The 72,089-nt window shown below is 42.7% G+C and overlaps 1 protein-coding gene across 1 annotated transcript; it reads right to left on the bottom strand.

The window, feature by feature from the left end:
• Positions 1 to 21,722: 21,722 nt before the first annotated feature.
• On the bottom strand, positions 21,723 to 56,440 carry BARX2 (BARX homeobox 2; the record flags this gene model as incomplete). Its single annotated transcript, XM_084301392.1, has 4 exons — positions 21,723 to 21,974; positions 23,215 to 23,299; positions 26,297 to 26,594; positions 56,254 to 56,440. The coding sequence occupies 4 exons, from the start codon at positions 56,438 to 56,440 to the stop codon at positions 21,723 to 21,725; spliced, it is 822 nt and encodes a 273-aa protein (XP_084157518.1).
• Between the last annotated feature and the right edge of the window lie 15,649 nt (positions 56,441 to 72,089).

Below are 72,089 nucleotides of genomic sequence, written 5' to 3'. Positions count from 1 at the left end.
TAATGAGATCAGCCTTAAAGTTACGAGATTTTGAATACAATAAAGGTTGCCTCCTAAACTCTTCTCTTGAAGAAGGCCTTTTTTTCAAGCTTTTCCCAGCTACCCCAAAAGGTGGGGATGATTTAGTTCCATTTCTACCTCTCCCAGAACTGGGACGCTCAGGGGACCTCAGTTTTGGGGCAAACGCCACCTGTCCTCAACCTGCAGCACACAATCACAGGAGCTGGCAAGGCCCTCATGTTGGTGGAGCACTGCCTGAGCAAGAACCAAGAGGTCTGGTCCGTGATCAGCTCCATCTCAAGATGTTTCACTTGTTTCTGGGTCTCTTCCAGCTCAAGGCAGGGACTGGACCTGGTGGTGGAAGACGGAGAGAGCACCTAACACCTGAATATGCCTTGTGTCCTCCACAGCTCCCATTGCAGGGCAGGATCAGGCTATGAATCACGGACCTTGCTGGATTTCAGACAAGAAAATCTTTCCCAGAGGGATTCTGACTCTCAGGTTGATATTTAGGGTCTCTCACCCACTCTGTGGTGTTTTCTTTTTTTTTTTTTTTAATTACCCCTTTGGGCTCAGGGTTCCGATTACCCAGTTTCATTCCTTTTTTCTTTACTGATTCAGAAATATTTGAGTGACAGATCTTTTATTAAAATATCATTATCAGAGAGCATCCAAGAACAGGCAGGGCTAGCGCTCCACTCAGGCTTTCCATGCCTCGGGGGGAGCAAAGCTCTTCCTGGCTCTTGCCCGGCCGCTGATGAGCAGAGGCTTGGTATGCAGCCCTTGGTAAAAAACACAGAAGAGCAGGATTCTCCCAAAAGGCTGGGAGGAAAATGAATTTCCACCACACCAGACAGCTAAGCGGTGAGGCAAAGGAGACAGCCTGCTCGTCTCATTCAAGAGCTCCTTCCCATCCCACTCCTGGCAGGAACTCAGGAGCAAGAGGGACACGGCGTGGGCAGCTGCTGCCTTTACTTGTCTCATTCTTTGTCTGCTGAGAGACCATCTGCACAGCAAGGAGAGCTGGGCAGGGGCCGTGTCCTCTCCTCTTGCACCAGTGCTTCAGGCACCCAAGCTAAGTCCAGGGCGGGGGGCGGGTGATGTGTTAGAACCTTCTTTTGGAGCAGGGCTTCAGGCATTTTTCCCTGCTTCACCTTCACTGCTGCTGTGAGCTTGTGTCTGCTTTGCAAATGCAGGGCCAGAAGCCTGCAACGATCCATCACTCGTACAATAGTTAAGAGCCACAATTGCATCTTCTGACACAGGCACTGAACATAAAATTCTATGGATTGTATTCTGTGGGAGGTCAAATTATTTGGATTTGAAAGCAAATGAGGTGTTACCCATCCATTCTTTTTTTTAATTATTATTATTTTTTTTTTTATTTCCCTCACTAAGTGCATACTACTTGCATTTCGTTTTAAAGAACTCTGCAAAATGGGAGAACTGAGAGCAGAACCTGAAATATTTCTGTTTCAAATGGTCTCGCCAGGGGTTGCAATAGTGTTTCTGCACCTTCTCAAAGCCCTCCCAGCTTCCATGCCATGTTCTGACTGCAATATCCGAAGAACTGGGCAGGAAAAGTTGAGCTGCTGTCCCCAGGCCCCTTTGCCCAGGACATTTTTGGTTTGGGGACGGTGGACAGAGTGCAGACACCAGCTGCTCTGTCAGTGCACACACCCGGCATGGCATTGCTCTTCAGGCTGGTGTGTTCCTGCCCAGATAAGTCAACATCACACCCAGTGCTTATGGGGAAAAAAAAAAAGAAAAAAAAAAAAGCAAAAAAAAAAGCCCAGTTTGCTCTCTCTTGCCTATCCGTGGCACAATTCCAATTATTTAATGGACTGACTGAGCCTGAAACCACAAAAACCACTGGTGTAGCAGGGAAAGGAGTGTTTCCCAGCGGGGTGCAGTCAGTGGGTCACCCAGAGGTTCTGGCCCCACCACTCGGGCTGGAGCTGGTGTCCAGGGCTTGGCCACACCATCTGCCTGCTGCCAGGGAAGAGATCAGCAGGGATCCCTGCTTTTCTCATGGCGCTCCCCATTCTCACTAAAATTGGATGGATGTTGGGCAGGTTTGCCTGAAGCATGGGCTAAGCCCCTTTCCTCAAGGCCACCCGTCTTTTGGGAGGTGAGGTTTTGGGGAAGCCAACAGGTGTCCTCACCGATGAAAGAAATGAGCAGCAACATTGCAGCTGGCATGCAGGGACAGCCCTCGCCGGGGGCCCAGAGCTATGCACGCCCCCGTCACCGTGCCAGGGGGTGCCAAGTGTTAGCACGGATCCATCCTGCTCACACGCTGCCTGCTCTCAAATCCTTTTTCCAAAACAAAACAATTACCAGTGCTTTCGCCTCCTCTGTTTTGCTTGGCTCCACCGCCCCTGTTTGTTGTTTATTGTGGTGCTGTGCCCTTCTCCCGGGCGGCTGCAGATGGGCCACACCAGCGGGGAGCTGTGGGATGAGGAGAAGGGTCCGGGCATGCCAGCACCAGCACTGCCTGCCCACCAAACCCCATGCTTGAGGCTCCCTTGTGACCTGGGGAAAATTCAGCCAAAATTTTGTTTTGACAGAGAACTCCATTTTGACAGATTTTGACTTGGTTTCCCATGCAGTCCCAACTACTATTGCCCCTTCCACGTTATTATTTTCTACTGAAATACCCAGCAACAAACATGCTAGGATTTGGGTTTTCTCTTGCTTTGTTTTCCCAATGGGAAATGTTTGTTTATTTTGAGGGTGCAATCAGGAACTAAACAAGTAACCATGCAAAACACACCAAAAATATTCAGGGTGGGGTGAAACAAGCAGGGTGGGAAGGAGTCCCAGGAAGGGTTTGACAAGGGGCTGGCAGCAGGGTGGTGGCAAAAGTGCTCAGACTGGAGGGTCTGAACCTGAGTAAGACATTAGGGGAGAAATACAAATGTATGGGGGCAGAATATAGAAGAGTGGCTCCTTTCCTGCATGCACATAAAACTGGAGGAACAAAGCTACGTGTGCCAAGGGAAAGGGGAGAGGGAAACCAACAGCATCACCAGCTTGGGGAGATCTTCAGAAAAAAAAAATGAATTGACCTTTTGTGCTGTCTGGGGAGAGACTCTTCCATCATCTTTATGGATTTCCACCTTCGGCAATAGCTAAATAGCCTTGCGTATCTACCATCAAGGAACTAACAGCCATGCCATAAATCTTAACCTTAAACTATCATTATTCGCCAGAGAAAATGAATGGTTTGCTCTGCGAATGACAGAGAGCTCAGCTCCTGAAAGAGGAGACCCCTCTCGGGCTGGGCATCACCCCCTCTCCGGCTGTGTTTCAGGCTCGCTCCTACTTGTCATGGGCTGAGTGCTGCCTGTGGATTTGACTCTGAGAAACATCTGTGCAGATGTGCCATTTGATACCTCTTGAGACTGGTATTATCTGGGTATTATCTAGATATTATCTATTTCTTGATGGAGAGACTCAGGTTGGACAACGATGCTGCGCAGCCAGGTCACAGTCACCCACAGCAAAGCTCACTCTTCGCTCGGAATAAGGATCCTTGGAATCCCAGAAATAATAATAAATGGGGTTAAAGTTCACTGATACAGCAGAAAAAAGTGACCAGGCCTTGTGCATCCTGCTCCTCTGTCCCAGGAAGGACACACAGACCCAGCACGGGCACATGGAGCCAGCCCCTTTGCCTCGGCCCTGGGGCAGCTGCCATGTGCAGTCCTCCCCTCTCGTCAGCGCTTCCTCAGCCTGGGTGCCTGCAAGCCCTTAGGGAGAGCAGGGGAAGAGGGGAAACATTAGTTTCTTAACAAATTCTTGTGTCATCTTCTTGACAGCACCTTTAAGCACTGAGTGACACTCAGGAATGATGTGGCTTAACCTCAGAGTTCACGCGAAGGAGCATTTCCCCTGCCAAAGAGCAGCAGCAAGCGCTGCAGGAGAAATCCCTCCCAGCCCTCCCTGCCAGCAGCACCGAGCCCACGTGGCAGGGACGCAGCCGAGGCACCCCGTTCCCTCCAGGCTGTGCCATTATGCCAGCAGGAACAGCTGGCTGCTAGTGCATTTTGGAAAAGTGTTCAGATATTTGTGAATAGCTGGGGTAATATATCATGTGATATTACCACCTTTTGGCGGTGATGGCACGACTGACCTTACACGCTCATTTAATGCACTGCTGGTGGAAAGCAAGCAGGGTGGACACAAAGAATCATGGTGAGGGTGAACAGAAACATCTTGGTAGCGCCCGTGCTGCTGCTCCAGCTGGCTGGGTGAGGATGTGAAGGCGAAGGCTTTCCCGCAGCACTCCTTTCCAAACTCATTATCTGGAGACCAATAGAAAGGCACTGTTTTAAATCCTGGGGATCAAAGGTTTAACATGACCAAGAAGAAGAAGCCTGGAGAGCATTAATTAATGTTTATATGTGGTTTCTATCTCCTCTTTCCTTTTTCTTCACCCTTTGTCTGCCTCAGAGGATAATAGGTGGGAACAGATTTTTTTGTCAATGCCAGATTTCAACAGCTAAGTCTCTTCTTTCTCTTCTCCAAAATTTATGTAACAATTTAATGCATTGGCTAATGATTCATGTGACTTTGCCAGTGTTTATCTGCAATTAAGGCTCCCATTGTCTCCCAACATTGCCCTTTCGTTGCAGAGATCTTCTGCTGGGGATGGTGCCCAGGCAGAAACCTTTGCCATCCGGCCCTGGGCATCCCTCGGCATGCCAGTGCCTAAGGAAATGTGCCGTCCCCTCTGCAGACAGCAGGGCTAAATCACCTCCCACGGGCACTGCCCTGCTGCAAATTCCCACCCGCATCGACCCAGCAGTAGCACACGTGCATAACCCCAACCTTTCTTTACAACTTCTTCGGGTCAAAGCCATTCCTTCTTCGTGGGGTGAGCCTCTGGCAGGGAGGGCAGGAGAGCAAATAGCTAATCCCCTGCCAGATACTCAGAGGGTATAAATGGCTCCCTGCTGATTTATGTCAGCCGAAAATATGACTCTGCTATGTCTCTGGGTTTCTATATAGCATCATGCTATGCTGCATTTGAACCCAGTAATTTTAGCTAAGAAAAAATTTGAAGCTACTGCAACAGGTGAAAAGAATGAGGGGGTTTTCTTTTTCTGCCTCAACAGGCTACATATTGCCATCTTCTTAAAAATAAATAAATAAATAAAAGAGAAAGAAAGAGAGAAAGAGAGAGAGAAAGAGAGAGAGAGAGAGAGAGAGAGAGAAAGAAAGAAAGAAAGAAAGAAAGAAAGAAAGAAAGAAAGAAAGAAAGAAAGAAAGAAAGAAAGAAAGAAAAAGAGAGAGAGAAGGGAACCCCACCAGCTATTTATCGAAGTTCTTGAAGTTCTTTACACAGTATCACCTGTTGGCTTTCTTTTCTTTTCTTTTCTTTTCTTTTCTTTTCTTTTCTTTTCTTTTCTTTTCTTTTCTTTTCTTTTCTTTTCTTTTCTTTTCTTTTCTTTTCTTTTCTTTTTTCTCTTTTCTTTTCTTTTCTTTTCTTTTCTTTTCTTTTCTTTTCTTTTCTTTTCTTTTCTTTTCTTTTCTTTTCTTTTCTTTTCTTTTCTTTTCTTTTCTTTTCTTTTCTTTTCTTTTCTTTTCTTTTCTTTTCTTTTCTTTTCTTTTCTTTTCTTTTTCTTTTTTTCTTTTTTTCTCCCATGCTTATCCAGAAGAGAGGACACATTGCATGGACAACACTGCATGCATTGAAGGGAAGAGGCTTACACTTGGATTCAATGTTCATGTTTGTATAAATACATCACAAAAAGCCCTCAGTATTTTAGTTACAAACTCCAGGACTTTAAAGCTGGGAATGCTGAAAATGGGGTGTTGCAAGAAATTGTAAATAACCTCTGTTTTTTCAGGAACTATCAACTGCACGAGCAGGCTGGTGTGTTTTTCATGTGGCATTTGACACATTCGCTGCCAGAATAGCTGCTTGCGGACTGAAGAGTCCAGGCATCACTTGCTCAATTTGGTGCAAAGCAGGGCACAAGAGCACAGCTGTAACACCCGAAGTTCAGGATCTGCTCCATGGGTGGATTAAAGCTTCCCTAAACTTATCATCTGGAAAGCTAATCATCCTAAATTCATTTTACGATCAGTGGGAGATACTTGTGGAGAAGGTATGTTTGGCATCTCGGTGATGATTTCTTTATGGCCAAGGGGGAGCTCTATAGAAGTAGACTGGGTGAAATACAGAAAGCTTATGCACTAACAGATGTCTTCTTCTCCACATTTTCCCTCCCTCCAGCCTGTCCTGCCTACAGAAGGGAGGAAACCTGTCCCTCCCCTCTTTTCCTGCTGTCATTCTGCTGCTTCCCCAGAGCCCACCTCAAGATGTCTGCTGGCAGGGATGGGAGTGAGGAGAAATCCCAGTGCTGGGCAGGGCAGAGCAGCACCTGCAGCTCAATGTCATCCTCACCACTGCAAATTCTTGCATGATGACACCATGTAATGGGCCTTAAAAGCTCCTCTCTTTTAATTTTTGCATTCTGCTCCTCTATTTATAAAGCAGGGTACACAGGCATGCCGGGTAAAGGCAGGCACACCATGCCAAGGCAGGATTAAGCCCAACTGCATTGCAGCAATTCCAGGCGCTGCCAACCCAGCTCTTCTGCACACCGTGTGCTGGGGCTGAAAGAGCAACCCCAGCCCCATGGGGCTGCCTGTGCCCCACTCTACCACCCCACTGCCTGCAGCCCAGGGTTTGCACCAGCCACAAATCCAGCAGCAAGTGTTCAGGCCGGATTTTATTCAGCCCCTGTCCAAAAGAGTTGTGGTGATCCCAACAGCACTGGAGTCAGAGGTAATGTAACACGGTGAGGGTGGCCAACGTGATCCCCCATCTTCATTTCCCTTTTAACACAGAATTAATTTTATCTAGAGGAAGTTTCTTAAGACGAGAAATTCCGTCTGGATATCAGTATTTCCAGTAATGGAAAATCCACCGTAACCTAGGCACACTGAGCCATGGTCAATTAACTGCACTGCTAAAAGGTTGCTCCTGCCGTCTCCATCATCCATTCAGTCCATTAGGGAAAATCCAGTAGTTTTAAAAATGAGATGCATGTCATTTCAACTTCTATATATATTTTTTTTCTTTTTTTTTTTTAAATGTGTGTAAAATTATGTTAATTAAAAAAAAAAAAAAGAAAAAAAAAGAAAAAAAAAGCTCCCCCCAAAGACATTATTTTCCAGAAGCTGCAATTACGGCTCTTTTGCTTCTGACTCTGGACCAAGAGCTAATGAACTCGTTGACAATGTAACTAGAATGCAAGGAAAGGGACTTGGCACAGCAAGAAACTGTGCCCTATGAATAGAAGGTTTCGTACAGCCTCAGCCACGTTAATTCTGTCTCCATTCAAAAACACTGTGCCTGAGCACGGGGGAACATTTCCACGTTTGACAGATGGAATAATCACAGCAGCGAGATATTAATACTCCATTAAGCAACCACAGATATTTTTTTCCTCTTCCCCTAAGTTCAAAAACAAAGAACAGAAGGTAAGGTAACTATTCACAGCCTGTTTAGCAAGCTCACCTATTTTTAATGCGCTAGCTGCTATTATGCCAAAGTACCCATATCTCCTGAAAAAAGCTGGTTAAAAATAGAACTCTATTAATTAGAGTCACCAGCAATTGCAGAGGTTATGGCCTGATTTTGCTCTCACCTACAGACACCACAGGAGCCAGTGGGCTGAGGGAGGGGAGGCAGGTCCATGCACCACCGATGTCCAGGGCAGGTCCGTGCACCCATTCAGGATGGGCAAGAAGGGACTGGCATGGGAGCAAGAAGGAAGGGTGTACTTGAGAGCTTAATGAGGCTGCAAGACCCACTGCCACCCGGGGCTCCTGAAACCCAAGAGCCAAAGTGTAATTTATGTGGATAATAATACCTAGGGTCATTATAGCCAGTAGTAAGAAGCATTTGGAAGGCGTATACAATGTCATTTCAGCAGGGTGAAGCCAGCTGTTAGAGGTTAGGAAAAGGGCTGTCGTGGAAGAGAGATTGCTCTGCAACTGCCTGCTACTGTTCTTTGTATTTGAGGGAGCCATCTGGTACCAAACGCTGACATGGGCTGGACAAATTAGAGCCTCCTGTGTGGACAGCGATTTTCTAAATTTGTATTCTCCATTTCCACTCAATGCTGCAGGTAGCATTTGGCAAAGTAGAACAACGTAGCCAAACTGTAAGACATCTGCTTTGCAGAAGGTGTCAGAGACATGAAAATTAGGTTTTATCTAGAAGGTGACAATCTAGGCTAAGCAAACCAACCTAACTTCTATCTACAGTTAGAGACATCTCCAGGAGCAGGTAAGTTGGCTTTCTCTGTGCCATCCATAGGTGGCAAGGGGTCAGGCAGCTCTGACTGAATAGCAATGATGGTTGAAGTGAGGTGAGATGAATCCTACCCAAAGGGAGGACTGCTGCAAGCTGCTGCTGTGTGGTATTGCCCGATGGATTCTCAGCATGAGAATAAAAATGCCTACCCTAACCAATAATAATAACAAAGTTTCTTAACTCACCTCTTGCAGCTTAATTGTCAGTCCTGGGAGACCTCATTTTTTACATACCTTAAAAGCAACAAAAATTTGATAAAGCGATCCAACCATTAACTGAACTGGAGGATAGTGCTGGAGAAGGAGCCAGCAAAAAGTGTAAATCACAGCCCCTTCCACTGAGCAGGTATGACAGCATTTCTGTTAAATCCATCTGAAATCCACTGGTATTAGTTCATCCATCTTAAGAATATGAATGAATATAGAAATCTGGGTATGGAAATCCTCCCTTTATTAAATTTGTTGGCATTTCATTGTCAGAAGTGAAAGCACAAATAGGGATTGAGCCACCTTGCTTTCACTTCTCTTCTGTGGCATCCCAGAATGAGCCACGTAGGCTCAGACATGGCCCATGAGGCTTTAAGTCAGTGAACATGAAGGTTTCCAGTGACTCCAGTGGTCTTCAAACCACACTTTTACAAAAAGGCAAACCAGTAATGGGGTCTGAGAGATCTGAAGTGTCTTCGCTTCACCAGGAATGGGTGTGAAGACCCAATTTCAGATTTTAAGGGCTGGTGGCTTTGACCTGAATCACTTTGAAGCTGATGAACAGCCCCACAGGAGCATGTTTGTTGTTTTCGAGGCTGAGTTTCTTAACAGGCAGCTTTGGGTGACCACAAAGTCAGCCGTGACAGTGAGCTCCACCACGACTTTCATAATACAGCCCCAGACCTGAAAATTACAGCTTGCTCCCATCCCTGCCTTTCACATCCTTCTGCACCTGCTGACTTTGGCTGGAGTTGCAGGTGATAAAACACTACCAGAAAGTCTGTTGTAATATTTCCCCATGCATCAAAAGCATAGGAATTCAGGAGAATTTACGAGAAACTCTGGCAAGATTTATACCCTGGTTCACAAGCCAAAGCCTTTCAAAGGAATTAAAATACATTTCTTATGAGCAGCTGAACTCGTGTTCATGCTCTTAGTGCTATCAGACAGGATTCCTGGGTTTTGCACTCTTGCCAGCTCTTTCAGCTCTTTCTGTTATTTTGAGAAATGTGCTTCACCTCTTCGTGCCTTTAGTTTCCATATCTGTAAAATGGGCACTGCAGCTAATTTAGAATTTCTGCATCAAGTAATGTTGGAATGTTGGCAAAGCACTTAAAATTGTGGTTGTGGAGTTCTTGATTTCTTGATTTCAGCCTATGAAGAGAGTAAAATTAAAGCTGATTGCTACAGAAAAGAAGCCTTTGTGTCTCATCTTCCTCCATCAGATTATGTTTCTAAAGGTATGTTAAGAAGTGAGACCCCATAGGGGTTAGCGGTGTCCATTTAAATCTCTCAAATACCTACACACAAATATACCAAGCACATGAGGATTAACTCTAAATCTGAGTGGATTAGTCAAGAAGCTTTGCACAGCAACGTGGAATTGCTGGAGAAAAATATATAAAATTGTCATTTTTGTCAACTTTACAATACAACTTGATCCCCCGTGTATAATGAACAGTAAGCCTGGCAATATCCCAGGATCAGGTGAAGAGAAAACTTTCACTTGGGAAAAACCAGTGGAATTCACAGGGTCAGAGCATCAGGGACGGGAAACCTGAGGCCACCTAGCTCCCTCACCCCGCACCAGGCAGTCCCCACTGGCTGCCCTCCTGGAGCTTGTCCAGCCCTGCTTCGAAGATATATTCACCCATAAGGATAAAAATATATATTTACTCACTCCCTGCTGGGTAAAGACAACTATGAGAGGTTAGGATGTGAAGGACCTGGTTAAATGCACGAAATAACAAGAGCAAGCAGATGACCTCGATCAATGAAGGCTACATGTGTTACAAGTAAGAGGGAGACAGTTCTCTTTCAACAAGTGGGGAGAACATTTAAAATAAAGAAAGCATGCTTTCATACATAGATTCCCTTTTCCTATGAGATGCTTCAGCCAAAGGGGAGCAGAGAGAACTGCTTGTGATAACCTCAGTGGTCCCTGTGCTGAACTACACAAGCCCTGCCATGCTGCATGTGGATGGAGGGAGGGGAAAACAAAACATCAGCAAGTGATCACAGGGAAGTTCAGCCCTGACAGCTGACCTGAAAAGCTCTGAGACTATAGGTAGAAAGAAGGGAGCCCCACTCTACCCTGCTGCCAGCTACAGGGCAGAAATATGAAAAGATTGCAAGATTTTATTTATTATATATATATGTATATATATATAATTTCTTTTCCTGAGGAATAACTAGGATTGCATTTGATCCACAAAACTCTCCTCACTTTTTTTTTTTTTTTCTAAAAATTTCCCTGCCTGGAACTGGTTGTCAGTGGCTGCATGACTGGTCACAGATTATTCATAGCCGTAATTAGCAGGTGTGTGACTGCCTGTTTAGCCACATTTTTAGATCTCCGGGCTGGCTCTTGCAAGCTGTCAAAAAGAAAGGCATTATTTTAGGTAAAATACCACTGCAAAACAGAGTGACATTCAGTTTGACGTGTGAGGATAAATTAAGGATGAGGATACGTTAAAGAAAACTCAGAGCGCCTTCGTCACATTCCTATATTCAAGGAGAAATGCAGCTGAGTTTCAGTTGATCTTGGCTTCTTCATTGACCTGTAGCAGTAAATTTTCCCCCCTTTTAGTGTTTAAATAGTTTGTCAGTGAATGATCCCATTCATAAAGCGCTGGTGATGACAGTTCTGCAAAGTTAAATGGCACTTAACTGTGCACCTAATAAATCTGCAACAAAAATAAACAGAGAGGAAGAGGGGGAAAAAAGATTAAAAAAAAAAAAAAAAAAAAAAAAGATTAACAATGCCAAAGAGCTAAAAAGAAAAAAAAAAAAATCAACTGGCAGGTACGAAGGGATATTGTCATTAAAACTGTTTGAAATTGTATTGTGCAGGATTGCTCCCATTTCCTGCGCCTTTTTGGCTGACCTTTGAATTCTCAGAAGGAAACAGCCTGGGTTGACATTGGGGAGCTCTGTCTTCAGACGTGAATTTGCTGTGGGCAGCGCAGATCCATTGCCCCGTGTCACTCCTCAGGTACCCACTTCTTACCAGGACCTCTTCAGTTAGGGAAAGGGCATCACTACACTCACAGAAGGCAAAGTTTGCCTCTATGAAATGGAAACTTTGATTCCATGTAGCCAAGGGAAAGCAAATAGTCAAATTGCTGAAAGCAGGAATCAGGTCTGGGTGGACATTAGGGCAGAAAAGCTGGTACTAAAAGAGCCAGTAATGAACAAATCTCAGCACGCTTATGCTACAAACAAGGCGCTTATCACAGCACTACACACTCCAGGAGCAACAGCTTGAATAAATCAACCTAGGCAGAGGTGGCACTGGAGAAATGTCACACGTATTCAAGAACTGTAAAGAAAATCTGAAATGAGCAAAAACACTGAAAATTGACTTTAATAGCTTGGGGGGAAAAAAAACAACAACCCTAAAAAGTACTTAAGGCTATACAGGGAAATGGGACGGTGTGGAAAGAAGTTTGCTATGTTTAATCTCTCTCTTCAATAAGATAATGCTTTCTAAACAAAGGAAATGCAGTAGAGCAGTAATTTTTATAAGCTGCATAATTCTGGATAGGGAATTAATGACTTCGCTGACAAAAATGAGGTTTTGTATGAGAGGGCATGGAGGCAGCTAGAGGTCAAGGGAAAAATGTGTTTTCAGAGGGAAACAAGTGGGCTCAAGGAAGTTTATTAACCGAGCTGTTCAGGATTCAGACTGAGACTAATTTTATACAAGACTTTAATTAAAACCCTGGGCAGAAAAAGCAGGGCTGAGCCATCAAAGTGTGCTGATGACAAAAAGCTGAGTCAGATTGCAGTTACTGAAAAGGATTGTATAACCTGCAGGAAAAGCAGGAGGGTGAGGGCTGGAACAGGGGAACGAGACATGGGAGGAGCAAAACACCATGTGGTAATCAGGGAATGATTAACAGAGGTTTCTGGCTACTGAAGTCAGGTGGCCCGTAGGGAAAAAAAAAAAAAAAAAAAAGAAACTCCAAAATGAGCCCAATTCCTGATGGAGACAGTACAGCTTGGCTGTATCGATGTGTGCAGTTTTTATCACCTGTATTCAAGAAAGATAAAATCAGCCTGGAACAGTAGCAGCAGAAGGACAGCAGAGCGATCAGAGGAAGGAGTTTATCTCATGAGACAAGCCTGCGAGAGCCCAGGGGACGAAGGCTGCTCTGAGATATGATCCCTATCTATAAATACCCAGGGGCAGAAGCAGCAGAGAGGGAAAACGGTTTGCACCAGTGGGCAATACTAGTCAAAGTCAAAAATAAAAGACAGCTAAATGGGACATACATAAGCGTAGACAGGCAATCGAATGAAGGACTGTCACAGGAGTTTGCCTCTGATCCAGCTTTCCAGTTGAAGCAGAAATGTATGAGTCCCCTTAATTTTAACAGCAACTGAAATACTTATGAAAGGGAAGGTACAAACTAACATGTTCATTTGCAGCTTCATAGCCTGGAAGGACCCTTCAGACCTGAACTTTAATCTCCTGCCATCAGAAAGGGTCCCACGTTGACAAAGCACCCCGAGCAGTATCAGCAGAGAGTCTTGTTGCATAGGGAAAGGGGAATATTTGTATCACACTTCACCAGCATTCATTTCTCCACCTGTTGTTATTGTAACTGTGCTGAGTTTAATCAAACTGAGCTGTTAGGAAGAACAAGCAGGAAATGAAACTGATAAAAATAGGATCCTCCCCGAAGGCCCGCGCGGCCCTCAGAAGTGCTCGGGTTCCAGATTTGGCAGCACTCACTTCTTTACCTGCTCCAGATTTATTTTACAAGACTAGAGCTCAGTTTCTTTGCTGGTAGCAGATCTTGAAAAAGAATTATTAAGAAAGAGCCGAAAAGTAGAAAATTTTCCTTTGCTGAAAGAAAAAAAAAAAAAAAAAAAAAAAAGGAAATCCTGCCTTGCACTCAGTTGCTGGGCTTGCAGTAACTTCTGACTTAGGAGAGCCACCACTACAGGAGGCTGTTCATGACACCCTCAAAGGAGCTTTATCTTCAGAAGCAGGATTATCTCTTTCTTGAAAATCAAGATCTCTCTCGGGTGTCTTAAATTCAGACTTTGAAGTCTTTCTTGGCCCCTGTTTCCAGGCCCGCGTCCCATACAAACTGCACACAGTGCCGAGGGGATCCAGCCAAAACCCCGCGCTCGGCTACCTCAGGCTCTCCATGAATTCCTGCTCAAACAGATGGGCTTCATCCTGTGTCCAAAAGGTCAGCAAATCTGGCTTAATTCAGGCCAGGCTGGGAGCCAGGGAGAGGAGCATTCCTCAGGGAGGGGATAACCTGGGCTGTGCCACCAGCTGTGAAGAGCTTTTATGAAAGGAGAGCAAAATGCTGGGCTTTTGCTTGTGCCCAGGTAACCGCATGGCATGAGGGGCCAGAGCTCAGAAAGGGAAATAATGAACCTCAGAGCCTGTGTTCAGCGGGGACAATGCTTGGCTGACACTTCACAAATAATTATTCCATCTCTCCTGGCAGGAGCTGAGAGCAAACGTCAACCTGGCCTCTGCTCTTTGACATCTTCATATTACCGCTCCTGATGGGTGACTTCTCACTGCACAAATGGATCTAATTATTACCTCAGGGGTAAATATTCACTCAGGCACACAGAATAAGGCAGGTAACTCCCAGTCTGGGCTTCTAATCCCATTATCAGACACCTCCTCAGCATCATTATCCTCAATAACTCAAAATGAAGCACAGGGGAAAAAATACCATTGTATTTCCAGTAATGAGAAGCACGGACAAGAGAGGAAATAATTTCTCTGAGTCATGCTCCCCACCCAAATAATAGAAATATCTCCATGTGGAGAAGCAAATGACGTTATGGATTAGCTGTGTTTAATTTTCAGCATGAAGAGGTTCCTACGTGCAAATGCCAGCACGGAAAGCCAGCCCTCCCTCCTTGGGGGGCCGGGGCTCCTGCTCATTGCCCTGAGGTTTGCAGAGAGCTGCAAGGGATCGGTCCCTGCAGGATGGGATGCTCCACCATTCTACATCAATCCAGGGAGAGACACATCCAGAGCAATCAGTCTGCATGCAGAAAGCGGGTGTGATGGGAAGCTTGCAGTTTGGGGGCAGATTCAGGCTCTGGGCATCCTCAGGTGTGCTGTGCCCCTGCTGCCACAGCCCAAAGGAGCTCCTGCAGGAGGCTGGGGAGAGGGATAGGAACCAGGGCTAATCCGAGGTCTGGCTACATGGTGAAATCCCCTTCTCTCCTGGCAGAACCTTGGGTGCCCAGAGCACTGAGGCTTGTACGTGCACAAACACACACACGCTAGGGACAGGAATGGGTGAGGCAGGAAAAGTTAACCTGTTTTCACTGAGCTGGTGCCATAAACTCCCAGAAGAACAGCCGTGGGCAAGAAATCCCCAGTCTAGGACCTGTTTGTATATTTATACCTTTAATACACTGCTTTCATCTTGTTTATATCTCATTTAGCTACTAGATGTCCAGGAGAGTCAGTATTTCCTGAGGCACCAGGAAACCTCCACAGAGGGCAGCTGAACAACCTGGCTTCAAAATTCACCTTCCCTCTGAATGCGATCTTGCTAAACAGCACTCAAGAGCCAGAGAAATCTGCAGGGTTTGTCTGTATCCAGCAGTCTCAAGGAAGGAGCCCTGTTGCTTTCAGGACAGTTTACACCTCTCTTTTCTGACCTCCACAAAGACTACTACCACATCATCATAATTACCAGGTGGCACGGCTGGAGCAGCCACCCATGCCTCCTAGCTGTGACAGGAAAGGATGCTGCTGACAATTTATGGGCTTGCTTCTTGCATAAATACCGGGACGTGACTGACCGAACTGCATATTAAAGGAGCTCTCAGCCCTGCTTTAACTCAACTCAGTTGCTGCAATAGCCTTTCCAACACCTAGCTGGTGTGGGATTTCTCATGTGTAGTTTTACTGTAAGGAAACCCCACCAGCTTACTGCAGGCTGTAAGAATCTGCACAGCATCAGAACCGGGTACCACAGCTCTGCTACAACCAAAGATTTTGCTCTGGCTACAGTAAGAGCTGGGCTCTGACAATAGTCTAGGAGCCTGTAACATTTCCCACCTGACAAGGATGCTAGCTGCTGGTTGAGAAAGATATTAAATGGCCCTCAAAGGGAAAGTGCAAAAGGCCCGAATCATTTTCCTTTTGTTTTATCTACAAGGGTTTGGTTACTTTGGTTTTCAGCAAATACTGCAGGCATTTGCCCAAGGGGTGCTGTTGCTTCCTCTACTTTTGACAGTGCTCTGGCATGCTCAGCAGGATTCTTTCCCAGGAAATTTTGTCTTGTGAAATTTATTTTTGAAAAATGTGTTTCCCACTAATTTCTGGGGAACCAAACCTCCGAGATGCATGAAGGAAAGTAGGCGGCCCAGGACTGGGATGACTGCAGGAACCTCTCTTAGTGAGTAACTATGACTCTCAGTTGTTTGACAAAACAAGTGCTTCAGTGTTTCCAGCAGGTAAGGGATGTGTCAGAACAGCCTGGAGGGGTTAACTCTCTCCATTGGCAGCAGCCAGGCAGCACACATCTCCCTGTTGGCACCTATGGCTCCCAGCAGTGATAAGAAGTTTCCTTCCTGTTACTGCCATGCTAAGGCATAGCTATTACAGTGCGTTGGAAAAGTATGTTCAGGGAGATTAACAATATGGGAAGGGACTAGAATGGTGGGAAAGCCTAGACGTCAGAAGGTATCTGGTTATGAGAAAATAATAAAAAAAAAATAAAATAAAATCAATTTCTGCTAGGGAAGAAATGTCTTTAGATTTTCATAGGCTTCACATCCCAGCACTGAAAATCATATTCACAAACTCCAGGATTTCGAAGTCTAAAGCTAGCATCTAGCTATGGATTCCCAGAGAAGAAGAATCAACAGGTTTTGTTTGTTTGATTGTTTTTGTCATTTTAACCAAAATTGCTAAATTAAGCAATGTGAGTTGCAACTATGTTTGCAATGTAAAGCAGGAAACATTACTGTGTTCCAAAGATTTATGCCCCCCCAAACAACTATTCCTAAGTTTATGGTAAAACTTGATAAATCCCAACTTGTGGTATGACACCGTGAGAAGAAAGAACAAATTTCTTACAGGATGTTCACACCCAACACATCAGATTCCATGAGACTTCAAACCCATGCCTTTTTCAAGATGTGGACTTGCACCAACGTCTTGTGTTGTAGCCTAACTCCAGTCCAATTGTTCTTTACTCAACCATATTTTTTTCTTTACTCAGCTATGTTTTAACCATATAGCATAAGAGGAAATTGGCAAAAAAAAAAAAAAAAAATCATCATTCCTACATATATAGTTAAACCCCAGAAAAATCTGCCTTTAAAACCCCAGAGAAATCTGTCTTTTGACATAAGGCCAGAGCATTATGTCAAAATTTTTTAAAGTCCACTTTTGAACAAAATGACTTTTCCTCCAACTTTTTTTTTTCACATAGTTTGATGCAGCTTTATTTTTCAGCTTTATTTTCAGCTGTTTTCAGCTTTATTTTTCTTTCACATCCTTGTCCTCTCTTTGTTCACTCCTTCCTTTCTTACATCCCTTTTCCATTTTGCTTCTGAAGAAAGTGATGGAAAGTGGAAGCGAAAACTCACCCAAACACCAATTGCTTTGTATTGGCCTGGAGCTAAACTATTTTTTTTAAAAAACAGGACGACAGCCCATTCATCCTTGCTGGGACCTCGGGGAACTTACCATTTTTTAGGATGAGCTCAGTGCTTTGCAAAATTATCTAAACAGTGGGTACAATAAAAGGTGGGTCCCAGCCAGAACTCCGGATATGAGCACTTTCCATCCCTGTAGGGGAGTTCGTATTTCAACATCAGGGCTTGTTTCTTGCTGTTAGAACTGGAAGCCAAACACCCTTGAACATTTGCAAGGCTCAACCCCAAGGGCACACATCTCTGATCAGACTCCCCTGATAGGTGACAAGCCAGCCTAGGACAGGAGGTCTCAGTACCTGGGAGGCAAATACTGGTCTTTTAAAAGATAAAACTGTCTTCAGGACCAGTGTGAAGACACTTGGAAAGCCCTTTGATGCCACTCTATTGGTAAAGGTGAAGCCTTTTTGTGCAGACATTTAAAGGTTCCTCATCTCTAAGGTTTCTGTCTTTTTCCAGGACATAGCAGTATTTCCACGTATCGAATCTTGCACTAAAGGGACCATCTCATTGCCAAGGGGTCTGAGAACATTGCCACTCCAGGGCATGAGCTGAGCACTGCTGATAGAGACAGAAAAATTAAAAAGGCACCAGTGAATTAGCTGGAGACAAGTGTCCAACCCGCACTTCTGCTGAATGTCCGTCTCCTAGAAACTTGTTGCTAAAGCCTTCAGAGACGTGCCATGTCAGCGTTCCCAAGAACCAACACAACTGTTTCTGACAGAAAGGGGACTGGGGATGGTGGTGTTTGGGAGCAGTGGGTATTTGCAGAGATGCAGTCCTGTCTGGTCTTTGAGGAACAACATGCACTTTTAATTTTCTCAAATTGAAAAGCCCATACAGCTCTAGACCAATGAAAGGTGGTTCAGGAATAACCACTGACTGGTACAAAACTCACAAACATGCCAGGCTTTTAGCTCAGCAAAAACTTCTCAAGATCCAGGAAGAGTTCCTCTCCTTGCTAGGCATGACAGAGTACAGCACTTCCTCGTACCAACCATTGATAGAAGAAGTAGGAGAAATAAGGAGAAATAAACCCAATGGAGGAGAGTCTCAAAACAAGAGGAAAAGGATCACTTGCCTACCTACAATGACTAGGGTCAGTGTTCAACTCTACTAGAATCTGTAGATGTTTTTCTCCAGCTGCAGACGTGACACAGAACAAACAAAACCAAAAAGATTTATCCAAGAGATAAATAATTGTTTTTACCATTTATCCCCTGCTGTTTTCCTCCCATCCAGACATATACATTCAGAACGTGCTTTCCATGAACATTCAAGAGGCTACCAGGAAAGCCAGTGAAAGTAATTTAGTGTAAGTAAATATGAGACAGCATTTAAAGACAGCTAATTTTGCACTTAATCACACTGAAAAATAAGACGCTAAGATTACTACTCATCTAAATGAGGAACAGAATCATCTTCAATGTCTTATGGACTCATTAAAAACTAGCCCAGACAGCTAGAGTATTGCATTTTTACCCAGATTGACTCATAAGTGATTAGAATGGGATTAGCAAATAAAAAAAGTCACTGGAATGGTTCCCACTGTAAAGTAGGGTTGAGTCAGAAACAATTATTTTCATCTGGGAAGTGGGAAATGACATTTCCCAAAACTTATTTTACTCTTTGCTGGAAAATGACCAGCTTTGTTTGTGTTTTAGAAATTTATCTTCCTCAAAAGGTTTGAGATTTTGTATTTTCATATTTCTCCTTTTCATTGAGTAGCACAGAAACACTACAAGCCTTTTCCTGATTCAGGAGAACATTAGTTTTCTTGTTTCTGTATTTCTCCCCAACCCCAATCTAAATCTATCAAAATCTCCCAAAACAGACAAGGGCACTGGCTGTCAGTAATAATAACATAATAAAAGTCCAATATGCATTTTCTATTTTATGGAACACATTTTGGATGAAATAAAGGGTATATATAGACATTTTAAAGTTTACAAAATGCTGTGCTTACACTGAGAAGTTTTAGAAAAATGGACTGGAAGATGTCTCCACTTTGAGCCCAGAGAAATTACATTTCTTTGATGCATTCTCTAAAGGTCAGGTTGGATTTGTTTGTTTTAAATGTTTACAGAATGATCTGCACAGAAAATTTGATTTAATGACCTCTTTAAGCATCTAAATAAACCTAGTGGACTCTTGCAGGCATTATATTATTATTATTATTATTTTTTATTTTGCAAACTAATTGGTGAAACTCAATAGAAAAATTATTTCCAGTAAATTGCTCCCTTTACCCTCACTGAGTAATACCACACTTAAGACTTGTAGAAACATTTCATTTTGAGATTAGTGCTGTTGCTACTATCCAAGAACAATACATGACAATTATAGATTTCATAGACCATCTAATCTAATTCCTGTATAAACAGGCTATAGGCCTTTTTTAAATTAAATGCCATTTCAAGTCCAATAGACATGGTTGAACTAAAGCAGTTTTAGGAGAGAGAGAGGAAAAAAGACTTCCACAGATAAGGAATCTGCAACAACATACTGTATCCTAATTCCAGCTAACCGGACAAGTGCCAAAATCTGTCCTGCCACCTCTCCCTGTGCCTCTCATGAGTATGTTATGGCACTGTGGAACAAACAATGGTTCAACGAAACAGATCCCCATATATTTTAATGGCAGAAGAAGTACTTCATGGCTCACAGCCTGCATTTTCCAACACAACATGCAAGAGGGAAATCTGTTTTCCCATTTCCATCTACATGTAAAATACCTAAATGCCATAAAATGCCTGAGATTTTCAGTTTCTAACAAAAGAGCATTGCCCAACTCTTGTGATTTTTTCTTTTTAATTATTATTTTTAGATTTAGGTGCATCAAACCTGTAGGTGCACCTAAATACATTGTAATCTACAGATTTAAGTACTTACCACAGTGAGTGGGGCAATGCACTTCATTGAAGTCAGCTGGAGCTTTGCCATGTAAGTATTACCTGATGCAGATACATGCGCCATTGCAGAGCAAATGCTGAGGTGGACTTAAAGTCTTTCAAATATCATTGAGCAAGAAGCTGGGAAAAGAAAAGAAATCCTTTCTCCCCACTGAACACTCCTTGGATAAGTCACTTAAGAACTATGTGTGTGAATTGTTACGCATCCCCTCATTTATTGGCTGTCCAGATATAAGTGTAGGTGGAAAGGTGACAGAAAAAAAAGCTAGAACACCAGTGATCCCACCCTGACACATTCATCTGCACCCAGGGACAAGGTGGCATCAACAGCACCACTCACCTACCTTCGCAAGGTGCTACAAGGAGTTTGCACAGTGCTTCCTGCGCTTTGGTGTTATGGAAAGTTCGATGACTCCCATTTTCTCCAGTTTGTTAGAATTAAAAGCCTAGCCCAGAAGTGTCTGGACATTTTGAAAAGAAAAAAAAAAAAAAGTAAAAATAAAAATCTAGGATTCTGAAAGAGAAACAACAGCAATGTTTTTATTTATATATTTAATTTTTAATTAAAAAATAAAGGTTATCTTAATACATCTCTTGCAGCCTTTGGGCAAAATGCACCCTTAACAAGACTTTATGAAACATGATGCACATCTGTTCTTGGCACACATCTTAAACGCGAACTTTCTGCAACAACTTCTTAAATCCATCCTTCTCCCCAAACCCTGGAAACATTTAAATGTTCTTTAAAAACCTTACAAAAATTAGAAGTGGGCCCAAAGCAAAAATCCTAGATCCAAGCATCCCAAAGCATTTGGAGCAGACTCAAATCCAAATCCTCATCTCATTCGAAGTTTTATCCTGGATCACTGCAAATTCACAGACACGGCACCCAAATAACCAAGAGATATGAAATCTGAACACTGACCTGGGTATCAATCTCTCTTCAGAAGCTTTGCTCTTTATACAGAGCCAAAACAAACCCATGGGTCTGAATTCTTTCCAGAAAATATTGAAGTTGGGCCCATCCCTAACAGAAATAAGTGCTGGTTACATGATGAAATGGTGCTACCATGGCTCCCATTTCTTAGCTGTCCCTGGTCTGAGACCAGACCAAGTCCTCTGTCCATTTGCACTACTAAAAGGCAAGGATAAAGCCAAGCGAACACACTGAACCCTCCAACAGTCATATCACTACACATTTGCCTCCCGCAGCAGGAAAGGAGCCCTGGCCTTCTCCTCTATTTGCCAGGAGCTGTCTCAGGTTTCTAGATGCGATTTCTCTGGAAATACGTCCAGTTTCTCTGGAACTCCGTCACTATCTGTGGGGAGGCATACACACGCCACCAGAGAGACAGGTCATCACCACTCACACAGGATGTCTTTGTTCCACTGTGGCCCATGATGGCTGATTCCCAAAGGCACAAAGTGACAAATCTTTCGACTTATACACAAGGTCTACATATATATATATTTATATATATATGTACACACACACAATTACATACATATTTAAATATATATATATATACACACATATATATATATTTGGTTTTGGTTTTTCTTTTCTCTTTTTATCCCCCCTTTCCCTTCGTTCTTTCCCTTTTAACTTAATGGCGTAGCCTCCTCTGAGGGGGGTGCTGGTATATGTTCTGGAGACTTCTCTGTCTCTGAAGAGCCTTCTGGCTTCTCCTCTGTCACTTTAGGTTCCTCAGGGGCTTGAGATCCCTCCAGCTCCTGACTCTGAGCCTGGCTGTTCATTTTCTCTTCTGCTTCGATTTCCTCTGAAGTGGGAATGGAGTTTTTCTTTGGACGGCCTTTGGGCTTCGTTGGAGCTTCCTGCCCACCTTTCAACACCTGGAGCAAAGAGATTAACAGTCAGGATCAATCTGAACATCACTGCTGTGAGACATCCTTTAGAGGGTAGGATGAAATTCAGCTTTGACTTTAGAGTGGATCCATGGTTTGATTACTATTGCAGCTTCATAGAAATTCCTTGCATTCATGGAGTGAGTTCACTCATTACCTCAACTAGATGCAAAAAATACCAGTAAGGACACCTAGAACTCTGGAGCTGTCTAAGCCAGTTCCTACAGCAGGCCCAAAAGCAATCTAAGCACAGAGTCCTCAAGATTACATACAGAAAGATAATATGCACAATTCACTTCCTTTTTTTGAGTATTTGCTTTAATCAGAGCCCAAGTAAGAACAGTCACACTTTAGCCAGGATTTCTGCTGGCTGCCTATTCTCTTGCTAGTTCCACTTTGGCTTCTGAAATAGTCTTTATTATTAATATTATTATTTTTGTAACTCCTGCATTAAAAGATGTGACATCCATCTAACCTGTGTAAAGGCAGGGAGTCATCAGAATAGGTCTGCTCTTGTATTTAATTCCATTTCCCCTCACATGCTGCAGCCTCAAGACACTTTCAGCCAAGGATCTGAATCCAAGCTATTCCCAAATTTGTTTCAAGTGGCAGTAACTTCTGCAGCTCTCACATACACTCAAAAAATCAGTTCTGATGCAGTGCAGAACTGAATCTCCTCTGCTGGGTGGGAATACATAAACATCTCCACTGGAGAATTCACAGAATCTGTTCCCAGCAGGATTTATGGATAGCTGCCCTTTCTAGAAGCACTTTAATTGGAAAAGGGCCATGAAGCTGGAAGTACAAGAGGTGAAAGGAAGGTATGAAAAGCAAGAATTAGTAACATTAGTGCTTAAAACTGAATTGGCTTCCACTGAGCAATATCATCTTTTTGGTCTACATGGATAACCAATCCCACAAGTGTTAAGATCACAAGAACACCAAAAATGGAGAAGTAGATACTTTGGTTCTTTTCTCTGCTGTTTTATTTTCTTTCATATCTTGGCTTCATATTCTTCTTACTGCCTGTTGTACATCTAGCCCACCACATATGCTGTAGTGTGAGTTTTGTTGTTTTTTTTTAAAGTGTATTTCTAAAAAAAATCAGCAAGAATAAATAAAATTTGGTATAAATAGAGACAAATCACTGACACTATACTCAGCTTCAGAATCCATTCTTTTAAAAGCATTTTTAAGGACTATGGAGAAATGGTAATGAACCACTTACCATTTTCTTCCACTTCATCCTGCGGTTCTGGTACCATGTTTTCACCTGGAGCTGAGTCAGCCCCAATGACTGGGCTAAATCGAGTCTGGAAAACAAGACAGACGTTGCAATGAGTTGACAGAGGACGAGAAGAGCCCAGATGCCAGGGGCAGCCAATCCAACAGTAAATGCATGTAACAGGAGGACTGCCAGAAAATACTGCTATTTGTTCCTCCAATCTGTTGTTTGAAAAAAAGTCAGACAAAAGTGGTAAACCACGTTTGGGTAAAAAGATAGCTGGCTCTTACAAAAGAAGCAAGACTATTCAGGTGTTTGCAGCACTAATTTGAGAAATGAGCTCTCTCATTTGTTCTCTTTTCTCCTCCATCACCATGAAGGAATAAGCAAACCTACAAATATCAGAGGTTTTTCTGCCCTTTTTGAAACACATGACTGTGGTACTCTGACTGCTGACACCACATTTGTGCATGAAGCTACTGGTACACAGCATCCCTGAAAAACAGGTCTATGGTGTCTGAAGCAAACACGTAAGAAGAAAGACACTCGGCATCAGTCTGCCTTTGAAAGCGTTGCTCCTTATATCGTATTTCATCTTCACTACCCACATAATGGGGATAATGATACTTTTTCATTTCTCATGGAGTAGTAGTACATCTAAATCTATTAATTTCTTATGCATTCTGCTATTATAGGCAATTTAGGCATATAAATGAATTTATTATTTGCGTGTTTAGCTTAAGGGTATATGTGGCAGACAGCCCATAATCCTGATTCATCCTCTGCAAATCTCCAACCTGTGCAAGTTCATTTGAAACCATTCATTATTTCTATATTAAAACTCAGGATATGAAGCAAATACAGCTCAGACTAACTCTTTATCCTTCCCCACAGGTGATAGTAGCATGCATCTGGCAGTGTTGTAATGGCGTTGCACAACGGATGGAGTTAGAAATCCTCAGCAACGCTGGGCAAGTGCCCCAGCGTCACGCAAGTCCTGCAGGTGGGACAGCTCAAACAGAGTCACATTCCAAGGTGTTCTGGATTATGTGAGCTTTTTTGGCAAATATTTCCCCACCTTTGCATGGGGAAACACACTGGTGGTTCAAGGCCAAGTTTTTCATAATACAACTTTTATTTCAGCTGGGTTCCTGGGGCAGTCAGACACACTTTTGTATTTATAAACACCTCTGTACCCCACACCAGCTCTCTGCTCACACACATACTCCTAGCTTCATTCTTTTCCCCCCTTTAGATTCCCTACAGGTTTGGTTTGCCTGCTGCCCATGCCACTATAGGGTGTCTGCAAAATTGACGTATTGCCCATGCCACTACAGAGTGTCTGCATTGACTTAAAAATGCCACCACTGTTGTGTGAGTAGCAGAATCTAGCAGAGGCATTATCCCCTCATACCGCACTCCTTTACTACTAATAAACCAGGTGGTCCAGTTGTCATCCAAGCAGTACAATGTTGCACCCAGGCCAAAAGCTGCAGGGCTCAACACAGAGCACAATCCATTGCTTCACCATCACGTTTCCAGCCATGAGTTCACAGAGAAACACTGCTTGACTAACTCTTGCCACAGTGCACATGTCTTATCACACTTTGATTACCTGCAGCCAGTTACCACCTCTTGCCACACACATCATTGTAACCAGCATTGCCTAGAAACCCAAGGAAACAAACCAAGAGGGGGAAGCGGTACAGGGACAGGAATCGCTCATCAGCCTCAAGCACATACAAAACCACGGAACAGTCATACTATTAATTAAATTTACCAACCCTGAGTGCTTCAGCAATGGTGTCAACAATCTGCTTATGTGAAGCTGTGAGGAGTCAATACAGGAGCATTAGGAACTCTGAAGCTGTACAAGACATTACAGTTTTGTCCATGAAATTTGGTCTAGCTGTGATCCTTGGCTTGGTGACAGACAGTAAAAGTAGAGAATGCTGACTTCAAAACCAATTTAAATATTGGAATTCTGCCATCTGTGGAGCTCAAGGCCTGGTCAACCTTTCAAACTCTCTCTAGGTTTACAAACTTAATAGGAATTGGACAAAATCTTTTTCCTGTAATTTAAGTTTGCTGAGTAGTGTCCAAGGTCTTTAAAATAGATAGAACCTAGATAGAACCTTTCCTTATTTTAGTTCATCCATTTGTTATCAAGCAGTCCCTAAGAACTCGGGACAGAAGCAAGGCAGCCTTCTAACGTATGCATCCCTGGCTCTATTTCCCTGATGGACAGGCCACTAACTCCTCACTGAACTGCTAACCAGGTTTACTAGAGGAAAGCTAGTTCAGCAGCCAGCTGAAGCAACAGGCAATCTCCCAGCCTCCATAGAGACACGGCCATTGGATCCCAGGAGGAAATCAGGCTGCATTTTTTTCCAAGGGTCTAGCAAGAACAGGAAAGGGAGAGCTTTTGCTCTGTTTCTTGTGCATCTCTGAGTGCCTGCTAGCAAGCACATTTATCAGCATGTGACATTTCCATTGATACAGCCTATCCATGTCACCTTTGATCCCAGGAAAAGTTAGCCTTGAAATTGAATCTGGTCACCTGCCCATGTTCTTGGCCAACAGCAGAGGCATCTCTGTGGAGCTAGAAGGCAGCACACTGCAGCCAGGGAGCATCTGGTATGGGAATGAGAACAGCTGAGCAGGGCTGCAGTAGCCCTTTTGCTCCCCTTCCTTTTCCTAGTTTAGGAAGCAGTATTTTCCTGCTCCTTTCTAAGCAGTATTTATAGCCACTCACAGGCCTTCAGCTAGTTTCTACCCTGCCTGGTTGTCCCCATATCTAAAAGGAATAGAAGTGAGCTACAGATGAATACAAGGTGTGATCTGGCTGTCTTTCAGATCAGTTGCTGTCAGCATTGTCCCTGAAAAGGAAAAAACACTCAAAGGTGACACTGAGCATTCAGATGCACTGTTGAGATAAAGCAGTGAACCAGAATGTTTCCTAGATGAAGACAAGAGCTTCCTGCATGGCAAAATGACTCTAGGAGGTGGTGCATAGTGCATAGGTGCATAGCCTGATCTGTGATGGGCAGCTTGTATTTCACTGCCCAGCCCAGCAAACTCCTACCTGTCAGGGGTAGACAGATACTTCTGCTTCTGGAATTTCTTCTCCAAGCCCATTAGCTGGAGCTCTGTGAAGATGGTCCTACTCCGGCGTGGCTTTTTTAACCGAGGTGTGGGCTGCTCTGCCTCCGACTCGCTGCTGGCATGGGTCTCGCTGGCTGGGGTCTCCGAACTTGCAGTCCCTGAGGAGGCCTGGGCAGGCAGCACACGGGAGCTGGTGGCAGCTGGAACGAGGTGAGGGACCACGGACGGCTGCCTGGTGATAACGGAGATGAGAGGATATGCCCTCAGAGAAGGGGACCCTGGCAGGGAAAAAAGAAGACGTGGATAAGGGCGAGTTGAGTGGCAATGTGGTTAAGAAATAAGAGCATTGGAGAGAACAGGGAGAGGGGAACACCTTCCCTGGCTCTGCCATTCAGCTATTAAATGACCACAACCAAGTCAATTCCTCTCTCCGGACCTGTTTGCTCTTCCACATTATGTTTAGCCTTCTTGGGCTGTCAGTCTAGTCTCTTGCTGTGCATTTCATTTTCCTTAGCATAGAGTGTCTATTTTCATTGTCTTTTTTTTTTTTTCTTTTTTCTTTTTTTTTTTTTCAGGCGCTATTAGAACACACATTGTTGAAGTCATCCATTTAAGTACCCCAAGAAACTAACTCAGAGCAAACAAGACAAAATCTGTCCCCACTCATGCAAATCTGCTTCTCTACGGACACTAGGACAGGGTTCATTTGAGATAGTTACCTAGCCCCCTTTATATGCAACAGACAATTTCATCTAGTTCTCTATCGGGTAACTCAAGAAGTCAGGTGAATCACACTTCTATCCTCCGTTTTCCATATTGACCCCACTGACCATTCAGGCAGATGAGGCTAGATAGATAAGAGGCAGATTTCCTCACTGACTCGTAACTCTACATCTTACACCAACTGGTGGATACCAGCCCTAGAAGTAAATCAGCAGCTCTGCTCCAATCCTTTCAGGCCAGAGCCAGTCTGGGATGGCAAATTTAAACACTCCCAGACACTACAGGAAGTTCTGATTCACTTCAGGTCGCCTGAATTTACAGCTATAGACAGATTTCTCCTCAGCCTTAGCCCCAGGAAATCAAATGTTTCTTTAAATCTCTGGGCAGTGAAATATGGCCACATACGGGAAATGTGCATTCATGTGCAAGATGGCTCTGTATACAACTTTGCAAACAACCTGCAGTCTTGGGCAAGTCACTTTCTTGCTCGGTACCTCAGTTTACCTCATCTGCAAAATGGAAACAATCCTTCTTACATTGCTGGTGGTAAAACATGGATTAAAGCTTAATGTACATAAAGTATTCTGAGATCCTTAAGATAAATGGTACTGTGGAAAGGAACGTATTACACCAACACACCCGATTGTGAAACTCTTAATATGAATCAACACTAATGAACATAATGATCTATAGGCCTCAATGAGTCTATTTTGGTGAGTAACTCATCACCAGTAAAGGAAAGGTGTTACCAGCCTGGCCTGCTGATGACCTATATTCCTTACTCTCATCCCCAGCATGAAGGGTTGTGGGGTCATACATCAGGTATCAAGTAAACAGCCGTGCAGAGGGTACATAAAGAATTCTGCAGCTTGTTGATTGGCACTTCTCCCCACAACCACTTCAGTCACATGGAAAATTCAGCCGCTTACAAAGTGAGCTTGGAAAATTTTTGTCAATACAGTGTAAATCACAGCAGTCTGCATACAAATTAAGCCTTGCTTTTCTCCTCCACACCTTTGCAACACCACAAATCAAAATATTTCCATTAAATTTAAGTTATTCCACCTAAACCACGCAGGAAGTACATGAGAGATGAGAATTGCTTAGCCAACAATTGCTTGTGTAAAGTGTATCTACATCTTCTCTCTGTGGATTTTTTTTCCCTCAGCTGACGCCTGTGTGCAGATCTACTACCACCAAGTGAAATGGCAGAAATTCTGCCTTGATTTACCATCTCAGTGGCAGTTCAAAGAGCATAAATCAGGAGAGAGATGTCCTTTGCCTTATGCCACTAATTCTGCACCCTCGGACACAAGCCAGCTATGCAGAAGGTACAGCAGATCCTACTCCCACAGTTTATATCCTCCCAGCCAGTACCTGCTGGGACAGGCCACTGTGGGACAGGAAAGGCAATGCCAACACACCACTGGAATAGACTTCTTCCTCTGTTTCAGCCAAACTGGCCTGAAAGAGTAACCTCAACTGGTGCTCAAGCTTACATGCCATAAAGGAGGGCGTCTAGCCTTATGGCATGCTCTAGGCAGCCAGAGGGTCTCGGTTCAAACCACCTAATGAACGCAGCTCCTGCTCCCCTACAGGTTCATTCCCTGAGCCTTATTGCACAGCCTGAAACACCATTCCTGCCCCTGCACATGGGTGGTTTTTGGCAAAAAATTGATACTTGTACCCTAGTGTGCTTCCAGCAGGGTTCTCTACAAACCACAAGATTTCTGAGGAGTAAGAAATCACCAGAACCCAGAAACTGCTGCAAGGCTCCAAGTGACAAAATCCTATAGAGAATAACACTTTTACACAGGACTCTCTTCAAGCGAGGTCAGCAAAAGGTATCTGGTATCAGAGCAATCAGGGATATTTGCTTTCCTGTATGCATGATAGCAGCATGCAGGACTGCTTGGAGTGAGGGAGACTAGCTGTGATGGTCCCAGAGCTTGACATCGGCTTCAGACTAATTTTCTAGTAATTAGGTAAGATCAGGATGACGATCATAAGATAACCACTTTCCTCCTTCCAGGATCAGCAGTTGCAGTGTGGCTATTTTTGCAGGGTAAAACAGTGGCTGGTTATTAGAGAAGCAGATGACACTGGGGTTGTTCAAGTGTTGAGCACCTGAAAGAGGGGATACATTTTCCAAACTGTTCAGCAGCCAGCAACTGAGATGTGGCGAAAGCTCAGCACACACTTATTTTTGGTGCCCACGTCAGGACACTTATTTACTTACAGAACCTCTGAAACTGCTGCTCTACTTCTGGACAAGTAGTGGTTTGCAACTGCTGAGTTGCTTCGAGCTCCAGGTGGTGAACAGATTTGTGAGGCTGTTGACACTGAGTGCCTTATTTGTTTATCATTTGAGATCATAAGAGAAGCCTTTGCTTATGGCATGACCCCAACAGTTGAGATGGTGCTTTTAGAAGTGATTGTAAATAATAAAAGCATCAGCTGATGTTCAGCTCAGTCATATACATATACAAGACTTCTCAGCTTTCTGCCCTTGGCCTGATGAGGGCACAGGATGGCTATGACAGAGTAAGGACAGCATTTAGCAAAAAAACAGGGGTTCAAGACTTTCAGTAGGGAAAGCTGAAGGTCAGAAAGAGGGCAATGTTTTAGCAGCCACCTGCAGTTAGTAAAAAGAAAAAAAAAAAAAAAAAAAAAAAAAAAGCAGAAGTAGATAACCTCTACATTGCTACTAGATCACAAAGAAAAAAGCATAAATTCAGCATCCTGTTCTGGATATAGTTACCCCAAAGATCAAAGACAGCTGAAGTTGAGTTAGTCCACTGTATTGAGGTACACTATTAATACATTTCCCCTTAAACCATCTGTACAGTTCTTACCCTGATAAAGTCTTGGCTTCCAAACACTACAAAATCTGAGGCTAGATCTAAATTTTCACATCCCCCAGAGTTCAAAGGTATTTCTAGACTGACATGGTATTGTAAGAATGGAATAATTTCCTAATCTTCAACAAATTAAATGCTGGCAAGCAGCTCTTGTCTGCTCAGCACTGTTGTGACATGCTCTGTCTCTCAAGACGGGAAGGAATGGAGATGAAGCACTCTGCCTTTTCATACCTGCCTTATAGAACAGTTTCAGCTGAACGTGTACTTTCCCATATCATTCTTTGAGTACCTTTTCCACTTTTGACCCACTGTCCTTTTGCCCTTAGAAACCAGAAAGAAGTCCAAATACGCCAGAAAATGAGGAATTAGTTTGCTACCCTGGCAGCACAGTGTTTGAACATTCCCCACTGATACAATCAAGAGGCTGCACTGGTGAAGTGCTGTGAAAACACCACAGGTTTAGGATTCAGGAGTTCTTAACACTCTTCATAAGAGGATGGTGTCTTACTATGTGGTTTTGCAGAGAAAATTCCTAATTTTATGTATTTGAGTATTCTTCATTACCCTGTTCTTAATTTTAGGATAGTTTCATGTTCCCTGTGTTGCTGAATAGTTCCCAAGTTCTTGGGAAGTATTAGTATAATCCATACTTCATACCATATACAACTGAGGAAATGGTGCTTATACAACCATTTTGCTGTAATTATTTTAAGCATTTAACTAGTCTCAATTTTAAGCATCAAGAAAGCTCTTATTTCTGTCCATCTTTATAATGCTAACATCTGGCCACTTGGTTGCTAAAACTAATAAAGAGCTAAAAATAAAAAGGACATTGGATCTGCAGAGTGTTTTCCAAGGATCTGAAAGCAGTTTGTTTCGCTATTTAAATCAGGCCATGCTGGCAGCCTCCATACAGTGAAGAACAGACCTGACCCTCGCACAATGCACTGACCACACAGCCTTGAAATGAATTGGCTTACTCAAGCCATCTAGAATACCCCTGGACTCCTGTTTCCTAATTACATGCAAGACATTTGTCTTAGAAATTTATCATGATCTGACATATTCACAAGGATCTTTTTCTCACGTGTTTTGCTTTTCAGTACTAGCACCAAGAAAAAGGACAGCGAATGTGTCCTGTTTTCCCCAGAAGGTCGCAGTCAAGAAAGTCAATTTTTACTGGCCAAACAAATCAATATCCCAGGCATCAACCTGCAGTGTATCAGCCTGTAACTTCCACTTACCACATATATGAAAACAAGGAGTAAAGTAGCAAAGGCTCCAGACTCCCCGTCCTGCTCCAAGTCTAGATACGTGAACAATTGCTTTTCTTCAGCCCAGCCTGCAGCCAGCTCCACTCATCTGCTGGGATGTTTTGATTAAACTTATGACCATGAGATATGATGCAATAGGTGCACCGCCATTGAACTGTATCACATTGCAAAAGTTTTAATTAAAAATAAATGTTTCAAACAAATCTGTTTCTCTCCTTTTTCCCCTCCCCCTTCTCGCTGGCTTATTTTCAACTGCAGCAGACAGAGACTAGAGGAAAGAGAAAAGGGAAAGCACTAATTAATTGCACTGTTTGACTGCCGGCAATGGCAGAACAGTTTTCCTCCTAGGCAAACTCAGCTAATTCTGTTTTGGAAGGAAAGGAAGGAAAGATTTATGGATCAGCTCCTCTTGGCAGGTCAGTCCTGCTCGGAGGCAGAATGAAATCTCACTCCGAATGGGCTGCAGTGAAAGGTAAATAAAAAAAGAAAATGAACTTACGACTTAGGAAGGTCTATAAATCTGCTGTCTCCCAAGTGTCAAAACAAAAGGGTACCAAGAAGGAGTTGGGTTCATTTAGGAGAGTTTCATTTTGCCAAAAGAATGAACAGCCTATTGAAAGGAAAAAGCAAGCCCTGAGCAAAGCAAAGAAGGCAAAAGAAGAAATGTTCAGAATAAGCGGAACCAAACACAGTTTGTTTAGCAGAGAGGGCATTAAATCTGCTTTCTGTACCAGATTCCCAAAACCAGATTTGCCAGCCATGCCACTGCCACACATCTTGGCTGGACTTTGCCACCAGCTTCCATGGGAATGGAGCCAGGCCAGAGCTGAGCACAGACCTGGTATGACCCAGCCATTCAACTTGGCCCAGAAGTCAAGTGGTCAAAGACAACAGCCAAACACATACAGCATGCACTGGGACACAGGATGTCTTCTCAGCTCCCAGTGGGCTCCTTTGCCTTGTGGCTGCTAGAGCCTGTCAGAGGTTGGCTAGGGACATAACACAGCTCTTGCACAAGGGCTGTGCTTCTGCTTGCTTCCTCAGCCACCATGCACTGTGCAGACCTGCAGCACCTCTTGCCCATCAGAAGAACAGCAACGAGCTGTGCATATAATGGGCAAATTCATTCTCCGGTAGAAACAAGTAGTTAGGAGAGGACGGAAGGAAAATAACCGGGTCTGCCAACCTCTTCACTCAATAATTCAATATACAGCCCTTTTCTAAGTGCCCTCCTCATTGGCGTGCCATCATTAACTAATGCTCAAACCCTCAGTTCAGAAACGACCTGGGTGATGTTCGTGCTATGCAGCATGGTGTTATGCACAGATCTCTCAGCTATCTTTAGAATGGGAAGCAGCACAGCCATGCCAGGGTATGATTGCACCTGAGCTAATTATGGCCTTAAAAGAGGTGGGCTAATTAGACTGTGAATACTGTGTTGACAGCTTGACAGCTTCCAAGACATGAGTTGGTGTATTTGTATGGTGTGGCCCTTGCAACACATTGACACAGATGGTCTTTCAGACATAACTACCCCTCTTGTGTCCTCTGCTGATGGGCTGGGTGTTCAGGCATAGCTGCAGCATCTTCCTGAAGATGATCCCTGCTCAAGTCAACTGAACCTCAAACATACAAAAGCTACTTCTGGACTTGACTGTTTTTAGCATCCCTATCAAACCAACCTTGGCCAGAGAGATATGGGTAGATAACCTGCCAGGAATCCTTTGCATCAACCAGGGAAGACTCATTTTCTTCTCATTCTTTCCAGGCTTACTGAAAGACACCCCTACAGAGCCTGCCCCTCTTTGAATATTGAAATGGCTGGAAAACTTGGATGTAATCCTCTGACCTTTAAAAGGGCCATAACTCAGCTCTATAATCAGATCTTTCTGTGGCTATTATGTATTAAATAGGAATCCTGGAACAGGGAACACTTGATAATGCTCTTTATCATCATTCTTTTCCAACATCTCAGCACCTAAGAGCCTGCTTGATTAACAGAGTTAGCACTGCTCTAGGGGAGCAGACTTTAATTTGTTCTTGTTGGTTTTGTTTGTTTAAATGATTGTTTTTTGTTGATGTTAGTTTTTTTTTTTCTACTAGCTCTTTTTCTTTGGTTGCATGGGGAACCAGTTGTAGCTAAACAGGAGCCAAAGCCTTTGCTATGAACAGAGGTGAAGGGCACTTCTGGGACATTTTGAAAGCTTCCATAAATAGTCCCAAAACTCAGCTCAAGCGCACAGAGCCAAAATTTCCATGGGAATCATGAGTGTCACATAGGCTATGGGGAAAAAGAGCAGTCAACCCTGAAATCTAAGTGCAGAGCTCGAGTGAAGAGACACTGGTGGTGCTCCAAAAGAGCATTCAGTGAGATTACTCAAAATGAAGTCTAACTGCTCCTCATCAGAGGTTGCAGGTACAGCTCACATAATATTCTCTTTCCAATTCAATTCAGTAAAACCTATTAGTCTGACAAGGGCTGTGAGTCTTGCCAAAATTAAATGCAACTCAGCTACACAGCAAAAAGTTGGCTTGGTAGCTAATGGTTTCTCTCCCATAGGGAGAAATCCAGAGCCAATTGATGTCCATGGCAAAACGCCCATCAGCTTCAGTGGAGCCAGAATTTCACCTGCATGTGTCCACAGAAGAAAAAAAAATAGTGCAGCTAATTTTAGTGAAGCAAAAAAGATCCTTCATAGGGCACTCTGATTAGAGGACAATTCTCTTGGAACCTACACCTTCTGTGATGAGCCAAGACAAAATTAAGGCTTATTCTCCTGGAGTCTTATTTTGCCTTCCCTAGGCACTTCCCTGTTCAATTAGTTTTGTTTGTTTGTTTGTTTGTTTGTTGGTTGTTTTTTTTTTTTTTTGGGGGGGGTGGAGAGGAAGGGGTTGTATTTTCATCTAAGTCAGTTGCAAACAAAAACCCTGATGCCTGTAAATATTACCTTATATAATACTGAATATAATGTATTGTCACTAGAAACTGCTCTTCCACCATGCATCTCTCACTGTGCAACTACCCATTCAGCTACCCAGGGGTGAGCAGAGCTGGACTCAAACTTCAGCTGCCCTCACCTAAGCAGTGGGGCACTTGGTTCTGTAGTTGAGTTTAGCCCAGTTTCAAAACCACAAGAAAAATTTCCTGAGCATTTGGAGTTGCAAGATACAGGTTTTCTGTTTCAAGCCTGTCACCTTTAGCAATTTATCAACGTAATGTTTCAGTATAACTTTCACATAATAACAGTAATTAATATGTTTGAATGCATCTGAAGCATGCATGCCGGAGGCCTTTGCACACACACACACACACACACACAAAATTAACCAGAAAGATAATTAATCCTTACTTAATAGTGACATTTGATATTTATATTGTGCTTTTTGACTTCTTTGAGGCACTGTACACACAGTAAGTAATTGGTCTTGAGGAAATGATGAGCCTGAGAACCTCCCTTAATGAGAACTTTCCTCTCTCCTGCTGCCATGGGCACATATGTAATACCCTGCCTTGGACAGGGCTGGATGTGGGGCAATTATCTATCTTAAACGCAATCCAAAAATTCACCTGCAGCACCAATGCCTCCAGCAATGCCAGATCCCTGAAGGGTGGCACCAGAGCACTTCTGGCTGGGATGGCAATAACCATAATAACAAGCCAGCTTTGTTTGAGAGCCATACTGGTGAGGGAGGAGATAGGAATGCACATTGAACCAGAGTCAAAAGACCTGGTTGTGCTGCTGTCCTGGGGCTAGTCACTCCATTGTGGTTTCCTGCTATCCTGGGATATCAAGGCTTAGCTGCTGAGTTTCTTCTTAAGTGCAAAAAAAATACAACAAGCACCACCTGGGTACTACAGGTTGTTCTCCCTGTGCCCAGTGGCCTTTCTTCCAGGTTGTCTGTCAAAAGGGAGTGTGCCAAGACCTTGTCATATCCTTACTGAAGAAAATTTATATGGAAAAGGATTTATTTATTTAAGAAGCATTTAAAGAATCTCTTTGGCCAGTGCTCAAGAAGTCCTTTGTAGCAAATGTAATAGCACTCTGCCTTAATTAGTGGAGAGTGAATCAGAAAAATATGCACTACTTTTCTATTCTGAATTATCCCACCTCACACAAGGGGCTGCCTTTTGGAACAAAGTCCCCCTCAATTCACATCCATCCTCTTCAGGCAAACTGGGCATGGCTCAGAGGTTCTGCTCTTTGTCTGAGGCTACAAGAAGTGATTCTGTTTGAGATTCCTCATCTTTACCAGATGATCCGTTTAAATCCTACCCAGGAGGTACTCTGAACCCAACAGATCAGTCCTCAGATCTCCTTTAGGATATATGGGCTCAAGGCCATCACAACTGGAAACAGCTCCAAGTGGCGGGCGGGTTTGTTTGTGAACCTCCATTCCAGACCCTTACTGTTTGGACTCCAAGGGAGTTTTAAGACCAGGCCACATTAGTCCCAGCGAAATAAACACAAGCATGTCTCCATAAACCACAGTGTTTAGATGGTGCAGGAAAGTTACTGGGATACAAGCCACCGGCTCATTTACCATATCTGTATCGAGGGACACTTTGGCTTCATTAAGTCAACATCAGTTTGAATCCCTTTCTTTTGAACTAAGTCATGTTGAATACTTCAGCCAAGATTTTCCTCCATTATGCAGCATAAGACTCAACTCTAGAGCTCATCACTCGCTGGACCCGGATTTAATAAGCAAGGTAGCCAAAAGATTACAGAATCAAATAGCTAGAAGAATGAATTTATAGGCAGTTTCTGGTCTCAGGGGTGGAAGAGAAACACAGCACCAGGGCGACCCAACTCTCAGGGTGGCTAAGCTGAAGCCGCAACAAGTTTCTGTCTTTGCTGATGACAGCCAGATGACTAGACACCTCGGGACACCAGGGAGAGGTGTAGGAGGCCAAATCCAGAACTCCGTACAGATGGTCTCACTGGGTAGGGAGCAACACTTGGATTTAGGTCTAGAAACAGATCATCGGAGCTGAGAGGGTACAGTTTAATGGAAGGATAAGTCATGTTATGCTCTTCATACTGCTCCCTAAGTATCTCTTACTGGACACTGTCCAACATACTAGTCAATACGGACTTTGGTCTGACACATTAGGACCATTCTTATGTTCTTACACATTTGATAAATAAATCTGCCTTCTCTCAGGATTTCAGAGTTTCTGTCCAAGTTCAAATGCATAATGCCATGCATGCATAAATCAATCAGTCCTTTACTTCCTGCTCTGTTAATTATTATCACAACGTCCATAAGCAAACACTGGCCTTGGTCAGCTGACTAGCCAAGAACACAAAAGCACTCTTCAGGTTTCTCAAGCCCACCCTTGTGTGAGCTCCAGCACAAAGCTTGCCATAAATATCACCACCTCTTCCTGCTTCGAGCCTCTAAAACACTCTGGTGAGTGACACATGGGAAGAAAGAAAGTTCAATTGTTTCTAAACACCAGAGTGCTTAAATTTTGTCTGACTGATCTTTTGGAAAATGTTTTTTTCTTCTCAGGAGAACAGTAGATCTGTGTTTAAAAACCACACACAGACCCCTCCTCTTTTCCTCCACACTGAAATGAAAGGGGGACTTGAGCAAGTACCAGCGTTAACCTGAAAGAGACCTGTCACTTCTTGGCAAAGCCTTTGCCTCTCATAATCATGGCTTATCTCAAGGATCACCCTATTAATAATCTTGCCCCCATCAGGACACATTTAGCAGAGAGGTTGGTGTTACTGAGCTACATATAAGTTTCTTTGATCTTGCATCTGCCTTAACAGAGAGAAAACTCATCTCTGTGCTTCTATGCACAAAAATAAACTCCGTGGACGATTTGGCTGAACAGCTGCACAAACAATGCAATTTAGATGCATGCAAATGATACACAAGCAAGCTGTGTTCAACCTGTCCATCCTTTGTGTTTGAGTTAGATCAGCAATCTTAACCCAGCTCTTGTGGCTAGTGGAAAGGAGAAATATCGACGGAATAAAGCTACATATAATGCTCATCCCAGTGTTACTCTAAGAACCCTGAAACCTCACTGTCAGAATCCAGAGCACCTTCAAATAAGGATTTCATTCAAACCTGATTTTTTGGGTTGAAGAAGCTGACAAAGACTAGGTCAAAGCTTCCAGCAGCACAGGGCATTGCTATTTTTATTCCCTCACTTCAAACAGCAGCTCACTCAGGTCACTCTGTGGATTGAATCCTATCCCAAGCATAATCAATCGAGGACAGCTAAGCTTTCACTTTATGGATGGAGGAGGGAATACAGATAAATTTCCAGTTCCCAAAGAAGCAACTTCTATAGGACTGTCTACATTACATGAAGCTAGCCATGAGCTGAAGTCATTTCAAGAACCTTCAGTTGTATGGCTTCATCACTGCCTCTACCTGTCCAAAATGGACATGGGGAGGCAGGATGCTCTCAGCGGTTACTCCCTCAGACTCCAGGCAGACTGATACTGTACTCGTTTCAACATCTGTATTTGATTAGCCAGCCCTACGGTCCAGGAGTGAGTGAGGACAAGGAAAATTGCATTCACTACTACAGACATCATGGAAAGAGCATGTCAGACGACAGCATTACACATGTATTTTCACCACAAAGTATAGCTGGTGGATGACAGAACAAGGAGAGCCAACGAGGCAGTTATGGGCTTGGTCAGGAGGGGGGATATGGAAACTAAACAAAAAGCAAAATAGCCAATTGCTTGGTGTAAAATACTCTGCCCGCAGAGGATGCAAAAGTCACAGCTGCTGATAGCACCACAGAGGTGTCATGCTGGAGGGGGCCTTGCCAGTATTCCAAACTTCAGCTCAGTCCCTCCCACGCTTTGACCCTTTCCACCCCATGCTAGGGTGTACTGTCTGTGCCAGATCTACAGCCTGTACAAATGGGAATAGCCCCCCAAATCAAAAATCAGTCTGACATACAGACCCGGCGCATTCATTTCAGGGTGTTTGGTTTTTCTTCCCTTTACAGGTAGGAAAGGGAAACACAAACTGGTTTAGCTCCTATTGCAGTTCTCAAAAAGCAAGCCAAAAAATGTCTCAAGGATAGGCAGTCTCACAATGGATGCACCCGGAGCAATAGTTCCATGAGAAATATGTCAACCTTACAAAGTTGCAAAGCACTTTGGCTGTATGTAACCATTTACATGTCAGAAAAGCGATGACAAGGTGTCTCAGGTACCAGGCTGCCTATACCCCAGTGCTGTTAGAAGGATGAGCCAGAAATTCCAGTTGGTGAGCTCTAAAAAGTTCCAGTCTCCAGAGAATATGATCCTTCACTCATGCCAGACATCACAGTGCTGTTTGTTTGTTTTTTTGTTCTGATAGGAAGTCAGCCAAGGAGACACTGTTTTCACATCTCCAGACAGATGCAGATTAGACTTAGGGTGGAGACTGGGCCTAATTAATCATAAGAGTTCGAATTAGGTTTCTACAGGTGCTCCAATTCTGCTAGCTTTAATGACATTATGCACACAAACCTTAGAAGGACATCTGTTTCAGACATCTCCAACCTAGAACTACGAACACTCCCTATAAATGCTCTGAGGAGGGATCTAGATGGGAGACCCTCCCTCACTCTGAGGTTTGGAGGGGTTTGAGTCAAAGCTCTGGTTATCACCCATCTCTGGTTTTCATCAGCACATCTGTTTACCTCTGATTTTCCTACGGCACTTGTCACTGTGGAATGCAGCATCACCACGTTCCACAGGTACGTCTGTGACTCTATAATCTCATTTAAACACCAATCAGAAAAGTCAATAAGCAAAGGACAATACAGCCCTTTCTTCCCTCCACATGTGTATGTGGGCGTACAATCCCCACCAGTACTAGCATCAACTCCGGGATAATGGGAATATCATGTCATTCCCACTGACTTTACTAACTCTCACTTGACTCATAAAGGGCAAGAATAATCAAGTTTTGATCAATTAGGTGTAGATTTTGGGGAAGGGGAACACTGACATAGCATTTCCAGTCCTGACAGAGTCTTAATGTACAATCTCAACCAGATCCCCAAATCTCACTGGAATTCTGTCTTCCCCACATGGAAAACAAAGATATCATCTACCACACAAGGCTGTTATATGGTCTGGAAAGTACTCAAACGGAAGCCACAAAGAGGAGGCAGAGGTGTTATTATCTCACACCTTGCTAAACACATTTCCCATTAATAGACTGCATAGATTGCATGAGCACTGCACTGAGAACTTTGTGTCATATGATTATGAAATTCCTTAATGTACCATTAATATATATGTTAATAATGAAGCAATGCATGTATCCTATTGTTGTGCAACCAGCAATGTTTCCACAGGAACTCCTCCAACAACAGGTATACATGCGGTTCATGGTTTTTCAAACCAAAATAATAAATTTCATTATTATTTTTTTAAATAAAGTTATTTTGAACCAAGAACAAAATTCTGGCAAAGATCAGGTGTGGCTGCAGATTTTTATATAGTAATAATCTAAGGAAAAAAAGTTTGCAGGAAATTTATTTCTGATGTTTCTCAAACACTACCAGTGTCAGACTCCTTTATGTGACTGGGGTGAAACTCATCTGACATTTAGTATTCCCATGCTCTTCCTGTATACGGGGTAAGAGTCTTCACATTGCTAGTGTTCTCACTAAGCTATGAAATGGTGGCCATATCCCACCTGTAGCTTTATTAGATATTCCACCCAGAAAACTTAGACAATTCTTGAGGTGCACTGCTTTATCACAAAAGACAGCCAGCTCTACTGATCCATCACACTACGCTGTTTTGCTTTGCCCAGCCATGCCATAATAGTTGCAGTGGGTCTTAATTTCTGACTGCTAAATGAGCCTTTAATATTTGTTTGGTGAGTGACATAAGAAAACTCTTCAATTCTAAGTAATTAAAATCATGCCGGTCTTTTTTTCCTCATCAAAGTATCAATGCCATGCCTGCAGCTAGTCTGTTTCCATCCTGGAGGATCTGCCAGGGAGCCAGAGCTAAGGTTATGTAGAGCTTTAGAAAGACTTGCTTGGTCATTGACACCAATTTTACTGTCTACTAACTCTCCAGTAAATTCAGGAGTGCTATTTTAAGTCTTCTTCTTCCTTTCTTTATTAAATCATTCTGTAGAAACGAAACCTTTAAGTTAAATGGATGCAACGTTGAATGCATACAGCTGGCTTACTAAAATGATTTCCCGCGCCTAGCCGGTGTATTCAGACCACCACAAATACTCCACCACCACCTCATTTAAACACACAAAATATCAAAGTAGTTAAAAACAAACAAAAAACCCACATGCAACTAATACTAAGGCAAAATCAGAAACTTTTTAATCTGATATAAGAATTAGCTCAAATTAGCTAAAGATCTCAAATTATTTTGGTTTTAGTGCTTTGTTCTAAAATGAGTCAAAAAAGACTGAATTTAAGACAGCTAAATAACATGTCCCTTCTACATTCATAAAACTTCAGACTGACACCACATTTCTACTCCTTTCCAGCTTGGAGGAAACAAAATGAGAATCTCTAATGAAAATGAAAAGTACTGCATTAGAACAAATCCATCTACAATTCACCTGGTGTATCTTTGCACACATTATGGAGAGGAAAAAAAAAAAAGAAAAAGCATTATTTCAATTATTTTTCCTCTCTGTGGGTCACTTTTCATTAAATTGTTGAGAAGAAAACATACTCCCACCAAGATGTTAATGTCTCATTTCCAGTACTGCTTTGGTAAAGAGACCAAATAAAAAAATAATGGCTTCTACAATAAGACATATCATCCATCGTCAGCATGTAAAATGTAGTCATTAATCACCGAAGTAACCTACTTATTATAAGTATTCAAGCACTGGCAATACAAATGCTTATAAAACAGGGGCTCCTTTCATAATTCCCTGCCCTTGTCTCTCAATAGTTTAGAGGATTAACCCTTTTACAACGAGGGATGGGCAAACTGGTTTTGCCTAATTCCAAACCAACTTGACGTCATGGGTTCGAAAGTTCGACTTGAACTCAAACATTATCAGAAGCAGTTTGTGCTGAGGGGAGACAGCAAGAAAGAGCTCAGTGAGAGAACATGTCAGAAAGCACTGCTGAACATGGACAGAATTTAAAAAAAAATCAAAAGGGTCAATGGATGGATAAAAACTACTAATAAATTATTTGAAATCCTTGCAAAGTAATAAATGCAACTTTGTCTTAACATCTAAATGTGATTTGCATGGAAGCCTCTTCCCTCCTACAGACATCTCTCTGGAGGGAAAAAAAAATACAGATTTTTTTTTTGTGCTTAGTTAATCCTCACAAAGAACACGGTTATATGTATACATGTCAATGTTGCAATCCCTACTGTCCATATTACTTTGGGCTTCTCTTGCATTTCTTAGCAAAAGATTTTATAATATTTTGCACAAGTGTGTAATGAGCTACCATTTTCTTGTATGTAGTAGGAAAGATAAGCATTTAACTGGCTTCACACTGTGAATGAGGTACAAAGTTGAGTAAAGTTGGCCAAGCCATTGAGCTGCAAAGGTCTCTGATATTCCCTGGGCTTTGCAAAATCAAACTCCATTTGGTTATCCCTGCTCACAACAGCATGTCTCAAGCTGACAGCTAAATGAATGCTCAGCAGAAAACGGTCATATATTTACAATCTTATGCAATTCCTTTTCTTTTCCTACACACCCAAAACTTCCACTGACTTCAAGGAGTAAATAACATGGGGATGGGGTAAATCAAGAGGTACTAAGAAAAGCAACATTTGAACATCACAGTTTAAAAGACGTAAGCCTCGCTATTCACTGATCATTGTAAAAAGTGAGACATCTGAAAGAAGAAAATTCTTGTGGAGAGAAACTAGACAAGGGATGAATTTGAATTTGCTCTCAGTGTGCAAAATGACCCCAGTTCAACCAGAGCAATAACTTTTCACACACTTAAAGAAATTTTGTCATAAACTGAGCAATTTTGTCCAATGTTGGTATCAATTACTAGAGGCAAATGACCTGTGATTGGCTTTGGGGAAAACAATCATCCTGAGACAACAAATTAAAAAAAATGCCCTGTATTTTAAACCACACTAAAGCTTTGTGCCAGGTACTGGGCATGAACACGTAGTTTCTTCTGGCTAGATTTTTCCTTTAATTAACAAAGCAGCAACAGGCAATAGCAACTACTTCACTGTAACTTCATCTGTAGAAATTGCTCAGTGAATACCTTGTAGGCATGACTGGTTTCAAAGTAATTGAGATATGTCCTGGTAAATCAGCAAGAAGTGCCAAACATTGCAAAGGTACTCAGAAAATCTGCACCAGTGCAGCTTCCTAAGAAATACCAGTTTTCTCAAGATATTTCCCCCTAAAGGAAATGTCTTTCTTCAACCAAAGTTGCTATCAAGACACTGCAATGAATGGCAGCGTTTTCAGTACCCTGTAATTTACTACAGTAAAGTAACATTTTTATTTTGCAGGCATATACTTGGAGGTAGAGAAATACAATCACCAGGTAAAAACATTATAAACATTTCAAAAAGCTATAAAGATATCAAAGTTCAGATCACTGGTGAGTTAATATGAGTCAAACGAATCACGCCTAAGCTGTACTAAGCAGTCAATATCTATGAATACATAATAGTAATGCTCAGAATTTAAATAGCTGTCAACTGATTTTAATGCATTTTTACAGGTTGTGACATGTCTAATTGTGCTCATATTAAGAAGGGAGAAAATAAGGCATGGATCACAAATCAGTGACAAAGTCAAAAGGAGAATCAGGCTTTTTTGCAAGTATGTTAAAGCCACAGCTATTCAACTACAGCTATCTAGTTTTCTACGCTGCTTTCATGGTAGCATCTTTGTTTACTCGTGGGGAAGAAAACAGGCAGTATTTTTCTTTAAGCGAAGTATGTGCCATAAGAGTTGTACATTAAAGTTTACAGTGGTTTTACCTCCTCACCCCCATTAATACTACCGGTTGGGTATCACCTTCTACTCTTATTTGAAGGGAAATACCTATTTCATAGTTGTAAGCTCTTTGGAAAATGTTAATGGAAGCTATTAGTTGATCCTGGTATTAAAAGAAAAGCATGTAAAACAGAAGAGTATATGAAAAGGTGAAATAACCATGAAAGCTACAACAGCATAAAAGAAAATGAAATAATTTGCCAAACTAAGTTTGCCACACTAAAAAACAAGCCTATTTAGCCAACTAAACAGCTCTGAAGAGACCCCTATGCTAGCTGTGCATGCAGTCGCGTGGATCTCTTTCATTTCCACCACTAATTGCAGTGGAAGAGCTTTGTTACAAAAACCAAACCAAGTATTAAGAGAAGTCTCAAGTGATTCAGAACAAACCCAGATCCATTCCTTTAGCATTATCCACTTGTATGATGTATTCTGAATGTAATCTAAATGTAATACTGGAAAAGGAAAGACTAGAAGAAGGTATGGGGGAGAAGTAGAAGGAAATCCAGAAGTTTCACTCCCGAACAGCCTTGCCTGAAATGCGCTTGCTAACGCACAGCCTCTCCCATCCTACACCAGAAAAAGCCAAAGCAACTGTGCCAGCAAGTAGATGATCCCCCCAATGATCCTATGCAGGTACCCCAAGGTCTCCCAGCAGCTTTGCCAGGAATAGGAACCGTGGCAGTGCCTCTGCAGAGCAGGTAATCATCTGCTTCACATGTCCCCGAGGCTGCTTGTTACTGTGCAGGGGAAGCGCCAGTCACAGCATAATATTTACCCATGGGATGGTAGAAACACCCCACACCTATGTCCCATTTTCTGTCCTTTAGCTGCTCTGCAAACATACAGCATTTCTATCCACCACAAAGACTTTCACAGAGCCAGAGCAATGTTGTGTCCTTAGTTAAAACAAGGATCAGGCCCTACCATTCGTTTGAAACACAGCTGTTTAACAAAGACAGAAAATGAAACAGACCAACTTCAAACCCTGCAGAAGTCCTTTCAACACTTGGCATTAACTGGGAGATCGTTTAACTGCGGGGACAAATTTAGTTCCCTCTAGTTAATGACCCCATTGAACAGCTATCCCCTCTTGTATACACAGTTCGCAATGTCCAAAGCTTCTGACAGATCTTTAGTGATGGCACTTGGGATGTGGTGCTAAAACGTCCAGAGATAGCCTGCTTGGCTGGGTCGGACAGCTGCAAGCCAGGAAACCCTATACCTGCCGGCTCTGAGCTGCTCCAAACAGCAGGGAGACACCTTCACCCTTCTGGAAAAGAGCTGATGGGGAGAAATTCTAAGGACAGAATGAGAAGGATCAACCCTGAATTCATAAAACACAAAAACATTCTCTAAAAGAGTCACAATTTAAAAGATGATCTCCCCGTGTTTCTGAAAACACCATATGTTGTTAAACTTGAACGTATTTATAAATCCATCTTTTTATTATGTTCTCTTTTTAAATAATATTTTGGATGCTGTAGTTTGTTCTGCTGAGACAAAGACGAATCTCCATAGCCACTCCAGTTTTGAGATTAGATCATGCAGATATTTCAGCAGCTTATGAGCTAATACTTGCACAAGTAAGCTCTCTAAATCCAGACAATTAGGAATAAAAACAACCCCAATTTCTAAAAATCTCTTCTCAATCATCTTTGCTGTCTCTTCTCATGTAAATGCTAACTAACTTGTCTCTGATGGACAGAAATATATCTACAGTATCAACCACGGTGACATCTCTTCACAACAGAGAGGTGCTGGAGTGGCTAGGCACTGTCAGGCACCGTCGCAGAGGTCTCTGTCTCAGCCACAAGAAAAAGGGTTTCATTAGAGCCACACAAATAAAAAGCTACCAGTCTAGGATCACATTAAAACTCAAACTGTTCACGAAATCTAAGCTTTAAACTACTTTAATATAATGTGCTTCTAAATGTTTACAGTTAAGGCATAATTGAATTTGACTCATGTGGGCCCTGATCCAACTACAATTTAATTGACTTCAGTGGGAGTTGGATTGGGCTCTAAGTCATTTTAACTAAAATAATACATCAATTGTTCCTCACCCACTTCATCAAACGCCTTCCCATCATTTATGATTGCTCTGTAATTTATTGCAACAAGGTAAAACCAACCCTTCTAGCTTTTGGCATGGTTTCCTGTCCCTCAGTGGAGAATCTCACTACCATCGAACAACCTAAAACAAATTTGCTTACAGAAAGCGAAAGAGCACAACAAAGAGCAGACAGCAGAGATCTGAACTGCCTGGTATTGCCCTCTGCTGTTACAGAAAACTTCAAATATCAGCTCCTCCACTATTTAGTCACCAGAGGAACAAAATGAACTACTACCATAGCTGTCAAGAGAAGGTTTTGAAGAAAACAGACAGAAGGGCAAAACCAAATGTGTTCACAAACACATGCAAACATTTTGTGGCCAAAAAACACTACACAAAAACATTTGGTTCAGACTTTTCACCATCATATTGTATCAGTTATTACATTACTTGTTTTCTGCTTCAGGGGGATTTGTTCTTGTTTTTCTTCTTTTTCGTCTTTGAGCTGCAAGAGTAAAATTGAGCCCAAGCACTAGGCCCTCCTAAATACGTACAGTGCAATGCAATTATGTGCCCGTGATACGTGCTGCAGGCGAGTACTTACCGTAAGAAGTACCACCGCTGCTAATTTTGCTTCAAAGATGACAGATTAACCTGTCACAGAATACCCTGTTTAAGTAACCACAAACACATCACATGCGTTTCTCTGTCTTGTAAAAGAGGAGATGCTTTTATTAAGGCTTCAACCCTTGTGTGCTTACACAACAGTGTTTTGGTTTTTAATGTATGCATGTAGGCAGCTGGATACTAGATGTGGCAGCAGGCACCTGCACACACAAAGCTACGGGGACCTGTTCTTGCTTCAACGCTTGTTCTGAAGATGCCTATTAAAGTTTACTTCAGGTGAAATCCAACTTCCATGGGTTAAATCCTAGTTTAAAAAAAAAAAGTATCAGGTAGAAAACTAGCCATTAACTATCCTGCAACTTGTAAGATAATCATTAGCAGAAATATCCAGAGCCAAACAGTGAGCAAATGTTTAAAGATGACTTACATTGAAAACTCTCCCTTGTTTTGAAAGAAAAATCCACAGAATGACTAGAAAGATTATCTGAGTTATAGAGCAAATACAAACATTTCTAGTTCAAGTCCTTCCTTGCATGAGTAGTCCTGTTGAAATCAGCCAACTAACTACACGAATAAAAACCACTGGCATGTTTAAGAATTTACAAGATAAGACCTGAATGCGCACATCCAAACACATTTTAAGGTCATCATAAGGTTGTTGCTCTGAATATCACAGAAAAAAAAAAAAAAAAAAAAAAGCATATGTATTTACAAATTTTCTATAATCACATTATTAACGGGAATTTTATTTAAGAACTTCTGGAAAACTGATCTCTTTTTTCCTGTTTTAAAACACACACACAAAGATTGTCTAGGAATTGTTGATTAAGGGTGTTGTTCTTTCAGTTTGTGTGTTTTAGAGAGCTCAAATAATTTCCAGAAGTAAATACTGATGAAGACATAAGTTCAATCAGAAGTCTTACACTTGGGAAAAGACAGACTTGACCTACCGAGCTCTCATCATGTATGCCAGGATATTCTTCTAGAAAGTGTCTTGTTTTTACTGATAGTCGTTTTTTCTTACTGAACTATAAATGTTCATGCTCTACAAGAATTGGCAACTCTGGATAGGTATGCACAGACTGGTCAAAAAGGAAATAAAAGAGTTTGTGTTTTTTGTTGTTGTTTTTTAATAAAAGGAAGAGATGCTGGACTGCCGTTCCATGTACACTTCAGAGAGACTACACAGACAACAGATTGATGCTGTTGCCAGGAACACCTGCACCCTCAATAATTCTCATCAGGCAGCTGAGAGCAGAATCAAGCCCCTAGCAGCCTCACGGCACACGTCCTACCAGCATCACCCAGAGCGCAGGACTTAGTGCCACAGATGTGCTGGCTGCAGCTGGAGGAGATTTTATAACCAGTGGGGAGTCCACATTAGGGAGGCTGGAAGGAGTATTTAGGTATAGGCTATTCTTCACCCTCCCTTTCAGTTACTGTAATGGTCTCGGTGCTGAGTATCCAAACACCTGCCTGAAATATCTGCAGTCGGTAACTTGGTGTTCTTCCGAGCTGTCTTCTGGCCAAGAGAAATGAGAGAAAAGAAGCCAAGAATCAGTCAAAATGTAAAGTTACATGAGAGAAAGATGGAAAATATTAAGTATTTACTGTGTTAGCCAGGTCCTAACACCAAATCTATATATATTTTTAAAGATGTCATTAAAATGTAGCTTGGGGAATTTCACATCACTCAACAAGGGCTAGAAGCTTCTCAGTGTCTCAGATTCTCCCAGAGCACTAGAACACAAGAATTAATTGATAACTGGGGGGAAGAGAAATCCATTTTCAATATTCCCCTGGATGATAATATTTATATGACCTCACAATTTATTGCTGCTAAGCTACTCTGAAACTCTCACATATGTCTTGTCCCTGCTGTCAGTGGTGGGAGTGATCAGACATGACATTGCACAGAAACTCTTCCTAACAGAGAAAGAAAAAACAATGCAAACAGAGGACATTTTCCTCTACAAATCTATGTGAGCAGACACTGTTGTGCCCACCTGCAGGAGACCTAACTCTGTCTGTCTCACCAGAGCAGTGCAACGCTGTGCTCTTCTCCCTGCTAAGTCAAAGCATCCATTGGCCACCCACTGCTCAGCTCCCACAAGCTTGTTCTTGTGACCCAGCTCACTTATGGACTTTCTCTTGACTTAGTACACAAATACACCTGAGATCACAAAACAGGTTCCTAAGCTTTCCAAGGAACTATTTTTCCACAGCAAACAAAGCTTGTGTTAATGTGTTCTGGCTTCTGCAGTCCAGCTGGAGCAATTCTTACATAGCACTGACTGAAAATGTTCAGTCATAACTTCCTCCCATCAAAAATATATTAAAGAAAAAAAGAAAGAAAAATCTTGCAATACAGAAATCAGCTTCATTGCTTTGCCAAACATCTCTTAAAAAAAGTGTTAGGAAGTTTCACTTTAGGCTTTAGAAGGTATGTTTTCAATATTTTATTCCAGATTAATTATTTGATCTGTTTTTCACCCCCAATTTTTGGGCTTTAAACTTGCCAAAATAAACTCTTAAACATTTTGTTTCATTCTGAACTGAAAAGGTCAAGTGATTGTTATTTTTCCTATCTACCAACAAACCAAAATATCCATTTTTCTCACTAATCCTTGTGTTTCCACTACAAAGCGTAGAAATTTTGTACACGGTCTGCAAAGCCTGAGAGCTGCAGTCACTGCTCACTGGATAAGGTATCAAGGGAATGAGCATAAGAAATAGAGCATCACAGTCAAGAAAAGAAGATAATCAGAGCAACAGTGAGCAAGAGCAGGGATAGCTTACTCCCTAACACAGTAAATGCCAGCACTGGGCTAAGAAACAACTCTAGCAAGCGTATCGAGCAAGCTGTCTACGGGGACTGGTTCCTGCCGTAAAGATAGTTCCAGATGATCGGCTCTGCCGTGTGCAGTTCCAGGCAAACCTTTACTCACAGGTCTGTGCTGAGGGCATGGAAGCAACTTAAAGCCAGAAAGGCAGAGATTTCTTTTGGTCAGCCAGACCTGCTTGGAATGCTCTTACCAGCATTTAAACACCAAACCCTTTCTGAAGGAGTATCTATGTCCCAACCACCATGCCACCAAGGTTATAATAGCGTGAGCTCTCCCTTCACCAAACTGTTCACTGGAAGATAAATCTAATTAGCAACCCAAGTAAGTAGAAGGGAAATAAAGCTCCTTAGCTACTGTGCTGCTGCCCATAGTGAGTAGATAGGGAACTTCACACAACTTGCTGCCTCAGTACAAGTCCACTTTTTTTTTTTCCCAATCTCCCCAAGAAAGATTCTGCCCTTGTTCATGCTCATCTGGTACTGAAGGCAGCAATGCAGGTGGGACGTTTATTCTACAAGGCTTCCTTCTCCTGCACTTAACACCAGCAAGTTGAATAAGTTATAAAAAGAATAAATCACAACAACTTGAGAGCCGTGGCACTAGATTTGCATCGCACAGTTGCTGCGAGCAGGATCCGAACTGAGGTCAGCAGGCTCTTTATAAATCTACAGCATTTAAACCTAAAACAACGCGCAGGTGGATTTAAACTGCACTCAGCGTAAGCTGTGAGGCTTTGGAAAATAAGGTGTAGGTGTCAATTTTCCCAGTGGAATCCCACATTCATTAATACCTTCTATTAGAGCATTCCTCCGCAATGCTTATTCATACTTAACCACAACCACAATGCTGATTACTTTCCACAGTAGGCTTTATTGCAATCACTGGGGTGTGATTTTCTGTTTTGTTTCTTGCAATTTTGCCTTTCATTAATGTATTTTATTCAAGATTAACACCACCGAGATAAAGACAGCGAAATTCTGTCTTGATTGCAGATTTTTAAATAACTCAGCATTTAAACTATTTTAGAGCCAGATTTCTGTGTTCAATCTAAGTGAGACCTGTGTTCAAATTCAGACTCTGCTCTGGTTTTGCTTCACTTCTGAAATACCACCTCTAATATTGGATATAATCTGACTGAGAGGATTGACAGACTCATCTCCAAATATATGGTTATTATTAGTCAGCTCATATGACACTTTTTTGGCATTTCTGAACTATATTTTCTGCTAAAGACATCAAAACATGTAAAAACCAAGGCAGATGTCCTGAAAAATGCCAAGCTCTTTAAAATTAAATTTTGTGCTTAAGCTTCAGCCATTACAGATGAATCCACTTGCCAAGTCTACGGCATTTGGTCAGTTTACTTCGGCTCTGAGGCTGGTATGAGATTGGCATTCAGCGTGTTTGCTGCACAAGGACTTTTTTTTTTTTTTTTTTTTTTTTTTTTTTGTAGGGCTGAAACCAATGGGAAGTTTTCTGGCCGAGAATTTTAACCAAACTCGGACTTACCTCCTAGCAGAACAGGGAGACAGTCCCACAGAGAATGAGAAAACAAATTCTGACTTTTCTAGGTTTTCCAAGGAGTGCTCTTAAACACCAGCATAAACACAACCAAGTTTTCTAGGATCTGTATTCAATAACATTGTCTCTGAATTATCTTACATTCACTAGTTATACTCAATAGTTTACCTAATACTGGATCAGAGGCACCTACAGAAACACCACTTCATACTTCTCAGTATTTATTTTTATTTTGTCCTTACTTTTTACTATTAAACTACAGAATTAAACTTGTCTCTGTAAACTAAACACAGTAATTCATTTTTTTAAATATTTTTTGCATAAGATCGCACAAAAGAGTCAGAAAAAAAATCCACACAAACAGTACTGCAGCAGTGTAGATTCCCACATAGATACTTGCAGCTTTGCAAGTCGGCACCTATTACTCTTTGCTGGTGGATTAAAAAAGATATTCATTGCGGTCTGCTTCCCTTGACAAGCACATTTTGGGACACAGGACTTTAAGGGACCTCCTAAGTCATCAAATCCCAGTTTCTGCCACCATATGCATCCATTTCAGGCAGCTAGGTCAGAATGCTCTTTGGAGCAGCCACGACACATACAACAAGATAAAGGCTCTTTCCAACTCCTTGCAATAACGAACATAGATCTGCCGGCAGAAACGCTGCACTGTAATGGCCCCAGTGGAGATGCAGCGCTGCCGGGAGGCTTGGCACACTCAGGTGTGAGATCGCCTGGTAGAAGATACACCCACAACTCTGTATTTGTTTAACTGCATTAATCCAGCTGTTAGGTTTCATACAATATGCTTTGGAGCGGCTGGCATCTCGTTTTTCTCTGCACTCAGATATATACTACATTGATTCCCTTTTCCTTTCCCAGCTCTCTCCCAGGAGTCCCATAACAAAATCTGTTCGATTTAAAAAAAAAAAAAAAGGTGCAGCAAAGTATTTCAGCAAGAGAAATGCCTTCCATCACAATTTTAAGTAATGTCCCAGAGCAAATTCAAACCTTACCCATATCAAGGCCTTTTCAAACAGAATCAGAAGGACTCTCTATGTTTTGAGGTCACTGATATTAAACCCGAGTTTTTTTTAAGACTCAGTAAAGCTACTTTCTCACCATGATTTCCTGAACAGGTTGACAAGACTGATCAAAGATCAGGAATATCTATGCTCACACTTTACTGCATGAGCAGTGATTTCCCACAGGTCCCAGTATTTAGCAGTATCACTTAATTCAGTCCAGAGAGCAAAAAAAAATCAAATATATCACGATAACGGCAGCTCTTCAGGATAATCAGTTCCTAATTTCATCCTAAGATAAAACAACAGAAGACAAACAAAGGAACTGGAAAATAAGAATTCAAGTTTTGAAGAATTCTATACTACATATCTACATCCATTAAAACCCTGACTGTACAAATACAAAACAAGGTCTTATTCTCCACCACCCCTAAATAAATAAACACCAAAATAATCACTTCAAAGCAGCAAGACACAATTAGTACTTTGTTTTTTAAGAGCAACTCATTTCATGGACTAGCAAACAGAGTAGTAAATTTTCAAAAAGATGTAGACAAGCCAGGAAAATTAGGGTTATGTCCACTCAGTGAAGGTGTGACACTTTTAAATATATGTGGAGCAGTACAATACCCTTCAATGCAACTCCTCTTACACAAGTGTAAGTACAAGTATCAAAGTAGCTAATTCTCTAAGAAGAGAAGTAAAACCACGCTAATATGAATGCTTCATTTGTAAATCTATGTTCATACAAGGTATTGTTCTAGCATGGCTACTGTAGCAAACAAAAAGAGGTGCAGTCCTACCTTAGATATGCACCAGTAAAAAACCTTGGTGTAGAGTGGATCTAAATTATCCTGATGTTCACTGGGGTTTAACTTGTAAATCACCAAGATACTTTCAAATTTGAGATTTATTTATTTTCTTATGAGCTCCAGAACTTGTCCTCCAGCATGGGTCCTCACAGAAAACATAGACAACAACTAATTTACGCTACCAACTTTGCTAAAATAAACTGAAGTTTCATAACAAGCTCTCTCCAAAAGGGCGATATGATTCTTTTTAATCCAGCATCTCAGTTCATTTGGATAGTTTAGGAAGGACATTCAAAACCAATATTGTTCATTATTAATACACAATGCCACCAATTCCAATATCACCAGGAACACCACTTAACTTTCCCCCTGCTAGGCTATAACCACTCTATCTTTTATTTTTTCAATAAATTTTAGTTGCTTTGGCACATTTGAAACTTTTCCAGTTTGACCTCCTAACATCACGCACTGACAATGTCCTTTGATTCTATATTGTGCCCTCAACTAAAAATATGACAATTGGATTTTTTCCCACTAAGACAAGATTTTAAAAAGTAAAATATAATAATAGTAATAATAATTTTTTTTAAAAATATTTAAAAGCCAGGAAACAAAACAGAATCAGTATAGGCTCTCCTATAAATATTTGTAAAGTGTTTAAAGTTAAGAAATGATATAAAGATTCTTTGAAAAGTGATTCCTACGGGACTCTACTTAGTCCGAAAGCAAGCCCGAGGTTTCTAAAGCCTTAAGAAGTCACTACACTGAACCAGGCACAGTGTATATTAATGTTGTAACCATTACTTAGACAAGTTAAATAGGATATATGAAAAGCCAATAAATAATTAAATATCATGAAACAGAATAAATAATGTTTTCACTGTCAGAGTCAAAAATCAAAGAGATACTAACCACCATCTGAAAATACTTCCACTTAAATACTTAATGAGCTGTTTATTGATCATAATGTCTGTGAACCTGGACAAGCATTTTGTAACAGATTTGGTATGAATACAGCCTTCTCGTTTATTTGGCTCAGTAAATGCCACGATACTTATTCATAGACCAAATTTAAGCTAATGATGGATCCCTTTTACAGGGAATTGCATTTTTCTTTCCAGAGAAGTTTGTCTGGGGCTTGTTCCAAGCTCTTCGCAATGGGATTCTTCCCCACGAGATTGCTGAGCTTTGCACTAGACCTGAATGCTCCTCGTAACTAAAATGTCAATCTTCGACCTGACAATGCACGGGAAGAGTCCCGAACACTTCTTCCACCCCCCATCCCACTCTACTCAACAGCTTTGCTTTGTGCCAATTCAGCTACACACGCTTAAATATTTAATCTTTGATCACAGCCAAGAGAAAATATTTTCCATTTTGTTACCAACGTTTTTCAAATCTCTTCACTTAACAAGGGATGTTGTTAAACACACGTGCTATACAACTTCTTATATCCTTCAGCTTCAAAAAAATTACAAAGCATGTCAGACTTTTCTACTTCATTCTAGATGAAAGAACTATCAACTCTTTAGCGTAGGAAAAAGCCTAAAAATTTGACTTCTGAACCAAGAAAAAGCCATGCTGCTGAAGAGCAGTTCAGCTGAAGTGAACTAATTACTCATTACTGCTTCAAACATGTCCTAGGTCCCTGCTAGGACCACACTGGCAAAATAAATTTCTGTGATTTAGATTCAGGTTCATTTATTTTAGACTGCAAAGAGAATAAGAGCTCACTGCTTTCCCGATTAATTCAAGAGATGAAGGACACACAAGCAGTAAGTTAAATGCTATAGCATGGTATTTCTTCAGTCTTTACTTCTAAGTAGTGTTTTTTTTTTTAACAGATTTGTGTTGGGCATTTTTCAAATTCTTTTATATTTGGAGAAGAGCACAAAAAATATCTATTTCTTAGACAATGACAGAATTTCCTCTCTTTAATAATAATAAAATCCAATTACCTAATACATGTAGGAATTTAATAGTACCTATCAGCCTTGTAAGGCTCACAATTTGGAAGCATGGACTTTTGTAGTCATTTCTTTTACAGTTTTAATCCCACAAACAAATCCCTTTCTGTATACCACTTCTCAATCACTGCAACTCCATGAAGCTTATGTCATTAGAAGCAGATATTCACATTCCACCCTGACACAGGGACAGGCCAGAGCTTGGGCTAGAAACACAATCTTGAGGGCAAATTCATTAAAGATCCCAGGCACAAAGAGAAGTAAGGCTTTAATTCAGCAGTTACCACAAAAGCCATGCTAGCATCTCTCAGAATACACTGCTAAGTTATCTGAGGATTATTAATGACTATTTAATGAATATATATTAGTCTTGAAAATCCAATGCTTGCTATACCTGACACAGAACCACATATTCAAAGAATTTCTCCCCTCACACACACACACCCCAAGGGTGATGAGAGCTGAAACAGCTGCTGAGAAGCACCCCACTCTTTAAAAAAACTAAAGGTGACATTCAAACCATTGTTCAATACTAAGTTCATCATACATGCTTCTGGATGTTGGTAAATGTTTGGGTTATGTTCCTTCTGGGTGCTACAAGACGCTTTCTGTTCTAACGCTCTCTCTTGCTGTACAGCAGGCTGTTCTAACCAGGAGGAGGTGAAAGTCTCCCCCTTCTTGGCCATGGAGGTCTGTGGCAGGCTGTGGCATCACTGACTCCGATACAAGCAGAATTGGGCCCTCCACACGTAAGTGCAAGCTGCAACACACTGAACCCATTTGAGACTTTCATGCCTATTTTGGCCAAGCCCAGAATTTCACTGTCTACGCAGTAGCGAGGGATCAGTGCTGAAAAATTCCCTTGTCAGCAATATTTTGATTAACAACCAGGTCTCCTTACATAAAAATACGGCAGTGATTAGTCAGAGAAAGCAACGAACTTCATGCACAAATCAATAGGAAGAAATAAATTTTGAACAAGGCTCACACTATTCATGTAACTTCTTTTGAAAAGCTGGCGATCCCGGGACTTAATTGTCATTTGGCTTTCTAATCAATTTTGGTTCTTTAATTAGTTACATTTGCAAAATAAATATTGAGGTTGGAGAAAGACCAAGGGATTACTCTACTGATCAAACTCTTAGCAACCTACCAGCAGGTTTTATATTAGTGCAGCTTCACTACGACCTGGAAAGTTCCTTCTTATTTATACTTGCCTAAGCACAGGAGGAAAAAAAAAAAAAAAAAAAAGCCAAAGTGGTGTAGGGCTTGCAATTTTAAGCACAACATCACAGAGATGCAAAATAAACTTCTAGTAACAGGAAGAATAAAAAATTGTGACCTTGAAACATATTACTTAACTAAAAACTAGACTTTTCAAAATATTTTTGCACAGTAAAGATTCCTTGGATAATGTATTTGTGAATTTCAATTTCATCACCCAAGTCATTGAAGACATTAGGTGTCACCACTGCAAGTGTGGCATTCTGGGAAGAATGTAAATGTGGAAAACTACCTGCTTCACCAACAAACTGGTTCTTTTTCTTTGTTTAAAATCTGGAATGCATTATAGAAATGGCATTTTTATTTTGAACACGGATTTTAAAAGCTCATGTTAGACCAATCCATTTGTGAAATTTAATAACGCCTGTGGCCAAGCCCCCGTGGTTCCTGTGGATGTATTGTATATGCAGGATGTGTACAGGGCAGAGCTGTGGTTGCAGGCACCTATTTGTAGCGCCAGGTCCAGAACCCAACAGAAGCACTTCCACACCTAGAAACAGCCCGACTTCTTTCAAAGGAAGCGAGAATCTCGGGCTCAAAAAAAGCCAAGGGAGTCGCTTTTCCCCTGCTGCCAGCTCCCTGCCCTCCCTTTGTAGCCGCAGCGCTGGCAGCGAAGAGCCCCGGGCGAGCACCGCGGCGCTCAGGGCGCACCCGGGGGGCTTCGGCTGCTGCCCTCCCGCTGCGCCCATCCCCGGGGCATCGCGGCTGAGCCCCGCACGGGCAGAGGGGGGACCCTGGCGGCCCAAAGCCGGCACCCCCCGCCCCTGGAGGAGCAGAGCAGCAGCAGCAAACCTTCCTACGGGACAGGATGGGGTGGGGGTCCCCAGGGGCTGGATGGGGTGGGGGTCCCGCGGGGCAGGGGACTGGACGGGGTGGGGGTCCCCCTCCAGCCGCCTCCTGGCCCCCCGGGACGAGCGGGTCGGGCTCCTCACGGTCCCCGTCCCTCCCCCAGGCCCCCCCCCGCAGAGCCGCCTTACCCGCGCAGGAGTGCAGCGGCTTGGGCCGGACCAGGAGGGACGGACAGACGGAATAGAGGGAAAGTTTCTCGAAGTAGTCGCACGTCTCCTTGGAGAGGATCTCGTCGATCATGAAGGTCTTGTAGCGCCTCCTGCCTGCCTTGGCGCGGCCGGGAGCGGCGAGCCGGGGCTGCGGCTGGCAGTGCATGGCCCCGGGGCTGCGGGGGGCTGCCAGAGCCGGGGCTGCCAGAGCCGGGGGCGGCCGCTCATGGGCTCCCGGGACGGCTGCGGGGGGCTGCGGGGGGCTGCCGGGCTCTGCCCCCGCCGCCTGCTCCGCTGCGCGCTGCTCCGCTCCGCTGCGCTCCGCCGGCCCCGCGCCGCGCCCGGCCGCCCGCTATATAGCCCCGGCGCCGATAAGCATCTCGCCGCGGCCTTTTTGGGACGCTCCGGCTGTCAATCAGGGCGCCCGCTGCTCCCCGCCGAGCACCATTGTTACCCTGCGCCGGGCGGGGAGGATCCCGCCGCTCCTCTCCCCTCCCTGCGCTCTATTTTAAGATACCGGGGTGTGTGTGTGTGTGTGTTTCTTCCCTTTTTTTTTTTTTTTTTTTTTTTTTTTGGGCTCCTGGAAAGCATCCAGGTTAGGCTTTTCTCTCCCCCCACCTCCCCTTTCTCCCTCCCCTGCGATTATTTAACGAAAGGAAAAGTGCGGGCACCAGGGTGGGGGGAGCTCAGCCCCCGGGATGCGCGGACCCTAAAGCTCAGGGCCAGCGGCCGCGGCCCCTTCCGAGCCCGGAGCCTTCCCCGGCGGCACCGAAGTTGCAAGAAAAAAAAAAAAAAAGAAAAGAAAAAAAGACAAAAACCCAAAACCAAACCCCCCACGATCCGTAGGTGCCTCGCTGCAGCAAACGCTGCCTGCTCCGGAGAGGCGTTTTCAGTCCCGGGGCCGCTCTGGCAGCCCGGGGGTGATTTACCGGCAGACCTCCGCTGATCTCAGCGGGATTTCTGCAAAAACGAGCTCCGGCACCTCTCCTGCTGGGCACAGACCTCTCCTGCTGGGCACGGCGCTCCGACGTTTCCCCGCTCCACCAAGGCCGCCTTTCCCTTGCCGGCTGAGCCCCGTCTATTTTATTTTATTTTATTTTATTTTATTTTATTTTATTTTATTTTATTTTATTTTATTTTATTTTATTTTATTTTATTTTTTCTTTCTCATTGTGGGCTGCCCGCTGCAGGTCCCCGGTGGGCCGAGAGGATTCGCCCAGGCTGAGGTCGCTGCCCCGGGCCCCCCCGCAGCTCTCCGGGCACCTTGCTCGGGGAAGGGTGCATCGGGAGGACCTGGCCGCAATTACACGTGGCCGCAAATGTTAAGCAGGTAAAGAGGCTCCTTATGGAGACGTGCCACCCCCAAAACATTGCTTGTAGGCTTCACACAGGGATTTAAACATAAGCCACAAAACCTCAGCAGCCCCAAGTTAGTTTTCGTGCTTTGGTGAGCAGCAAACTCACATCGAGAAGTTAGAAAACTGAATCTGCTTTCATGGAAGAAAATCATCTCGCACTCCCATGTATAATTTGAGCAACTTTTCTTTTTTTTTTTTGGTTATCTATATTTTATAAAAATCTATAAGCTGCCTCTTTTTTTTTTTTTTTTTTTTTTCATAGACAGTGTTTTCATTACAATTATCATTTGGCTTTAAACTTCATAGATATTTGTGGATTTGGAGAGCCCCAAAAACAAAAATAGACACTCGCATTGTCTAAGCGCTGTCAACACTGGAAGACAGACACAAGGAAATACAATACTTCTGACATATCCTTTGAACTTTTTTCTTAAAAACTCATTACGTGGTTTTAAAAAAAACACAGTGCAGCAAATTATATTAAAACAAGGATAAAACATTTTGCTTATTAAACCGTTAGAAGAGCACTCTTGTTTAAAATAAATTGTTTGTAAAAATTTATTTTTTATTTTGAGAAACTAAGGCAATCTTTCTAAAAGGAATTTGAAAAGAATGTTAGCAACAACCAAGGAGTTCAAGTACAAGCCTCTCCCCCGATGATATAACTATTTTAAAATTACTTAAACTGTTGCTTTAATTCCTAAACAAACTACAAATATTTAAAGAGATTTGCTGACTACATTATGAATGTAGTTTTATGAACCCTCGCTTAATTCAAACATAAAACAGATTTTAGGAGCACACTTTCTTTTCCACTTTCTCAGACAGTTATTTTTTCAAGGAAACAAAATAATTACCAATAACATTAACTTAAGCAACCACTGCTTGCTAATAATTATTGCAAAGAATATTTCTGAAAAAATATCCAAACCAAGCTAATGATTTAAATCCCAAACCAGCCAAATACAGCAGTAAACAGCATTTTGCTCCACTGTGCTTCCTCGGTGTCTGCGGGCAGTAGCTGCAGCCCCTTTCCCCCCCTCGAAATTCACTGCTCATTTACTGGTTTTACAAAACCTGACAAAACCCAGCAGAGAAGTTTCCTAAACTGAGAGCAGAATACAAGTGCTGCAAATCAAGGAGTCCTCCATGAGCACAACTCGATCCAGCCCAGAAGTGAAATGGGGAAGAAACCATCGGCTTGCCTAAGTCACTTACACACAACTGACCGCAAGACAAGAGTCTCTGCTTGTCTTTTAAAGCTCATTTCTTCCTCCTGTCTGAAAGGCTGGGCACCCAGGGACGTGGGGCTGGCACCTCTGCCTGGGCTCTAGAAACGCCGCTGCCCTTGCCAGAACCCATGGAGAGGGACTGGCAGGTGGGATTAGCGCACCCTGATACGTCCCCAGTATTTTCTTGTTTTTATTAATGTGGGTTTTTTTTTGTTTGTTTGTTTTTTTCTTTAATTTTATATATTTTTTAAAAGTGTCCGGAGCAATACCATGGGTTATATCATATGAAACACACACTGGCTGTCAATCAAAAAGGGGGTGCTTTGGTCAGGAATAATCAGGGGTTTTGTTTCCAACATTAATGAAGTGGCTGGAATAGCAAACATCTGCCAAGGGGACTCAAACCCCGAGCAGCTGTTGGAGCCCCCAGTACTCTTCCCATGTAGGACAGCCTTGCTGATAAGTACTTCTCCCTAAGGTTTCTCTAGCAGTTGAGAAATGGGGCCGTATGGGAGGGTAGAAAGTGAAAGGCATGTTAGGAAAGGTTTGGAGGGCAGACGACTTGACGTAGTTTGTGTGCATGAGCCCAGCACCTGCACTCCACAAATGGCAGCGTGAGAGCGTGTTTTGGGGATTGCTGCACATGCCCTTTTCCAAGAGGGAAGGGGGAGTTAATCCAAGGGAAGCGATCCTGCAAGTCACTGAGTGAAGCAGTTCTTTGTGTGTAAAGCCAGTACCAGAACCGAGGAGGAAAATAGCACTGCCCTGAGCTTGTCAGCCAGCATCGGGTCGGGCATGATGCCAGGCAGGGTGTTCGGCCCTCCGGCAGAGAACTGAAAGTAGAACCTCCAGGAGGCCCACTGCCTGTTCTGATACAGCAGGAGACCTTCCGAACCTGGGTTTCTGGAGACGTGTTTTAATCCCAGCCCTGGTGCTACCAGGAACTCGCCGTGCAGTGCTGAAACCCCACTGGTGCCATGCACCTTGGGAAAATGATGAGGCTCTGTAGGGTGGGCTTGTTTTGACCCAGCACAAACATCATCAGAGGATGTGATTATGGCTACAGGAACTAAGCAACTGCAGTACTGCTAAATTTGTTATTTAGGTAGTACTCAAGCCCGTCGCTCTGCTCAGGGTGGAGTTAGCCAGTTGTGATTTCTGCCTGTTTGTACATTGCCTGGCACACTGGGGTCATTTGTATAAGGAGAGGAATTCTCTCTGATGGATTTTCAGTTCACCAGTTTTCCCATTTAAAGAAGAATTTAAAAACAAACAAAACAAAACAAAACAAAACAAAACAAAACAAAACAAAACAAAACAAAACAAAACAAAACTTTTTTTTTCTTCCTGTCCTTTCTGTCAATAAAGTGTCAAAGCCTTGAAGTATGTTGTTTCTTGTTGCAAATCCCTTTTACCCTGTCTAAAGGGCAAAGATTATTTTCTCAGGCCCCTGACCTTGCCATATTTAATTGTTAGAAAATTCTTTTTTCCAGTGAAATCCTTTGAACCACCTTTGAAAATACAGACACATACAGACATATCCAATCCTGTTAAATACCAGCACTCTGATCTTAAGTGTATGCCTTTGTCCTGCATGGTGGTGGGCTTGATACCTGATCCAGAATGGCAAAATTTGATGTGTAGGAAGAGGGAGGAACACTTGGGCCAGTTTCAGTGTGTGTCCAGAGGCTTTGTCCTCTCAGCACAAAGTGCTTCAGTGCATGGAAGATCTCAGCATCCACCCAACACAAGTAAAGAGGGTGTCTAAAATCTGCCCAATGCCAGAGAATATGGAATCACCAAGAAAGCTTTTTAAAACCTGGAGGGTGTAAAACCTCCCCATGTGCACACAATTATGTAAACCCACATAGGTTTATGGAGCAGGGTCTCTCCTCCCCTCCTGGAAGGCCTCTGTAAAAGCAGGAGCGTATCAGAGAGTGGAAGAGAAACCGAAGTGTTTGTTGACTCTGAACTTTACCTTGGCCCCTTTGCAGATGGCAAGATGATACAACTGGGCACCGAAGTGTGCGATGTAATAGAAATCGCAAAGCGGAGAGGTAATTGCATATGCTCACGCGCTCCATTGGCTTCGGGGAGGCTGTTGCTTCCAGCTTATCTTTACAAGCAAATTTCACTCCTGGCCTCAGTGACTGCAGACTAGGGTTGCTCCAAGTCCAGCAGTTTCATTGAATTATTAGTTTTTTTCCAGCTATGGAGCCAGTCCCAAATCCTCACAATTACTTTGCCTGTCACCTCTAAATCTGTCTGCAGCCTCTCTGAGTGTCTCTTTGAGTGTCAACAGACCACACTCAGAGCCAGGCTGACTCTCCTCCTAGTCCCTCTGCCTTGCTGTGATGCCGCAGTGTTTGTGTGGTCCAAACCAGCCCTGGCTTCACTAGCAGGTTTTGTTCCTTATGTGACAGACCTGGGTTTATGGCAACAACACCGCAATGTAGCAGTGTTGACTTGGTCAGAATAAACTGAGGTTTGAGTTACTTTCTTCAGTAAAATTACAATGATAGCTGAACCATCAGCTGGGTCTCCTCCATTTCATATCTCACTCTGCCTAATCTCCCTTGCTCAGAGCCAACTTTTAATCATCTAGAAATCAAATATAATGGTACTTTTATCATGTGAGTGAAGACAGTGACTAGTCCCCCAAGTCAGTTAAGATGCTCTGCTTTAAAGCACGAATGCAGCTAATAGCTGTTGGTAGCAGGCACAGAATGCACAAGATGGAAAGAGCTCATCGCAAATTGTGTTGCTCCTTAGAAAGGAGATATGGATGTGGTCTCAGATCTACATGTAGAGAAACTGAGGCAGGGGATCCCTCTTTTAATCCCCAGGACAGAAGCCAGACCTTCTCATTCTACACCACATGTTCTCCAGGTCAAGAACAGTTTAAATCCTAATATTTTCCTCCTATGACCTCACTTTTTTTCCCCAAAAAACAACACTGAAGGATGTGAGAAAGTACTGATATTTCCCCAGTTACCTCTTTGTAGGGACGCACACCACCTGAACAGCTTCTCTTTTCCTAGGTCCTATTGCTACCAAAAATCAAACCAGGTTCTGCCATTGGTGGTTGAAGTGGTTTCCATGAGCTCACCACAGGCATTGCCTTGCCATTACTCAGGGCACCAAAGATCATGCCAAACTGGATAAAATAAATCATTATGAACCCTGATACAGACTCACTGACAGAACTGAAGGCATTTAGAGAGATGTTTACGGGTGTTGTATAGGTACCACGTACACCTGCGCTGATGCCAAGAAACATATGCCATCTTTCAGCAAGTGGGGATTTGTTTTTTCGTGCTATAGCTAAGAGGCTAGAATCCGGACTTGTAAACTAGAGCTGAGGAGTTTGGGAGCGGCAATCAGGAATGTAAAGGAGCCTTCTGTGCCACCCTGAGCAGTAAAACACTGATGGGACTCTCTGTGGAGCAGAGGTAGCAGATCATACTGGTCATGGACAGGCCCTCACTGCTGAGGAAGGAGAAAATCCTGGAGAATATCACACAGGGCAACCATTCTTGCTATTGTCCTAAACAATATTTAAGCATCTGGTTTGGGCAAGACACATGTGCCTGGTACCCCATAGTATTCATCAGGTATTAGTAGGACAATAGTGGTTTCCCCATGCATACATTTCTCTAGGGAACTCTATCTCGCATATCCATCTCTTCATCATCCTACCTACATTGCTGTCCTTTCCAGGATGCCAGTGAAAACCAAGACATCTATTATAATGTGGCCAAAGTAACAAAAATTTCATTTAAACCACTTTTCTGCAGGAATCAGAACCAACAGTAAGGGGAAGCATCTGATCTCATGAGAGTGTCAGTGTTTGGGACTGGAACATCTTTAAAACATTCCCCTAGTTTTTGGCATGGTAGGCTTCCCAAATTTAACACTGCTTCACTCTTTAATCCATACTCCAGCCTAATTTGGGTGACGATACACATCTGAATGCTCACTGCTTCATCCAGCTTTGCTTAAGGCCAATTATTTTTGCACAAGCCTTGCTAAATCTCTGCCAAGCTGGATGGTAGTATGTTCAAAAATCAAAATATTTCCAACTCCTATAAAAGGGACCAGGATGTTTTGGCATTCTGTGACTGATGCTTTATTCATTATTCACAAGGATTATATCTGTTTGTTTTCTTCCTTTTTCCTACAAGACAATTTACCTGAAAGCAAAGAAGAAAAAGAGATCTCAAACCAATAGACCAGAAGTATGTCTCCAGTCTCCATAGAGACACCAGAAAAACACTACGATCATGTGGGTTGTACACAAGAAGCCTATTCATACTGGAATGGGTGGTGTTCCAGGACGTTAAGTAATTTTGACAATCTGCCACTATCTCAGCCTGCAAGAAGCCCAGAGGGAGTTATTGATGCCATCGAGTGCTGATCTTTATAAATGGTTTCTAGACAACCTGCTTCGTTCTGGGCTCTGTGGGACCCCAAACCCAAACTGCAGATGGATCTCAGCACAACCATTCAAAAGCAACCAGGGCCACCACCCCCAGAGAGCACCCAGGTGCTGTGTGTCCTACCCGGACAGCTCAGGCTTCCCCTCCCAGGCAGGCTACAGAGCCAGAAGCTGCAAGGAGCCCGGCTGTGCAAAAGCCCAGGTGTCCCTCTTCACTTACCTAGGCAGCATGCTGTTGCAATCCACTGACACAGAAACTTGCACTCAGTTAATACGAGGGCAAACAAGAAGGCACAGGGGCCCTGGGACTCACAAAATAGCAGTAGATATCAGTACTTACTGTAGCACTGCTGGGTCCTCAAGGTTCACAGGTAAGGCTGGGACTTTTATTGCCTATCACTAAGAGATGGTAAGATCTTCAAGGAGCAAGAACTGACTATGCCTACAGATTTTTCCTTCTAAACAAGGAAAGAGCAAAACCGCAGCTACAGTAAAAACCCTTTTCAGAGGTCCTGGCCAAATTTACCCTCCTGAGGTAGCCTGCTCACAGAGAAATGGCTTGCTGTATGCATGGAAGGCCAGCAAGAAAAGGGGCTGGTACTTGGAACAGAGGCAATTCCTTCAATTTTCCCCCTGTTATAAGTGCCTAATTTGGCTATTTACAATTCTCAGTGTCCTTTCTGGACTTACCGTAAAGTCTGCTTAAGGCTCCTACCTGGGGAACAGGTCAGGAATCAGGTTCATAGACACAGTTTAAAGACAATGCCATCCCCAGAAAGATTTGTTGCCTGGCTTGTAGCAGCTGGCTATTTTAACATTAGCTAGGAATCAGCACACACCTCAAAGGGTTCAGGAGCATTGCATTTAGGGGATTCAGCACAGAGAACTGGGCTGCCTGCAGAATGCTTAGGTTCATCAGCCCCAGCTCATTCAAGCCTACTCTGAATCCTTCAGAGACTGTTCCTAAGAGATTTGGCCTGTCTGCACCAGTGCAGTTCTGGAAGCAAGTTTGTCACACTCAGGATTGCTCAACAGCAGCCAAGGCACTTGCAGGAATGTGCAATCCATCAGGTGGTGCCACCACTCTCCTCCACAGTCACGGGCTCTGCCTCACTCCCCTTCTGTTTGCCACAGCATGTTTTCAGATGGAGCTTTTTGGATGTGCCCCATGGGGACAAGCCCTGCCCATAGCCTGGGGTTCAGACAAAGCAGCTAGTACTCGTTGAGGAACAGTGAGAAATCAACTATAATTCAATTGCCGTTCGGTATAATTAGGACATTAAAATACACATAGTTGTTAAGACCCTGGTGCCATTGGTTAAGCCACAGAGCTTTTACTGTGTTATCAGGGTAACTGGGGGAGTAATACATCAAACGGCTAGGTCATATTTCCAATCCCATTGCATTTAAGAGGGAATCTCCAAGTTTAGATTTCCTGTTTTTCTCCTCAGCCATAATCTCAGCTTTATGAGCAGCACTGAGCTGTCATTCCTCTCCCCTCTACACACTCCCATGCCCAGGTCTCTCAAAAGTGCTCTTGACAGTCTTTCCAGTGGCATTCCAGTAGGCCTCAGCATCTTCACGTGGCGGCTACTGCTGAGGACCTGTCTCCTTTTGGGAGGCTCAGGCCTGATAGTAGGTGCTAACTCACCATCACGCAGTGTCTTTCGTTCAGTGTTTTGCTCAGATTGCGCAGATCTTGTCTGCAAGCCAGGACTGTTCTCATCCCCCTTCCACATATTGCAAAAATATCCTAAGGTAGGTAAAATTTCACTCTCCAGCTTGCTGTAGACAGCAACAACAGCAATTGAAGAAATTCTTAAATACAGAAAGAAGCTCTCTAGATTCTGCCTTGAGACTTACTCCTTATCTGTGTTCTCATTGTCCACTGCTTTGCTACCAACCTGCTGTTAACATTTCTTCCTACCCCATAGGCATTTCTGCTTGTTACACTAGTGCTTTACATTTAAAATTCTTCATAGCCTGGCTCCATCTTGTTTTCTAATTTCATATTAGTTTTTTGTTGTTATCTTGCCAGAGCTGGGGCAGTATCATTCTTCCTTAGGAAAAAACCTTCCAGCATACCATCGATTAGCAGGTATTTATTTTCTATCACTTACCTGTTAGCTTAAAAAATCCTCCCCTTGAAAAAAAAAAAAGAAGTAAAAAAAAAAAAAAAAGATAACCTCATCTTCCCATTTTTATAAGAAAGGTAGAAAGGTAGTGTGCCCACTGCCCTACATTCCCACGTGTAGGTACTAATCAGGGGTCACTGTGCTAAGTGTCTTCTGCACTATACTAAGGGGAGAGGTTATTGGTTATGCTGTAGTAACAGCTCAATATTGGTTTTAGAATTTAAAAGCAAAGTGTTTTGGTTACTAAAATAAGTAAGGTCAATATGAAAAGAATATATATAGAATATGTTTGCATAATACTAGATTAAAAGAACACTATAAAGAAAAAAGGTCTGAGATCTTACGGTAAGGACATTCTGTTTTACATCAGGCTTTCTTGAAGTCTTTTTTTTTTTTTAATTCTAGACTTTAAATAAATGTTATATCTTCTAGCATTGGAAAAAGTATTTTAAGACTTGGTTTCTGCAGTGTTACTACTTCATATGAAGTCTTGCTTTCATCAGCTATGGATCCTTGTTGTCAATAAGAAAGCTCTTGACTAAATATAACATGGTGCCAGGAAGTACTCTGATAGTCCCTAGTTTTTTTTTTCTCTACATTCTATTCTTTGGTTGTTTTTTTTTTTTTTTTTCTGTTGAAGGAAATAGTTATTCCCCCAAGTCATGGCTCTCACATTTAGGGAAGAATAATAGATTTCTATTATTCTATGAACTTACAAAAACAGAAATGTTAAACTGGGTATGTGTAATGACATGAAAGAAGAGTCAAATTTTATAGAATGTTTTCTATGGACTCAGCAGAAAGAAATGATTCAGCTGAACGAAAGAATAAAGGTATCAGAACTTTTAATAGTGACATTTTCAACTTATTTCTACCATTTCATAGCCTGTTAGTGAAACCAGTGAAACAGCCTACTTCAGCTTCTTCTTTCACAGTGAGACAAGTCTGTTCTGAGAATGATGGAACGATGGAATGTGCTTTCTTCTATACAACAGAATAAGAAATAGCATATAGAGGAAACATACAGCATTTCTGCCTCGATTCTTTTTTTTTTTTTAAAAAAAAGGGGGGGGGGGGGCAGATTCGGTGAGCAGTTGAAGTGCAAAGGAGCTGACAGTAGAGGGCAATAGTCAGCTAGCAGGCACTTCTGCCTGACAGTTTCACATTTAATGTGGATTAGCTAATGTGAATTACTTTTAATGTGAAACTAATTCCAAACTTTGCTTTGCACTAGATGACAATAAGCAGAGCTGACCTAAGTAGGAAAAAAAAAGTAGATGATCAACTTCGTCTGCATCACCTAGCTTACAGCTGCTCTCAGTCCATTCCAGCTTGACAGTCTCCTGTCTTAGCTTTGCCTATGACTGAAGGAGCTTGTGAACGCCTTGCCAGAAAGCAAGATGGGGGATCTGAAATCATGTAAGCATTGGAAATGTGAAAGGAGGTATGAGAGCTGAGAAGTAAATAGAGCCCTTAGCAGAATGGAGAGGAGTTTTGAATGACACTGCACAGAGGGAACTGGCTGGGGAAGACACGCCAGGAGGCAGAGAGCTACCACCAGTGCCTGGCACGTGCCTTCCCTTTTGTGTTGCTGCTCTGACCTGCATTGGCCAAATCAACGGTATGTCTGACATCCTATCTCACTACAAAGGTAGACAGCCTTCCACTTAACACTTGGCTTTAGCTGCTACCTTTCTGCAGACAAGAGCAGGAAAACTCTTGTGGTCTTCCAGAATACTAGGATTGTGAACAGGATCCAGTTTGAAGTTTAACATTGATTAATCCTGTTCTCTTGCCTGCAATGGGACTAAACTGCCTGATACTAGATAAAAATCTGTTTTGTAATCCAGATGAGGTAAAGCTTGAGGTTAATTACAGCTAATTAGATCTCCATTGTCTCTTGGGTGAATTGAGATAATTTCTTAACAAGACCTGCTCTGAGCTTAGAGCAGAATCCTTGTAAAAAGTTCCCCTTTAAACTCCCGGTGTTTTTTGTTTTGTTTTGCTTTTGTTTTTGTTTTGTTTTTGTATATGCAGTTACAGTATGCCAATGACAGCCTCAGTCAGGTGAAAGGATGGGGACTTAAGATGTAGTGGTAAGCCACAAATGATTGTTGGGGGAGTTGAAGATCAGTATAAATGCTTTTCTGTTCCTTTCTAAGCAGAACTGGTATGGCTACATTGCTACACAATGCTCCCATGTCTGAGCACAAACATCTCTCCCACATTCCAAAGGGCTCTCTTCAAGAGAAACGGAGGCACTACTTCAAGCTGAGGGTAGCTTTGTTCATCTAGTGCCCCGTTGTCACTTTGTACACAAGTAATAGCAGACACGGAGTCCGGATCGTGGGCTGGTATAAATCGGGCTGGTTAAGTTTGCTTCCACAGGGCTTAGCCAACTTATATAAGGAGATATAGGTCTCTTGGGCAAAGGTACGTGTTGTCAGCTGTTGCTTTCTGTCTCCTCTGCAGTGGTTTTTGAGGAGCTGGTGACTAGCTCTCAAGCAATCTGCAGAGTGGATGAAGATGGAGTGCTCCTGGGCGGGTGGGATTTGTGAATTTTGCCCATTCCAATTTACAAACAAACAAATGATCTCAGCCCTAAAATGAGAACTTGTAACTGTTCCAAATACATGCAGATAAAAGAGAATGATAATGTTATCAGAGGACAGACTGTTTAGAAGTCCTGGACTCTTTCTGACCTTTTCACACTACACTGCAAACATGAAGACCAGCTTGCAGGTCAGAATCACAGCAATCTGTCTTCTGTGGCAGATTGCAATGGGATCTTCAGAGTCTTGCTTCCCATCGAAAATGGAGTCACTCTATTAGGAGAGGCAGGTCAACACAACTTCCCTAACTTTTCAATGAAGGTATTAATATCCATCCATTGAGAATCCCTGCTCTTTATATCCTGCTGCTAAAGCTGCTCGTGTTGTTGTGGTGGGTGCTGGCAGTCTGTCTGAGGAACTAACGAACCAGTCATTAAAATGCTAAGTTTGAGATGACTTTGTCAAACACTGGGTGGTGTGTGTGGTTAGAATAGATAGCACCATAGAAACCCAGATGCTGCCTAAAGAGCTGAAAAAATAAATCTAACTTGGGTCTGCTTCAGCCTCGGGTGCCATCCAACCCACGTTCAAACATTCAGACTGGGCTGCTGTGTTCCCATAACCGATTGACCCTCCCTTTTGGAAGTGCTGGGTCGCAGACACGCGGGTTATTCATGTTAAAAGACAGGCAACATGACTCTTCCATAAAAGTCCGACAGACAGACACATTAACCCCTGTAATCCCTTCCTGTGGTGTACATGACGCCACCTAGATTTATTAATTAAACCCTGTTATCCGGTGGCCACTGTCAATTAAGCGTTTCCTTGTAACATATAATGAGGGCTCATTCATTAGCAAATGTTTCCATTACATTTAAGACTGTGAGTCCCTCTGAAGACTTTTCTTCTCCAACAACGCAGAGAATTTGTTGTAGTTCGAGATCCTGGGTGAATGGAGGGTGTGGAGAAGTTGAAAGCAGGAAAGACAGATAATGGATCTGTTGCTAAACTGAACAATTAATAAACGATCACTGCTGTGCCCTAGGAAGGCACAATGCTGTCTGCAAACTTTCAGGAAATGGGTGCAATTCCTGCCTCTGCCACTTGCCAGCCCTATGACCCTCAGAAAGCTGCATTACACCCTCACCTTTCTTGTTGCTTGTCTGCTTAGATGGCTCTTTGGAGTGTACAGCTGAAAAAAGCAACCTTGCACGTGGAGTGTTCAGAGGCCTCAGGGCCTCAATTCCCAGTGAGGGTCTCACTTCCCACTGCATGCAATTCTTCCTTTTGCCTGAAGAGTCCATGCCAATTTATTTGTACCATATTTCTAACGCTTCAAGCTCAAGCTACCAGGTTCTGCCTGGCTTTGCCTGGCTTGTGTGTTTTCTTGACCTTAATTCTATGCTCCCTTGCCCTGACTCCAGACCTCTCCTGTCCTGTGTTCAGGAAAATCTTCTTTGTTCCTGTGGGCTGTTACATCTACCCCTTCCTTCAAAATGAATACACTATATATTGATTAGATACAGGACTTATCAAGCGAATCCTAGGAATTAGAAGCAGTGTGACTTCTGACTGTGCAAGTGTGTTTTCAGAACAGGATTACCTGAGAAAACCGTCTAGAGAACCTCACCCAGTAGCTTTTTCTGACCTCAGCACCGTTGGCTCAATACACACTGGCTCAATAATTCATTGCAAGACTTGTAGTGCTGACTCTGTTCTTAAAGCACCGGCTTCCTGAGTTGTTATGAGAAATACAAACACATCTGTCAGATAAACTCTGACCTGGCTGCTGAGAAGTCAAACCACCAAAAGACTGATCAAAAAAGTACAAGATGCTTCTGTCAAGCACTATCTGTAATAATAAAACGTTTTTGATTTTAAATGAGTACTTGAAGTCTTTTCAGACTTGATGTGACTTTTAGATCATTGGGTTTTGGCAAAAAAAAATGACCGAATAGAATAATTAATCCACCCTGAATGTTACCAAGGGTTCTTCCCAGCAGCTGCCTCGAGAGAGAGGCAAAGGACTAACTGAACCCAAAGCTTTTAGGAAGTAGTCTGCCAGTTGTGCTTCAGCAGCTGTTGGCACATGGAGCTACAACTCCCTCTCCTGGCAAAATTTGCAGCTGCAAATCCTTTTTGAAAATGACCTGATTTATTCAGTTAATCCATGGCTGGGTTGGGGCTTGATGTGAAGAAAGCTCAAAGCTAAGCATATCAGACAAATCAGAAACTCTGCACGCCAGGGGAAAAAAAAAAATCAAAGCCCATCCACAGATAACCAACAAATAGCTGAAGGAATTAAACTCAGCCAGTACTTGTTGGCCAGCTTAACCCTAGTAATGATTTTATTAGTCCTGCAGTGATGTTAGGTCTTTGTACCATGATCTCAAAGCTTCAGAATTACTGCACCAAGCCTCTTGTAGAGGTTCTTTAGTTGCCAGAGGCCAGTTGCAGAGCCTGGGAATAGATGGGAGTGGGAATTTGGGCTTCAGGCACAAAGTTACAGGGTGGTGTCTGCATGTTGTTCCCTGCTTGCTGGAGCACTGTGATGGGCTGTTGCATGCCAGCACTGGGGAATGGTGCTGGCAGTAAATCCTGAAAGAATCCCACAGAAAAGATTCAAGCCAGACATTCCCCCTCTTGCAGGTCCTCTGCAGCCAAACTGAGTGAATGAGCTGTTACCATTGAGCACATGGAAAAGACGACCTTATCGAATCAAAATCACTGGGAAAAAAAGACAATACCATCTGGCCACTTCTGAGAGAGCTAGAGACCATGCTGCCACTATCTAAGGCGGACTATACACTCATCCTTCCCCACACATTCCTGGGACATTTCTAATCATAACTGTGAATGGCATCCCGCAGTGCTTTTCTGGGATCAGATTCCCCTCTATAAATGCCCAATCCTGTGTTTGGAGGCAGCAGAGCTCAAGTTGAAGTCAGCTGAAACAGAGCTGGTATTTCACGCAGGGTCCATTAATAACAAAATTTTCAATAGGATGCAATTTAGGCTTTCAGAGCATTGTTGTACCTATACAAAGTTGTCTTTTTTAAGTCAGAAAAAAAAACAACAAAACAAAACAAAGCAAAACAAAACAAAAAGAAGCAAGAATAAAATGATATATTCCTTGTCCTTTTTTTTTTTTTTATGAATTGTTCTACAGTGACATATGTATATAATCAATTATGGAGTGCAAAAAATAGGATTATTTTTAAGAAGCTCACTTTACTTTTTTCCCTTTTTATTGTCGGCATGTTCACACAACTCAGCATGGATTGAAGTGATAACGAGTAACTCAGCACATGGCCCTGTCTGCTCAGTTTATTATCATGCATTCCTATCTGACTATCTAATCTAAGATGCTTTTAAAGGACCCATCATCAAAATATCTAAGTGCTGCCACAGGATCTAATTACTAATCTTCAGGAAGAAACACTGGCTTTGCTGCAAAGTTGGAATAACCCCCTTTAAATCTTTATGAAGCAAAGGGGCAGAAGGCTGCAAAGCATACGTGTACAAAACATAAAACTGTCTTTCTTGTGCCTAAGTCTGTGAGCACAATGCATGATGCAATATAAAACTATTGTTCTATCAGAAACTATGGTGTTATTTTACACTGCACGAGACCATGAGTCATTAAAATTGTGTTGTAACACTTCCAAGAAATCGTTTATGCTGGCCTGTGTTATTCATCACTTTCTTTATTGGTTGGCTTTTCTTTGACCATATTACCACAGAATTTGGGTGCCCTACAAGTACTTGTGCATTTGCTCTCACAGCATCCACAACTCACACAATTCTCTTTACATGTGGGGAATTAGAGGCAAAGATGAGGAATGAGATTTGTCCAGGGAAATAAAAATGATTTTCAGGGCAACAATCCAAATGCAACCAGATGTCTTGTGTCATAGTCCTTCCCTGCAGGGTCTCCATGCAGCTAAATAGGGCTTTTTTCCTTGTCTCCTGACAAGCCAAGGACAGGTTCACCAGCTGGACCAAATGAAATTGTAGCCAATGTCTGCGTCCTTCTGCTCAAAGAAGTTATTAAAACTCAGAAGGTGCAATAGGCTCACAGTAGTGCTGTGTTAGATACA

Source organism: Netta rufina (assembly GCF_964035555.1).
Source record: "Netta rufina genome assembly, chromosome: 25".
In the NCBI taxonomy this organism is placed as follows: Eukaryota; Metazoa; Chordata; class Aves; order Anseriformes; family Anatidae; genus Netta; species Netta rufina.
Note: the sequence above shows the minus strand (reverse complement) of the source record. Positions and strands in the feature narration are given on the sequence as shown.